Raw genomic sequence first — 72,089 nt, 5'->3', positions numbered from 1 at the left:
AGAGTTGGGCCCTCTCTCTAGCAAAGCAGCAAACCATGTGTTGGGAATTGTAAGGGTGAAAGGTTGTAAAAGGTCCTGACTTGTGACCTGTAGTAGGCCCTAACCCAGGCAGCCAAGTTCTGACACATAACCCAAACCCATTTCCCAAATGAACGAATTACCTCGGTTCAGTTCAATTACAGTAGACACATGAGCTACTGATGTTGCACTTCCTGTTGCTTCAGGAAGGACAAATAAATAATCCAGTTTCTGACACCATAGCACCTTGTTAGAAATCAATGGGCCTTAGTGTCTGTCGACATCACGGAGAGATTTCTCCTTGAGAGGAGAGGGAGAATGGGAGGGGGGGGGGGGGGGGGGGACATTAATGGCTAAGAGGTCTGATGCAGCCAGGCCCTCCAGCTCTAGCTCATTAAAATTCCACTGAGTTAAAGAGGCGGGGGACCACCAACGGCTGCTCTCTGTTTTGCGCCATCACAGCCAAGAGGCAGCATGTGTTTACTCGGGGCCACAGAGATAAACACACTTAAACATGACAACAGGAAAACAAACAAACACAGCCAGAGAGAGAGAGAGAGGGAGAAACACAGAAAGAGGACTAAAATATAATTCCTACTCATTGTCTGTTGCGCTCAGCAATGGTATCTCGCAAAGGTAGAGCACAAGAAAATGTTTTAAAGCACTCTGATCAGGATGAAGGTCATTCGTTTTCAGAACGTTGCTTTGCACGCTGCTGCAAGCAAAGATGTACTCTGATACGATTGAATATGTCCATATTTGGGCATATCAACGCACTAAACTGGGCTCTTTAATTGAGTCTTGTATTTCTTTAACATTTGATTACCTAAATTAACTAGGATAGTACAGTGGGGAAAAAAAGTATTTAGTCAGCCACCAATTGTGCATGTTCTCCCACTTAAAAAGATGAGAGAGGCCTGTAATTTTCATCATAGGTACACGTCAACTATCACAGACAAATGGAGGAAAAAAAATCCAGAAAATCACATTGTAGGATTTTTAATGAATTTATTTGCAAATGATGGTGGAAAATAAGTATTTGGTCACCTACAAACAAGCAAGATTTCTGACTCTCACAGACCTGTAACTTCTTGTAACTTCTTCTTTAAGAGGCTCCTCTGTCCTCCACTCGTTACCTGTATTAATGGCACCTGTTTGAACTTGTTATCAGTATAAAAGACACCTGTCCACAACCTCAAACAGTCACACTCCAAACTCCACTATGGCCAAGACCAAAGAGCTGTCAAAGGACACCAGAAACAAAATTGTAGACCTGCACCAGGCTGGGAAGACTGAATCTGCAATAGGTAAGCAGCTTGGTTTGAAGAAATCAACTGTGGGAGCAATTATTAGGAAATGGAAGACATACAAGACCACTGATAATCTCCCTCGATCTGGGGCTCCACGCAAGATCTCACCCCGTGGGGTCAAAATGATCACAAGAACGGTGAGCAAAAATCCCAGAACCACACGGGGGGACCTAGTGAATGACCTGCAGAGAGCTGGGACCAAAGTAACAAAGCCTACCATCAGTAACACACTACGCCGCCAGGGACTCAAATCCTGCAGTGCCAGACGTGTCCCCCTGCTTAAGCCAGTACATGTCCAGGCCCGTCTGAAGTTTGCTAGAGTGCATTTGGATGATCCAGAAGAGGATTGGGAGAATGTCATATGGTCAGATGAAACCAAAATATAACTTTTTGGTAAAAACTCAACTCGTCGTGTTTGGAGGACAAAGAATGCTGAGTTGCATCCAAAGAACACCATACCTACTGTGAAGCATGGGGGTGGAAACATCATGCTTTGGGGCTGTTTTTCTGCAAAGGGACCAGGACGACTGATCCGTGTAAAGGAAAGAATGAATGGGGCCATGTATCGTGAGATTTTGAGTGAAAACCTCCTTCCCTTCAGCAAGGGCATTGAAGATTAAACGTGGCTGGGTCTTTCAGCATGACAATGATCCCAAACACACCGCCCGGGCAACGAAGGAGTGGCTTCGTAAGAAGCATTTCAAGGTCCTGGAGTGGCCTAGCCAGTCTCCAGATCTCAACCCCATAGAAAATCTTTGGAGGAAGTTGAAAGTCTGTGTTGCCCAGCGACAGCCCCAAAACATCACTGCTCTAGAGGAGATCTGCATGGAGGAATGGGCCAAAATACCAGCAACAGTGTGTGAAAACCTTGTGCAGACTTACAGAAAACGTTTGACCTGTGTCATTGCCAACAAAGGGTATATAACAAAGTATTGAGAAACTTTTGTTATTGACCAAATACTTATTTTCCACCATAATTTGCAAATAAATTCATTAAAAGTCCTACAATGTGATTTTCTGGATTTTATTTTCTCATTCTGTCTGTCATAGTTGACGTGTACCTATGATGAAAATTACAGGCCTCTCTCATCTTTGTAAGTGGGAGAACTTGCACAATTGGTGGCTGACTAAATACTTTTTTCCCCACTGTATATAATAGCTCATTAGTTAATGTACCATAACATCAGGAGTACTGTAAGTGCTCTCAGCAGTGGGGAGGCATGTCATGTGTCTCGTTTTAATGACATCATTGCCAGGCACTTCTTGTGTCAGTGCTGCCTTCACTTCCGACATTAATCTTAAATCAGTTAGGACAGCATGGCTAAAATGACCGTTATCTCAGCCCTCAAACCCTATCTCTATACAAAGGCTCATCTTAGATTAACATCCACCAACAACACATAATCAAAGACTCCTCTGTTCATTTGCAAACAGTGATACAGTATCCTGCTGTTCATTCTTGTTGTTTCTCATCATTTAATTTGCTTCAAATAAAATATTGTGTGTACTAAGTATGAGCACTAAGATGAACTCAGCGGTGACTCAGTTAGCAAAGATGGTGCAGTGGTAAGTGCCATTGTGACTGATTGATCTGAGTCACATCTCCCTCTGTAATCACCAGCCAACAGTCTGTGGACCCAGGTCACAGCGGAACAACACACGGGTCTCAGCACCCTGGCTCAGATTAGCCCAAACTTCATCTCTGGAAATCCTTCATATTTTCATCTTGTGTTTGTGCTTTGAAGGCTTTCAGGGAAGGCAGGAGGGAAAAAGAGCAGCTAATTAGGTTTAAAAATAACCTCTCGGTGAGAGAGACATGTAACATTCTCGTCTTGTTCTGCTTGGAGGGTGCAAGGCCTCGAAGTCTCACTGGCCCTAGCCACCTGTGGGTTACAAGCAGAAAAGATAGAGCAAATCTGGCAATTATCTCCACACTATTAGGGAAACTAATTACAAAAAACAGCGGACAGCATACCAGAGCTAGATGTGCATGACAGAGTAGCAGTAAAATGGTATTATGACAATAGGATGAATGTTGTCACTGAATCACTGCACTATCTGGTGCAAGGTCACCTAGACTGGCAGGTGAAGCTGGGATTTGACGTTGGCGTTGTCTCTCGGTGTGTCATGACCATGGGGACATATTGTGACACCACACTGTGACACCACCGTGTGACCGTTATGTTGTTTTGTTGATAATGAGTCTTACGCCCTCAGAGAGCAGGAGGAGATGATCAGAGTTTCCTAATCAAACTTGACTATTCCACTGGCAATGGAAACACTCACTCACTCTTACTAAATCAACCCTTGACTGTTTTTACTGCCAATCTCTGCAGTCTTTGCCTCCTACATGTCCTCACTCCTTCGAAGCTAGTTCTGGCAAAGTGCATCCCATGCTGTACCTACCCAAGTAGTGTTTCGCCGACTAGTAATACTGTATATTTAAACATGAGAGCTTAATTTATGCCATGGTGTTACGGTGCAACACTCAGCGACAGGGTATGCAATAGTTGGAAACGACAAACTAGTCTTTGATTAGTCTGTGGACTGTACATCAAGGTCAGACCAAAAGCAGACCAGGCTGTCCTGTATAGACATAAAGGCTCTGTTCTGGAGACATAGACCAATCCCCCATACAGTAGCCCAGTCATTATTGGCATGTGCTGGAAACTCACACCTGTTGCTGCTGCTACTAAGCATCCAGGAATCAAATCGAGCACAGAACATTTACAGCCACCACAGTATTGTGATCAATGCACTTCAGTGGCTTAGTGAGAGGTTGGTCTGTGTCTTACCTCCTGCCAAACAGTTTGAGGCCAGTGAACGGTTTGCTTTGCCTTCGACCCGTGTCCGGGTGCTCCCCGTCAGGTAAGAGGGCGGAGGGCAGGTCTGAGTTTGAAGAGGAGGCAGAGGTGGTCATGATTGCATTCTCCCCTTCCCTCAGGGAGCCCGGGTTTGAGTCTGCCCCCACCAGCCCAGGCCCTGCCCCCTGGTCACACTGTTGCTCCATGGCAGTCTCTCCGTCAGCCACTAACGCAGGTCTACTCCAGAGTAGGGGCTTAAAGTGCTCCAGGAGTCACAAAGTCCTCATGGCTGTAGCCGCAGCAAAAATGGCAACAACAACAAACGGAATCCTCACTAGTAAATACCCATTTGAAAGAGTAAACAGTCTACCGGAGCTCTACCGGGCTTGACTCAGCCCCTCCCACCCTCCTTAGACCAAACAAGATAACAGAGAAGAGAAAAGCCAGAGAGAGATGCTCAGGCTCCCAGGTCCTGATTAGCCTCCATGAGGAGTAAGCTTCCCATTCTGCCTGGCGGGAGAGGTAATCCTTTCAGCTATGTCCTGCATTCCTCTTTGTCTCTCCCCTCTGTTGCTCCCCTCCTCTTTTCCTCAAGTTCCACCAGCACACTTCCTCAGGAAGTTAAGTCCTGCTGCAGATTTCAATCCCAGAGTCCTTGATCCATTGGCTTCAAGCAGAGGTTGTTTCTTAGGAGCTTGTAGTCGGTTGTTGTTTCCTTAATTCCTTAATTCCTCCCCTCTCCTCTCCTCCTTCTCTCACTTCACTTCCCCCCTCCTTTGAGAACCTCTGTCTCCCGTTTCCCTGATCCTCTGCTGTCCGTACTGCTCTCCCTGCTGCTCACGCTCAATTATGCACTCACACAGCTCAGGCGGCTCCCTCTCTCAGGACTGCAACAGTCCAGGAAGTGTCAAATCCAGAAGAGGCACTCATAGGACCCCAAGCATAGGTGCCTATTCAGCTGCCTGCCTGTTTTTCCTGTCTTTCAGTGTGTAGCTTGTACTCCCCACTCGCTATATGTTTAGCAGCTGTCTCTCAGAAAGCTCTCTCTCTCGCTCTCTCTCTCTTACTCCTCTACACACATCTTCCCTCCTCCTCTCTCTCTCTCTGAACAGATCGGCCTGAGGTGGGAAGCAGATGCATGGCCATCCACTGGTGGTTCATTAGAAATACATGAGAGACAGGGAGAAGGAGGGGGAGGAGAAGGAGAGCCCAGAACACTCCTCCATAAGCCCTGTGTTGTGTGGGAGTACGGCAAACTCCCTGTGCCTGCTTGCCTGCCTGCCTGTCAGTGTGGAAGTGTGAGTGCTGTACTAGAGACTTCCCACTGACACAGCCAGCCTGCTTGTTCTCGCTCAGCCGCCAAATTGCTCCGCCTCACTCGTAAAAATCCAGCCTATGCAGTGTTTTCCCCTGGGTGTTCATGTGTGTGTTAATGAGATAGAAAAGCCACATGCAATTAGCGGAGTCAGCACAGTGATACCAGGGTCTGGCTCTGAGGGACTGTCCCATAGAATTGCCCTTTGTCCCCAGATAAACAGACAGGAGTGGGGGGCATATCAGAGACAGTCAGACAGATGTGGAGAGAATCTAGATGGATGGGGTGTGGGTGTGTGGTTTACATTCCATTTGTTGATCCAGTCGATTGCCCACTATTTCTCTGTATGGATAAGAGTTTCCAGCTTTGGCACCAAGCTCTGCAGCATGTTCAGTTCCCAGCCTACTCAAACATTACATAAAGACGGGTAGAAAGCCCACGCCATCCACTTGGTAGAGCTTAAACGCACATTATAGAGTGCAATGCGGCAACACTGCTGGGTTCATCCAGCCCTGAGTCAGCTGATAACGGTTATTGCACAACCTTTACTCTGTCTCAACAGAAAATGTCAACTGTGGCATCTATGAAGTAACAACCTCAGCTGGGAGTCCTCTCTTTCTCCATCTCTTTCTCTCTATATACGGTCAAAAGTAACACAGCCTCTCTCTCACTGTCTGTCTTACACACAAATAGTGATTTTCCGCCTCTATTACATTAGCACCAAATTGAGATAATCAGAGGAAAGTGTCCACCCACCATCATTTAGGGATATGAGTCAACAAATGACCAGGCAAAGGAGACCCTGGACTGATGCTATCAGAGGATCCCTGCAACAGCCTCCTCTGTGTCTGCTGGCCCGATAATAGGACCTCCCCAGAACCTGTTTATTCATTTATTTGTCCTTGGTGGGAATATCTTTCAAATAAACCATGTAAAAATAGGGTTTTCAACAGACTCAACATCTCTAGAATGTGTGCGTGCAGCTTCATTCTTGGGGATCAAATCCACACCAAATGCCACATCACACACCAATGAGCTCCTCTCCCTGCTCTCCTCTCTAATCAAGCGAATCAATCACCAGGTTTTAGAGCGCCCTCTGCACCAATAATGCATCATGCCACAAGGAGGAAGAGAGATGGGAGCGTCACACAGCCAGGGCTCCAGTTAGTCCACCAGACTACCTATTAGTCACAAAACAACAGTGAGGAAAGACAAGATTCCTACAAGACCCTCAAGAAACTACCACGTTACTAAGCCAGACATAGGCTACCAAGCAAGACAATGGTGGATGTTACTATTACTCATATATTCCTACATGTGCAATTGAGAGTTTTGTGTCAATGGGAGTCACACCATTGAGAGCTAGAGAAGAGGAACCTCACTGACTAGTGAGTAGCAGCAGGTCCAGGCTTAGGGGGCTCTGATCGTCCCCTCCCCGCTTTGCAGCCCCCCAGCACTGGCCACACCAGGCACAGTCTCAGCCCAATGGACCAGACTGCAGTTAATAGGATCAATTAGGAAGCGTTAGGTCCAGGATATGGGGAGCTGGAAATGGTCTCTCTCTATTAATCAGTGAATAATGATGGCTCTGGACTGCCTTGCTATCTGGGGCCACGTCACGCCCCAATTACATTATGGTGGTGGGCTGTTTCTGTGGAGCAGAGACCTTTCATCCCCTGTGGTTCAAACAGCCAGTCGTCTGTCCGTGTTGCAGTCTCTTTACAACAAACATCACTGTAGGTCAATATCTCATCAATATTTAATAGTTGGTCAATATTTTATGATATATTGATATATTTGAGCTTTCCATCCCAAAAATTCAGATTGTGAGGTATGATGACGATCACTGGGAACATGTTATCAAACTACGAGACAGCAGTCCTTTAGATTATAGAAGTTTCTGTGATTGGGATCTCAGTAGATGTGGTTGGTTGGTCATTAGATTAGCTGACCATAGAGACCAATAGTAATGGCGTGTTTTTGTAGGTACTAACGGAGGCTAACTTCGTCATGGCTCATTGGCCAAAGCCTATGGAGAAATGAATGTGATTTTTGGGGGGGTTTTGGGATAAACGCAGAAAATAAGGTCTGTGTTAAACACAGGCTTAAGAAATCTTATATGTTTTGTTCTATGAGAATCTTCATCAGCTAATGTAACTTTTTGTGAATTGTGAAGCATTTATGTAATCAAAACAAGCACAGAAAGCACATAAAGGCTTCATAATTCATAAAGGTCATGTTAACTGACTGATATTATCTCATAGAACAAAACATATAAGATCTTCTAACCTTGTGTTAACCTCAGACCTTATTTTCAGTGTTTATCCCAAAACCCCATTAATTTCCCCCATAGGAATGGCCAACGAACCAGAGGTAGAAAATGCTAACTAATTTCAGTTTTTTAGGACTACAAGCTGGCGGCCAAACAGAGCTGCAATTCATGCTGAGGCTGGTATATCCCAGGAGAGGGGGAGCATTGGCAGAGTAGAGAGGTAGAGGTAGACTGGGACAGGACTCCACAGGTGAGGAGGAACAGAGGAATGTAGAGAAGCAGACAGATTATTGGGGAGCCCCAGGACCTGTGGGGTTGAGGGAGAAGGCCTCATACTGAGCACTGAGCAGACAACCTTTACTGTACAGATTGAATAAAATCAGCACATCCCACTTGAAACAGTCATCAGGCCACCGCATGGCTACAACATTGTGGCCATACAGTAAATACAAGGAGTGCAGAGTCCGCAGACAGCAAAATGGCTGATCTGTCAACAAGTAAATAGATAAGCATGATGGTATTCGCAGGACTTTATTTTAGGTCTACCTGAACATTCCACATTCCTGGGCAGCTTAGGGCACTAGCAGCAGCATGGCCCCTCTCTCTGTCCTGTTGTCACTTTCTACTACCTTGACAGGAAGGAAGTGATGTCACCAGCGGGGGAGTGATACTCACTTTACGACTGAACCGCGAACGGCAAGGTGCTTCCTGCTATTCTTCCATTCGCTTTTGTTTTGGTCCTATTTCTTTCCATCAGAGGGGTATACTACAAAGCAGGATAAATGACCTAACTTGCCTAAATATTTGGAAATAACTTTTTATTTTCAAGAATGACAAGCTTGAAATGAGCATGGTCTAATCGACTCAACAACCAAAACTATATATATATGTTTAGCTTATTTTTTGTAGTAGTAGTAGTTATTTCTGGTTGGTTATCAAAGTTAGCTGGCTAACTCATTGATCCTGCTTTGTAGTATACCCCTCAGTTGTGTTACATGTGGGGGAAGTATCCAAACAGCAACACACTGCATGGTTTCAACTGTCATAAGTAGAGCATACACAACAGCTCAAAGAGAATAGGAACTTCTATTCCAAGAATAGACAGAGAAAGCTTCACACTATAGGCTACTGTATAAAATATTGAATTTCCTCTATATTGCCTCTAGTAAAGTAACACAATCAATGAGCCAGAAGGACATACAGTGAAAAGAACAGCAGTTATAAAACGGATGATGGATGACTCCATGACCAAACAGAAACCCAGACAGTGAGACAGACGGATAAGCAGATGGAGATCCAGTAAAAAAAACAAGCAGAGGTTTAGGGCGCCACCCCATGGGTATGTTGTGCAACTGAGTTACATTTTATCCCAGGGGTGAATCAATGACCCACACTCTTCTACTAAGTAAATATCATGTAGGTACATTGTAAGATGAGTGAAAAGTCTTAAGATAAATGGGGATAATATACCAAAAATGATACACAGCTTTTCTTTATGGAGATTTGTGCAACCAATTTAAATTAGCAGAAGTCAGATGTTGCACATATCAGATGTTGCAGAAATGAGAACTAAAAACGGCACATTTTTCCAGAACAAGACAAATATCCAGGCCTTGACTATTGCCCACTGTCATAGAAGCAGCATCATCCCAAAACAGCACAACTTCAGCATCGCATGACATTTAGTCTTCACCCGGTTCATCCCAGTCAAATTCTCTGGCTAATGGACAACTTTCTGAAACGTTATACAGCCCTGTTTTATGTCATAAATTAATTCCATACTGGACGATGGCCAAGCTCTTTATAAGTGGACACGCCAAAACTCAATTTCTAAGTTCGACATAGCCTCAACTTCCTTTTCTGTCAAAACATAGAAAATAAATATTATCTCCAACACCCATACCCATACACAAGCCATCTTAGTTTTCAGCATCTATAACTCAAGTAAACTTACTGAGTATACTCTTAGACATACTAAACCGAAAGTCCCACTGAACAAATCAAACCAAGAATATACAGAAATGTTCCCATAGTCTAGGTTTCACACCACATTCTGACCATTAGTGGTTTGTGACCAAAGTACCAAGGAAAGTAAGGAGCACACACCACTACCTGTGAGTGGGGGCAAGCGAAGGGGTTGGAGGGACGTCCCACTTCCCCCGGTGACCCCACATCTCCAGTCCTTTCTCCCCTCTCTGCCTTCCTTTGTGGTGGCTCACCAAAGAGCAGTCTTCCGTGTCCTGTCTAGCATTCCTGTGTCAGCCTGTCAGTCCCCAACACAAACCTGGCCATGAGCTACAGAGCTCCAGTCCAACTGACAACTGTGCTGATGTCGGTCTGTCTGTCTCTCAGGATGATCTTATTTTTCTCTCCCCCCGTCCCCCGACCACTTCTGCTCACTTCCTGTTTCATAACTTCCTCATGGCTTGCGAAATAAGCCAGTGAGTGTGAGACATTGAGAGAGGGGGAAAAAGAGAGAGAGAGAGAGAGAGAGAGAGACAGAGAGAGAGAATGCCAAAAACTGGCTAAAAATAAAACATGACCAAACTGATTGAGTTGCTGGCTATTCTTAGACAGCTGGAGGAGATTCCCCCTACCCCCAATGTTTATCTTTGATAGTTGATGGGGAGGGCAATGAGAAACATTATACATCATGTAGCACTAAAAATGAAGGCCTTGAATCCTACAGTACCTGTCATATCTATTGCGTTACAGTATGCCTAGACCTTTGATCTCAGTGTTGTTCACGGATTGGACAGTATCGTAATTGTAAAAGCTAATGGGCAGACAAGTTTAGTTGAATTTCACTTATTGCTTGGCACACGTATTACAACAATAAACAGTTGGAAGTGAGAGGATTGAGGAGAGATATCTCAGTTTGTTTCCCAGCCTAGCTTGCATTCCTGGCTGATGGTGTAGTGCTGTGTGAGCAGAAACACAAAGAGCAGAGCAGACTGGGCTGCTGCACTACCTTCTATGTGAAAAGTGTTTGTAAAAGACAGCGTGAGTTAGAGAATGTGAGGACGAGATGGTCAGACAGACAGACAAACAGAAAGTCAGAACTAGAAAGAGGAAATGTGAGCGAGAGACAGATAGGCCGAGAGGATTTGCAGAATATAGAAAGAGAAAAAGCTAAGACAGACATCTGGTCTCTTATCTCTTCAGTTGAGATCCGAGTTAGGGCATCAGGCTGTCCCTGTCCCTGTCCCTTATCATCATATAGAGCAGGCCTGGGCAAAATACACCCACCGGGCTGGATCCGTCCCGCCAGCAGATTAACAGCAGCCCGCGGTGGATTTTTTAAATATATTTGTTTTATGTAGTCAAGTGAATGTGCCGCTTAGGTCATAGAACCGTGGTTACGTGAGTAACATCCAATGTCCGCTAAAGCGGTTGAGACAAACAGAGTAGTTTGGCTCTAGGTTTTGAACGATTGGGGGTATAGCTACACTGAACAAAAATATAAAACGTAACATGCAACAATTTCAAAGATTTTACTGAGTTACAGTTCATACAAGGAAATCAATTAATTGAAATGAATTCATTAGGCCCTAATCTATGGATTTCACATGACTGGGAATACAGATATGCATCTGTTGGTCACAGATACCTTAAAAAAAGGTAGGGGCATTGATCAGAAAACCAGTCAGTATCTAGTGTAACCACCATTTGCCTCATTAATCTCCTTCACATAGAGTTGATCAGGCTGTTGTGGTCTGTGGAATGTTGTCCCATTCCACTTCAATGGCTGTGCGAAGTTGCTGGATATTGGCGGGAACTGGAACACGCTGTCATACACGTCGATCCAGAGCATCCCAAACATGCTCAATGGGTGACATGTCTGGTGAGTATGCAGGCCATGGAATAACTGGGATATTTTCAGCTTCCAGGAATTGTATACAGATCCTTGCGACATGGGACTGTGTATTATCGTGCTGAAACAGGAGGTGATGGCGGCGGATGAATAGCACGACAATGGGCCTCAGGATCTCGTCACGGTATCTGCGCATTCAAATTGCCATCGATAAAATGCAATTGTGTTCGTTGTCCATAGGTTATGCCTGCCCATACAATAACCCCACCGCCATCATGGGGCACTGTTCACAACGTTGACATCAGCAAACCACTCGCCCACACGACACCATACACGCTGTCTGCCATCTGCCCGGTACTGTTGAAACTGGGATTCATCCGTGAAGAGCACCCATCTTCAGCGTGCCAGCGGCCATCGAAGGTGAGCATTTGCCCACTGAAGAAATCGGTTACGACGCTGAACTGCAGTCTGATCAATACCCTGGTGAAGACAATGAGCACACAGATGAGCTTCCCTGAGACGGTTTCTGACAGTTTGTGCAGAAATTATTCGGTTGTGCAAACCCACAGTTTCATCAGCTGTCTGGGTGGCTGGTCTCAGACGATCCCGCCGGTGAAGAAGCCAACTGTGGACATCCTGGGCTGGTGTGGTTACACATGGTCTGGTGGTTGTGAAGCTGGTTGGACTGCCAAATTCTGTAAAACGACATTGGTAGAGAAATGAACATTCAATTCTCTGGCAACAGCTCTGGAGGACATTCCTGCAGTCAGCATGCCAATTGCACACTCCCTCAAAACATCTGTGGCATTGTAGAGTGGCCTTTTATTGTCCCCAGCATAAGGTGCACCTGTGTAATGATCATACTGTTTAATCAGCTTCTTGATATGCCACACCTGTCAGGTGGATCTTGGCAAAGGAGGAATGCTCACTAACAGGGATGTAAACAAATGTGTGCACAAAATTTGAGAGAAATATGTTTTTTGTGCGTATGGAAAATTTCTGGGATCTTTTATTTCAGCTCATGAAACATGGGACCAACACTTTACATGCATTTATATTTTTGTTCAGTGTATATTATAGATGGTCTGTCACATAATATTGTCAGCATGCAATACAGTAACTCTTCGTAATGTGTAGTGTCCATAGCATAGCAAGCCATGAAAGTTTAATGAGTATGTGGTACAAAGACCTTATGCTACTTCAACTGAAGTGTCAGAGCTGTTTAAGTGTGTAAAGCTCAGGGCTGCAAGATATTCAGTTGCCGGCTTCTTGAGAAATCACGACTGAATTTGAAGGAGGTTAAAGTGAGAAACCATGAGATAGGCTAGCAGTCACATTGACCACAGAGAGATGGCTGCATTGAGCCAAGTACACCACTCAGACCACTGCTGTGATAATAAATACCAGTCTGAGCTCTCTGACTCCCTGTCTGACTGTACTGTGCAGTGCATTCAAGCCCTACTGCCAGAGGGGTTTGGAAATGGATTGATTATTTCTTGTTGTGTCACTGACCTCAGTCACATCAGGCTCTGTCTGTGAACTGACATTCTGCCATTTGCCACTTTTAGCTGTTCATCAGCTAAAAGTGTATCAAGAAGAGACACAGTGTTCTGTTTTAGGTGAGTGGCTGTATAGTTCTGCTTTTAGTACAGTACAGAGCTAACTTCTCTTTAGGTTGATGCGGCAGTGCAGGGGAGGCAGAGTTCAAACTCCCCCCACCACCAGGCTGATTGGAACACCGACAAGGCATTAAGACACCATGGTGGTAGATGTCACGTGTAATGAATCCCTTTGTTGAAGTGTATTACGGGTTGAAAGAAAATCCACCAACATTGCTAAATTACCGAATTAGTACATGCAACACACACACACACACACACGTGTAGATGATCAAACATGAGAGTAGATGGTGAGGAAAGGTGGAGTGATGCCTGTCCTGCAGGATGGCTCTCCATTCTGTTTCTCTGTACTGCCTCTTTTGTTAGCTAGACATGATACATGTGCGTTTTGGCCTAGACTTTCATCTCTATTTGGCCAATTTCAGCAGACCAAAGGGTTCTGCTCCCAGTCTCTTATGTTCTCCTGATGAAAGATAATTTCTCTCCCTCCCCTTTCTACCCCACTCCATGTCTCCCTCTCCCTGCCTCCCTCTCTCTCATTGTTGGCCCTGAGCATTTATTTATACATGGACTCATTTAGTCTGAAAAAAGAGATAAGGCCTTGAAGTACTTATAACCTACTCATTTTAAATGCACTGTGCATATCTGGCTTAAAAGCACAGGTGACCATTGTCACTTTACAAATTAACACTTCAGGGCCACTTCAGGACATTTTGTGTCTTTCAAACTATATCCACTAGAGGGCATTGTATAGCATCTCCACCCATGGACCAGCAAGGTTTCGTAATGACAACGACCATAGGTGCTGGCAAGAAAGACCAAACAGATCTGGGATGTGACAAGGTAGGGGGGGGAATCACCAATTTTATGATAGGATAAGTCCCTTCATATGTGTCATCTTGTTTTTGAGAGGATCTTGTATAAGGCAAACGTGTGTACAAAATATGGGACAATAAGAAGGTCATGCTGCTAATCAATGTTCCATATTAGAACATTCTGAGCTCTCTTGTACTATTCCAAACCAATCAGCAAGAAATAAATTACACTCTGCCGTACCAGAATCTTTCAATAGGCCTACCTCATTACCTTCCAGTTGCAGCCAAGTTACCATGACCTGTTGAAGCAGAACAAGCAGCAGACTGGATAAGCCACTTTGTGAGCAGACCAAATCGGATAATCTGACCATCACCAAAAGGACTAGCAATTTCCCACAAAGTTCATGGAAGAACATAACACATAGCCCTAAAACATGGCTCCATTATTTTGGTCTAACACACCTCTCCTATTAGAAAGTGTCTCTTCTTGTCACCATTGAAGGCCATTGATGAAGGCCGAAATGTCAAGCTTTTAATAGTTGCTTAAATAAAAGTGTGTTTTTAATGGTGAGCGAGCGCTGTGCCTTTTCCTTTTCAATGATCTTCCTGTCACACCCTCATATCCATGCCCATGAATAAACCATCCACTTTGTCTGAGGCAGACTTCCGTCTCTCAGATAGGCTGACAGGTAAGGGCAACTGCCAGACTCAGTCTCATCAGGCCTCTCAGCGTCCTGGGGTGCTGCAAGCTGGGTCCTGATCGAAGGCCAGCGATCTGACCCAGCAGCACTTTAACCTCCCATTGAGTCCAACACTTACTGTTATGTGACAACCTCTTCAGTGGCAGAGATGACCAGCGAGACACTACACTTTACTGAACACCACAGGCACAAGTTTTAAATAAAGAGGTACATTACAAGTGGTGTATACAGTGCATTCGGAAAGTATTCAGACCCCTTGACTTTTTCCACATGTTGTTACGTTACGATATAATATTCTGAAATGTATTATATCGTTTTTCTCCCCCTCATCAATCTACACACAATTCCACAAAATGACAAAGCAAAAACTGAAATATCACATTTACATAAGTATTCAGACCCTTTCCTCAGTACTTTGTTGAAGCACCTTTTGCAGTGATTACAGCCTTGAGTCTTCTTGGGTATGACCCTACAAGCTTGGCACACCTGTATTTGGGGAGTTTCTCCCATTCTTCTCTGCAGATCCTCTCAAGCTCTGTCAGGTTGGATGGGAAGCGTTGCTGCACAGCTATTTTCAGGTCCAGAGATGTTCGATCGGGTTCAAGTCCGGGCTCTGGCTGGGTCACTCAAGGACATTCAGAGACTTGTCCCGAAGCCACTCCTACGTTGTCTTGGCTGTGTGCTTAGGGTCATTGTCCTGTTGGAAGGTGAACCTTTGCCCCAGTCTGAGGTCCTGAGCGCTCTGGAGCAGGTTTTCATCTAGGATCTCTCTGTACTTTGCTCCGTTCATCTTTGCCTCGATCCTGACTAGTTTCCCAGCCCCTGCCGCTGAAAAACATCCTCACAGTATGATGCTGCCACCACCATGCTTCACCGTAGGAATGGTGCAAGGTTTCCTCCAGATGTGACGTTTGGCATTCAGGCCAAAGAGTTCAATCTAAGTTTCATCAGACCAGAGAATCTTGTTTCTCATGGTCTGAGAGTCTTTAGGTGCCTTTTGGAAAACTCCAAGCGGACTGTCATGTGCCTTTTACTGAGGAGTGGCTTCCGTCTGGCCACTCTAACATAAAGGCCTGATGGGTGGAATACTGCAGAGATGGTTGTCCTTCTGGAAAGTTCTCCCATCTCCACAGAGGAACTGTAGGTTCTTGGTCACCTCCCTGACCAAGGCCCTTCTCCCCCGATTGCTCAATTTGGCCGGGCAGCCAGCTCTAGGAAGAGTCTTGGTGGTTACAAACTTCTTCCATATAAGAATGACGGAGGCCACTGTGTTCTTGGGGACCTTCAATGCTGCAGAATAAATGTTTTGGTACCCTTCCCCAGATCTGTGCCTCGAAACAATCTTGTCTCGGAGCTCTACGGACAATTCCTTCGACCTCATGGCTTGGTTTTTGCTCTGACATTCACTGCCAACTGTGGGACCTTATATGGACAGGTGTGTGCCTTTCCATATCATGTCCAATCAATTGAATTTACCACAGGTGGACTCCAATAAAGTTGTAGAAACATCAAGGATTATCAATTGAAACAGGTTGCATCTGAGCTTAATTTCGAGTCTCATAGCAAAGGGTCTGAATACTTAGGTATTTTTGTTTTTATTTTAAATACATTTGCAAAAATTCTCTAAACCTGTTTTCGCTTTGTCATTATGGGGTATTGTGTGTAGATTGCTGAGGATTTTCTTTTCTTTTTTAAAATCCATTTTAGAATAAGGCTGTAACGTAACAACATGTGGAAAAAGTCAAGGGGTCTGAATACTTTCCGAAGGCACTGTAAGTATACTGTACGGCAGCTGAAAGAATAAGAAACTGGGATTTGTAATGCATGATGCGAGAGTTTGAGGGTCAAACTATAGCAGTAGGGAATTCTGCTGAGCCAGAGTAATACAGCAGAATATCCCTGAAGCTTTCTAATGAGGAGCTGAACCACAGCTGCTCCCTACCTGGGCACATTATGGGACATTTTCCTAGAACAACCCAGAGCTTCCTAGTCCTGCAGAAAAACACTATAAAGAGAAATAACTTATTAAAATAGATTGATTCATAATTTATTGATCCCATTGTAGAGGGGAAACGAGATGATGACTGATTTATGTTTGAAGAATGAAACTGTGTCTCAAAATTAGGTCAACGCTTCATGTTCCAAGTCTTTTATATTTCCTCAACTGCTCTCAACCAGCCAAACCTACAGAATTGGTATTCTATAAAGCTTGGAGGTGGTAGATACAGTTGAAGTCGGAAGTTTGCATACACCTTAGCCAAATACAATTCCTGACATTTAATCCTAGTAATTATTCCCTGTTTTAGGTCAGTTAGGATCACCACTTTATTTTAAGAATGTGAAATGTCAGAATAATAGTAGAAAGAATGATTTATTTCAGCTTTTATTTCTTTCATCACATTCCCAGTGGGTCAGAAGTTTACATACACTCAATTAGTATTTGGTAGCATTGCCTTTAAATTGTTTAACTTGTGTCAAACGTTTCGGGTAGCCTTCCACAAGCTTCCCACAATAATTTTGGCCCATTCCTCCTGACAGAGCTTTTGTCTCTGTAGCTCAGCTGGTAGAGCACGGCGCTTGTAACGCCAAGGTAGTGGGTTCGATCCCCGGGACCACCCATACACAAAAATGTATGCACGCACGACTGTAAGTCGCTTTGGATAAAAGCGTCTGCTAAATGGCATATTTTTTTTATTTTATTTTTAGAGCTGGTGTAACTGAGTCAGGTTTGTAGGCCTCCTTGCTCACACACGCTTTTTCAGTTCTGCCCACACATTTTCTATAGGATTGAGGTCAGGGCTTTGTGATGGTCACTCCAATACCTTGACTTTGTTGTCCTTAAGCCATTTTGCCACAACTTTGGAAGTATGCTTGGGGTCATTGTCCATTTGGAAGACCTATTTGCGACCAAGCTTTAACTTCCTGACTGATGTCTTGAGATGTTGCTTCAATATATCCACATAATTTTCCTTACTCATGATGCCATTTATTTTGTGAAGTGCACCAGTCCCTCCTGCAGCAAAGCACCCCCACAGCATGATGCTGCCACCCCCGTGCTTCACGGTTGGGATGGTGTTCTTCGGCTTGCAAGTTACCCCCTTTTTCCTCCAAACATAACGATGGTCATTATGGCCAAACAGTTCTATTTTTGTTTCATCAGACCAGAGGACATTTCTCCAAAAAGTACCATCTTTGTCCCCATGTGCAGTTGCAAACCGTTGTCTGGCTTTTTTATGGCGGTTTTGAAGCAGTGGCTTCTTCCTTGCTGAGCGGCCTTTCAGGTTATGTCGATATAGGACTCGTTTTACTGTGGATATAGATACTTTTGTACCTGTTTCCTCCAGCATCTTCACAAGGTCTTTTGCTGTTGTTCTGGGATTGATTTGCACTTTTCGCACCAAAGTACGTTCATCTCTAGGAGACAGAATGCATCTCCTTCCTGAGCGGTATGACGGCTGCATGGTCCCATGGTGTTTATACTTGCGTACTATTGTTTGTACAGATGAACGTGGTACCTTCAGGCGTTTGGAAATTGCTCCCAAGGATGAACCAGACTTGTGGAGGTCTACAATGTTTTTTTTGAGGTCTTGGCTGATTTCTTTTGATTTTCCTATGATGTCAAGCAAAGAGGCACTGAGTTTGAAGGTAGGCCTTGAAATACTTCCACAGGTACACCTCCAATTGACTTAAATGATGTAAATTAGCCTATCAGAAGCTTCTAAATCATTTTCTTAGTGTATGTAAACTTCTGACCCACTGGAATTGTGATACAGTGAATTATAAGTGAAATAATCTGTCTGTAAACAATTGTTGGAAAAATTACTTGTGTCATGCTCAAAGTAGATGTCCTAACTTGCCAAAACTATAGTTTGTTAACAATGTGTGGAGTGGTTGAAAAACAAGTTTTAATGACTCCAACCTAAGTGTATGTAAACTTCCGACTTCAACTGTATGTATTTGGACAATGCTTCATTAATCCTCTATAGTCAAATCCTAAAAGCAGAGAGAGATACTATGTCTGTTTCACTAAAGCCAGTGTACTCACTGTACTGACAATACAGAAACATCCCCTCAAGGTAAGCCTGGACCTGGGTATTCTGTGTGTGGGCTCTCTTCAGCAGCTAGGCCTTTTTCCTCTCTCTACTCACCTATCCAAATGAGAGTCGTGCCGTCGAAATTGAAGCCCACTCAGCAGTGGGGTTGGAGAGTGTGCCCACGCTCTCTCTCTCTCTCCATCATCCCTTCTGGTTTCATTTCAGGCAGCATGGGATAGAGTGGTCATACAGTATAACTGACGTGTTCTTATATACAGTAGAACAGCAGGTATCTTTAGGACAGGGGCCCTTGAGACCATTAGGTGTGGATATTAAAGTAAAGTTTTCCCAAATGCCAGGGCGGTCTGACACTACAGGTACTTCTCTATTATAAGAAACCTGGAAGAATGACTCATCCATCTGTCATGGTTCACTGACAGCAGTGCTAACCAGTTGGGCTCACCTGTCACTCACTGATATTGTAGATTTAGTAATAGCTAGACCTATAGAATAACTGTTGCACTAGATGCGATGTACTGCACTGAATGTTGCTAGATTACATCTACATTCAGGGTAGAATTTCAGCCAGATGTGTGCCAACAGTCAAAGGTCATATCAATGATCAGTTGCCAGGTAACATCAATAACAACATTTAACATAATCCATATGATCAGATAATGCACTCTCTCTCTCTCTCTCTTCTGTCTATCACATTATTCTGGTTCATTTGAATGTTGACTCCACCTCCCTTACCTATTTATTTACATTACAAATAAACCGTGTGGCACATCCCATCACCTTTTTGTTCAACAGTAAAGAGTAGGTGAGGGCAGCAGCAGCACTCCGAAAAACAGATGCTCTCTTCGCAGCTATGGAAAGGTGCAGAGGCAGCGAGAGGGAAATGGAAAGCCACATTGGCAAACACGTTTGTCTCAATTAATGAACGCCCACAATCATTATTTTCTGGCGAATCTTATATCACTCTGAAGCACATTGTAGTGCTGATATAGCCTACTTTGATGGTCCATATAAGTTTAGTCTTCCAGTCCTCTTTTGCCTCAATATTTCTCAGTGTCCATTTCTCTTCCTAAGGTAGCTGAGCTGTAACTCAGCTGGAGTGGTACTGAGAGGTACTCCACTCCCCAGGCATATCTCATATTTTAACACAGGAAATTAAAGAGGCCAGCCGGAGTCCAAATTGAGTTGCTCACTCGCGTCCTCTGCTCGTGGTTATTTGCACCCTGTCAAATTCTCACCTCACCTCACACTTTCACACTCTTCACATATGCTGCTGCTACTCTGTTTATTATCTATCCTGATTTCCTAGTCACTGTTAACCCTACCTACATGTACATTTTACCTAATTGACCTCTACCTCGTACCCCTGCACATTGACTCGGTACTGATACTGCTAGTATATAGCCTTGTTTTTGTTATTTTATTATGTTACTATTTCCTTTTTTAATTTAGCAAATGTTTCTTACTTTTTAACTCTGCATTGTTGGGAAAGGGCTCATACGTAAGCATTTCACGGTAAAGTCTGCACCTGTTGTATTCGGCGCATAATACAACAAATAACATTTGATTTGATTGATTTGATGGTATGGTGCATTGATTGCTTAGGCGCGTCATGGCAACCGAACATCCTTTCATTGTCAGCTGTCATTTCTTTTTCAATTGTAGGAATCCACTTCTTCTTTTCACTTATGTTCGTTTGTTTCTGTGTCTGTGTTGGTTTGTGTGTGCATGTCTGCATCTGTGTTTGTTTCTGTGTGTGTTTTTGTGTGTGCGTGTGCGTGTGCGTGTGGGAGTGTAGGTCTGTTTGTGTAGCCTATCCTTCAAAGAAAGGATAACATTATTTCCCACTTCAATTCCTTGGTTAAGGTAACTATGCGTCCTCCAAAGATGGGAGAGGAAACATAATTACCTTTCAGTTTTGTGCATCGAGGTGTGAGAGAGTCATGGTCTGAGAACAAAAACCTGTCGTGGTCAGAGATACATGTGACATATGTATCTCTGTCTAACCCAGACCTCTTTTTCTGACACATACAAAATACACATATGTATTTCTTGACAGTTCTTTTTTTTTAAATCAGGGTTTGTTGTTTAAATGGAAATGTACCCTGTTAGTAATTGTGTGCAGCACCATAATCAAAAGTAATTTGGTAAATGCGGGTAATTACAAATAACTCTCTGGAGAGAAGGGTTTACGATCAGCATCCATTAGTGTCAGTGGTCGATGGGGAGTCCAGATGAGACAGTTAGTTCCCTTCATTAGAAGGGCTGTAGCCCTGCATCTCCCTCAATCAAACCACAAACAGCCTTAACGGGAGTGTCAATAGAGCCATAAGGACCTACCTTATAGGTGTACGACCCATGGCACAGAGACAGAGGACCTAATATGAGCTGAAATTAGCCTAGTCTGTTTGTTCAGTGTAAATACAGCCTGTTAAATTAGATTTTGCGTCAACACTGAGTGACCCAATGTCAATGACAGGATGATAATTTCCTTAATCTTTATAACATGCAAAAGACTCAGGAAAGGAGTACAAAGGGTATTATCCATATTTCAGAGAGGCCTGGTTGCTTTAATGTCATTATGCATTTCAATAGGCCATGTGGAGCACGTCGTCGTGCAGGCTTTACAGAGGGAGGCACAGCTGGTGCTGGTTCATTTCAGTAAGGATGGATCTGGTCCGGTATTGGACTCTTATCATCTACGTAGGTCAACACTGTCTCCACAGAATACAATATATCATAGCTCTCATCGATGAAACAATCTCATCAGTTTTCATCACTGAATAATCTGGAGGGCCGGTTGCACCAGTTGGGTGTAAAAAAGTTGGTATTAAATGCTAGGTCGGGCATAGCTACGCAATGCACGTTCCTGAGATTTTATGCTTCATTATGATGGTTGCTAGGCAGTGCCCGTTACTAGGCTGTTACCATCCTTGTGGCAGTTCTAAACTTTGCGAGGGATGCCTCATCACTTCGCAAAGCTCACCACTATGAATGCACGTTTTCTTAACCACAACTGGATGGATCCATAAAGAATTACTGTGGGAATGAATATCACTGAATGATGAAACTACTGGAATGAAGTAGACTAATGCCATTGAAGGCATTTATCATATCGCTGCTTATTGAAACTCCCAAAGTCATCCAACCGTTTTAAATACTTTAAAGCAATATCCGTGTAGTCAACTATAATTTCAGCACCGTTATGATTGGGACAGAGTTATTGCTCTGCTTTGAGACAAGCGTGGGGACATCTTGATAAATCAATCAATGTCCGATCAATCAATTTGTTTTGACAGGATTTCAATTTTTATATTTGGTTACAATTAGGCTGGGAAAATGTTAGCCAAATTGAGGTGAGTGTTTATGATGATAATATTTTGTCTAGTTTGCTCGTCTAACAGTGTTATCAGAACATTTTGCTAGCATGTTATGTAGCCTACGCTAGACTAGCATAAAATCTGGGTGGTCCTCTGTAGCTCAGCTGGTAGAGCACGGCGCTTGTAACGCCAAGGTAGTGGGTTCGATCCCCGGGACCACCCATACACAAAAATGTATGCACGCATGACTGTAAGTCGCTTTGGATAAAAGCGTCCGCTAAATGGCATATTATTATTATTCATAAAATACTGATTATTTTGCTCTTCACTCATGTAGTAGCCTAGGCTATATCCCGACGGAGATTCAGTGAAACAAAATCACATTGATTGATTATCAGAAGTTCTGATAATCAATCGTGATTTTGTTTCACTGAATCTCCGTCTGTATATCTGGTTATTTGATCTCTGGCTGGGAAAATAAGTGGAGGTGGCAGCACATATATTCGTTTGTTAATATCTAATCAGACACATTTAGCATGCTATAATGTAGCACAAATCAAGTGTATTATTTTGCTATTGACTCATGCACAGGCCACTTGAAAAGCCTGCGGAGGTTTTGAAATATGAACACGAGACTCACATCATTTTGAAAATATAGATTGCTATTATTTTCTGTGCATATCTTAAAAGAAGATAGTCCCAGGCATAGCTCAAAGAAGGGTTTACGCCCAGGTGGTGCAACTGGTAGAGTTACGACCCACTTCCGACCAACTAGTGGAATAGGCTTGATGTGTTGGTGATCTGATCTAAAGCTCAGGATAAACTCAACCTTATCCTGAACACCAGAAACAACATTCTGCGATGAAATGGAATTAAAAATCTCTACCTTAATATGTTGCTTCCATTTCTCCACATAAAAATCCAAACAATCCGTATAGTTTATTTGCATATACAGTAAGAGATCACCAAAGCTATTTTCCAACAGACAATATAGTATGCCAAAGGTTCCCTCTATTTAGCAGCAAATTGAAGGGCTCAACTTGTAACTTCTCAGTCATCCTTTACCCTTACTTACACTGCATGGCACCATTTACTTACCAGGTTAATCCCATTGAGATTAAATAGGTTTCTTTCCCTTTGTCTGGTGGCCTAGAAACTAAGCCTAATTCATCCTAGTATAAAGATTGTGAGAAAATTTGGGACTTAAAATGTTTTGCTGCCATTCATGGATCTGTTCATTTTGTAACTGTTCGATTTCCCACAGTTTTAATCTGCTGGACAGAAGAGCACACACCCGTCTGTGTCCTTGAGCCTGCCCCAAATAACAAAAGAGAACAATTTAGCATTCAGAGAGCGGAAAGCCTGGAGGTCCAAATGATCAGGACTGTTACTATAAATCAGGGTTTGGAACTGAGATTGATTTTTTTTTTTTTTATGGTTTCCGTTCCACTGTTCCGACCAGCAAAATAAAGTTCTGAACCGGTTCGAACTCCGAAAAAAGTAATGGTTTATATCGTTCCTTTCTAAACCTCTGAAATACACTGCTCAAAAAAATAAAGGGAACACTTAAACAACACATCCTAGATCTGAATGAATGAAATAATCTTATTAAATACTTTTTTCTTTACATAGTTGAATGTGCTGACAACAAAATCACACAAAAATTATCAATGGAAATCAAATTTATCAACACATGGAGGTCTGGATTTGGACTCACCCTCAAAATTAAAGTGGAAAACCACACTACAGGCTGATCTAACTTTGATGTAATGTCCTTAAAACAAGTCAAAATGAGGCTCAGTGGTGTGTGTGGCCTCCACGTGCCTGTATGACCTCCCTACAACGCCTGGGCATGCTCCTGATGAGGTGGCGGATGGTCTCCTGAGGGATCTCCTCCCAGACCTGGACTAAAGCATCCACCAACTCCTGGACAGTCTGTGGTGCAATGTGGCGTTGGTGGATGGAGCGAGACATGATGTCCCAGATGTGCTCAATTGGATTCAGGTCTGGGGAACGGTCGGGCCAGTCCATAGCATCAATGCCTTCCTCTTGCAGGAACTGCTGACACACTCCAGCCACATGAGGTCTAGCATTTTCTTGCATTAGGAGGAACCCAGGGCCAACCGCACCAGCATATGGTCTCACAAGGGGTCTGAGGATCTCATCTCGGTACCTAATGGCAGTCAGGCTACCTCTGGCGAGCACATGGAGGGCTGTGCGGCCCCCCAAAGAAATGCCACCCCACACCATGACTGACCCACCGCCAAACCGGTCATGCTGGAGAATGTTGCAGGCAGCAGAACGTTCTCCACGGCATCTCCAGACTCTGTCACGTCTGTCACATGTGCTCAGTGTGAACCTGCTTTCATCTGTGAAGAGCACAGGGCGCCAGTGGCGAATTTGCCAATATTGGTGTTCTCTGGCAAATGCCAAACGTCCTGCACGGTGTTGGGCTGTAAGCACAACCCCCACCTGTGGACGTCGGGCCCTCATACCACCCTCATGGAGTCTGTTTCTGACCGTTTGAGCAGACACATGCACATTTGTGGCCTGCTGGAGGTCATTTTGCAGGGCTCTGGCAGTGCTCATCCTGCTCCTCCTTGCACAAAGGTGGAGGTAGCGGTCCTGCTGCTGGGTTGTTGCCCTCCTACGGCCTCCTCCACGTCTCCTGATATACTGGCCTGTCTCCTGGTAGCGCCTTCATGCTCTGGACACTACGCTGACAGACACAGCAAACCTTCTTGCCACAGCTCGCATTGATGTGCCATGCTGGACGAGCTGCACTACCTGAGCCACTTGTGTGGGTTGTAGACTCTGTCTCATGCTACCACTAGAGTGAAAGCACCGCCAGCATTCAAAAGTGACCAAAACATCAGCCAGGAAGCATAGGAACTGAGAAGTGGTCTGTGGTCACCACCTGCAGAACCACTTCTTTATTGGGGGTGTCTTGCTAATTGCCTATAATTTCCACCTGTTGTCTATTCCATTTGCACAACAGCATGTGAAATGTATTGTCAATCAGTGTTGCTTCCTAAGTGGACAGTTTGATTTCACAGAAGTGTGATTGACTTGGAGTTACATTGTGTTGTTTAAGTGTTCCCTTTATTTTTTTGAGCAGTGTGTATATATATATATATATTTACATTTGTCTCGACACTAAATTACTTCACCAATCAGTGCAGATAGAGCAGCTTGCTATGGAGCGGGCAAACTATACAGTTGATTACATGCATTGGACAGACAAGTGTCGGGCGAGAGATGCGACTGAAATTTTGCGGGTGGAAGAGAGCTAGAGAGGGTGGAGGAGGCTTGGCTTGAAGCGCTGGGCATCTTGTTATGGCATGCATTATATGAATTAGGCCCACGGAAGAGCGGCTTCTATGAAGGAACTTTTAATGTCTTTGAACTTCCGAGAGTTGGCTTAACGTTGGACCAGAGCTAGTTAGCTAACAAGAGCGGCCCCAGAATTAAAATTAAAACATGTTTTACCTTTTTGTAGTTTATAAATCTAATGTGAAACGTGATAACTATAGTATCCTTAACTAGCATTAAAAAGTTAATCCATTCTTCTTTAAAAATCTCTCCCTAATTTCTGAATCACACTTGTAACGTCAGTAAGCTACAGTAGCCTATGCTTCGGAGGGGGAGGGGCAGGGGCAGGTATATAGCCTACACACGCACTGGCAAAGATTTTCAGCTGGCAGGCAGACACTAAAATAATTTTACGAGTGACAGAGTGAGGGCTTTGCATAGGCGCTTTGTTGTGTTTTTTTGTGGGACTGAAAAGAAATGCCAGTAACATCAAATAACGTTATCAACCAGTTCCCATGCTTTTAAAATAACGGTTCTGTTCCGGAACAGTATAGATCACTTCGTTCTCGGTTCTGAGTCTGTTCCTCTAAAAAATGTATTTTCCGATTTTCAGTTCTGTTCCCTGAACCGGTTTCAACCCCTGCAATAAATACAAACACAATCTGAAACACCATCTGGACAGCATTGAACAAGTTTCCTTTAGTTACATAGTATAACTGTCACGCCCTGGCTCTGGGGACGCTTGTATGTTGAGCCAGGGTGTGAGTGTTCTTTATGTTGTTCTAGTTTTGTGTTTCTAGGGTATAGTTCTTGTATTGTGTTTCTATGTTGGCCAGAGTGGTTCTCAATCAGAGGCAACGAGTGTCAGCTGTTGCTGGTTGTCTCTGATTGGGAACCATATTTAAACAGTCTGTTTTTCCACAGTGTTTGTGGGATCTTGTTCCTGTTGTAGGTTTGTGGTTTGCACCTTTGGACGTCACGTATCGTTTTTGTTATTTTGTTCGAATATCAATAATAAAAGCATGTTCGCAAATAACGCTGCGCCTTGGTCCTCTGTATACGACGATCGTGACAATAACAATAGGACAGACCTAGTGAAAATCCTTCACCTTAAATTGAGCAATACAGTGAGCTCCAGTGAGAAAGTTACAGACACACAAATATCATACCCCCCCCAAAAATACTAACCTCCCCTGTTATTGTAATGGTGAGAGGTTAGCATGTCTTGGGGGTATGACATTTGTGCATCTGTAACTTTCTCACTCATCATTATTCACGATCCATTCAGAATTATCCGTAATCATGGTAGCATCCACATTAATGTAGAATCGTTTAGAAACCTATTCTATTCTTATTTACAATAAAAGTGACTCCAAAATCACATAATACATTATTTACCATTCATTTATTTCTATTGGGCACAAAATAATCTGAAACACAACCAAAACAAATAGCAAATGCATCTAACAAATGTGTAGAGTCACAATATTGATGTAGTCATTGCGTGCTATGAATATGGGACCAAATACTTAACTTTTTACTACTTTAATACACATATAAGTGAATTTGTCCCAATACTTTTAGTCCCCTAAAATGGGGGGACTATGTTCAAAAAGTCCTGTGATTTCTAAACGGTTCACCAGATATGGATGAAAATATCCTCAAATTAAAGCTGACAGTCTGCATGTCATAGTCTTCGTATCATTTAAAATCCAAAGTGCTGGAGTACAGATTCAAAACAACAACAAATATTTCACTGTCCCAATACTTTTGGAGCTCACTGTATATTGTGTATTTATCAAAAATATCAGCTTTTCAAAAAATCTACAATACTCATTGAATTGAAAACAAAACAAAATAAAGTTATCATTACTATGCAATTATACAACAGCTTTGGTGAATAATCGATTCTGATAAGAGACTGAGGGGGGCACATCATTTTTTATAATGGACGCACATAACATTTCGGCAATAACTTATCTCCTTAACTGTCATCATTGTCCCCCTGCTGCAGGTGCAGTTTGGTCTTTAATAACATCTGAATCACACTCGAGACCACTACCCCAGGCCTTGTAGTTTGAGTCACTATATTGACGCTGTTAGTCACAGACACAGAGAAAAGCAATGGGTAATCTGTGTTTATGTAGCCAGACTGACATTGCCTCAGCCTCACTCACTGCCAGGCCAGCCTTAACCATCCAGCATCATCAGGCCTCTACGGACCATGGACCAGCCAGTCAGCCAGTGGATGCAGCCAGCCCAGCCCAGCGCTCTGCTCACTAAGCCCCTTTCTTAAACACCTCTAATTTACAATGCAAAAAACCTCCTGATCCCTAGCTGCTGCTGCTTCTCATCCCATTACATAAGAGCCACGAATGCATCACAGCATCCACTGTCAGTGGCAGACTCTCAATAACCAGAACCCAGGGACCAGAGTCACATCATTATACACAGCCCGCACAGAAAAAGAGTCCCTCAAAACCTTACATAAAATGAAAAAGATGGAATGCGAGTCAGTCAGGGGTACAGACAATTGCGCCATCCTCTACAATCAAGCTAGAAACAGTTGGGATTGTGGAGGAAAAACTACATTGTAAACCAAATATTTTGTATGAAGTGGTCTGCTGGATGTTATACAATGACAGATTATACGGTTATGCTGTATATCAGTCCAAATCTTCCTGTACACCAAATCCTGTACTGTAGCTAAATCCTTTGTATTTTTGGGGGGTGAACTAACACTCGTACTTTACTTTTTTCCCCCTTACTAGCACTGACTTTGCGGATAGCTACTTTATTGAGGGAAAATGTACTTACTATGACTGAGATATGTGATTGTCCCACCTAGCTATTTTAAGATGAATGCACTAACTATAAGTCACTCTGGAAAAGAGCGTCTCCTAAATGACTAAAATGTAAAAATGTAACAGAGAGTGTGGTAGTAATGTCTGTGTGAATGTTTAATAAACATGTCCAAGGGTCATGTGTAAGGGGTCATGGTCAAAGGTCATTCTGTGCATCACTGCCTCCTTACAGAAGACTGTTTTGCCTCTAGCAGGCAAGTTGCTCGCTCTGTCATGTCATTCACTTGCACAGCACACTGAGTTGCAACAAACCGGGTCAGGAAACCGTCAACAGCCCTCGGGCAGCCAGCCAAATATACAAAACTACGAACCAGTTGAAATAGCCCGGATTCCAATAAGCAGCAAGATTTGCAGTCCTAAAACGCTAGTCTGAGATTATGAAGGGTAGTGTATTTAATCCAAAAACTCTGAAATCAATGGAGTGAGGTCTGTGTTATGACTGAGGAGGACACAGAAGTATGTTTTCTTGACATCCCCATTCCTGACATGAATGAGCATGTATTTACTATACTCCATAGGACATCAGCAGGTGCTTTTAGTAAGAATGATATTCATCAGTGGTCCTCTGTAGCTCAGCTGGTAGAGCACGGCGCTTGTAACGCCAAGGTAGTGGGTTCGATCCCCGGGACCACCCATACACAAAAAAATATGTATGCACGCATGACTGTAAGTCGCTTTGGATAAAAGCGTCTGCTAAATGGCCTATTATATTATATATTATCAGTGTGGTAACTGAACATTAGGATGGCCTTGCTGACAGATGTGATATTGCTATAACGCTATTAAAATGCTATAGTGGATTATGTAGCCTAATAATAACTTTAATGTAGGCCTATCTATTAGATGAAGAACCATATTGAAATGGGGTGTCAGCTCACATGAACACATGTTGTCTTGCTGCCACACTAAGAGGTGCATTATCAGGTGAGATAGTGATGGGTACAGGTGATGTTACAGTCCCCTACTACAGTCCCCTGTAGAGCATGGCGCTTGCAACGCCAGGGTTGTGGGTTCGTTTCCCACGGGGGGCCAGTATGAAAATGTATGCACTCACTAACTGTAAATCGAATAAGAGCGTCTGCTAAATGACTAAAATGTAAATGTTGACTTTTTCAAGTTGCAATTTGGAGAAAACTTTACACATTTGGTAGCCAATTTAAGTAGTTATATGAAATATCGTGCGGGTATGGTATAGGAAGTGCGGATAAATTCCAAATGTATTACCTGTATGACACCTGCTTCCTAATATTGAGATGTAAAAAGTCGTTCTCCAACTGCTCTGCTGTCAATCCCCCCGCACTTTCCAACCGCGTTGACACTTTTCCTGGACAATCTCCCGTCTTGAAGACTGGACAAGGTGATACCATTTCGGCCAGGAAAACGTCCTCCTCCTCAGCCAGTTCTTCTAAGGTTGGTGGCACCAGTATCGCCGTGGGTGAATCCGTAGAGCTATGGACGATACGGGTTATACGGTCCCCGGTATCCCGTGCCTCAGCCATCGATACCGTGCTGTGTAGCAACTGTGGAGCGAGGTAAACTAAAAAAAAGTAGCTTGTTTTCAACACTGGAAGTCCAAATCAAAACTATGACTTGTCTTGTAATGTGACAAATATGCTTACAGATACTGACTTTGTTAAGCAGAATATACCTGGTTGTAGTCGCCAGTATTCACGCGAAGAAGGAAATCCTGTGGCGGTAGGTTTACAGGGTCGTCACTCGTTACCACAGCCACAAAGTTATAAACCCCGCCCATTTCTACATTTTATCTTCTTAAAATGTGATTTTAACCTAACCTAACCCTAACCCTAACCCTAACCTTAACCACACTGCTAAGCGTATGTCTAACCTTAAATAAAGAACAAAAAGCTATTGTTTGTTATATCCTGCATTTTTACGATATAGGCAATTATGACTTTGTGGTTGTGATAACTAGTAGAAACCGGTTTTACAGTTGTGCGGCTCGCTCCCGTCTCTCATCTCGCTGATCTCTGCGCGTAACCACACGTGGGGTCGTGAATAACATTAGCTTGGTCACAATAGTGGAATCCGCGGTTCGCCTTCAAAATAAATATCCCCGATTGAAACTGATGCAAAGGGATGAAAATAGTGGAATCATGACACAATTGTACAAAATAATGCTAAACAAAGTTGGAGTATTGTTGTATAAATTATACTGAGGATGTATAGACAATAGACTGACTGGGAAGGTGATTCCCCCAGATTGCAGTTTTGAAACTGCTGTAAAAGTGCAGTAACTGCAGTCGACTGTGGTATTTTGGACGCAGTAATTGCAGAATAACTGCTGAACTGCAGTTATACTGCACTGTAACTGCAGCTACACTGCAAAATTACTGCAGTAAAAATATGTTATTTTAGACGCAGTTTTTGCAGCAAATGGCAGTTATAGTGCACTCTGACCGCAATCTTTTTTCGTAAGGGACACAACCAAATTCACATAGAAATGTGAGTTATAGAGCTGTAATTTGCATTGAAAGCAAGTCTAAGAGGCTGTAGATATGTTCTATGTGCTAAATTTCTATGCTTCCTGCTTGCGCCTTTCGGTTTTACATCTTTTACTTTCAGTATTGTACACCAGCTTCAAACAGCTGAAAATACAATAATTTGGGTTATTGAAAATATATTTCACCGCAGTTTAGATGGTACAAGATTCTCTACATTTTATTTGCTTGTTTTGTGACATAAACTGAAATTAGGCAAACTATTAGAATTTTTGCAAAACTTGAATTGTTCTAACCTACTTTACATTTTCTAGTGAACCAAACATGTAATTAGGCCTATAGGCTACTCTTCTTCAATAGGGTATGTTACCAAATTGATCCATTGTATTGTTCATAGTTGGCCTATTGTTTTTTTTCTTAGGAAGACTACGTCACTGTGGTGACCTAACTCAAACAATACTTTGAAAAGGCCTGAGTGATGATTAACCTGTGTAACCTTATGTTAGTCAACCAAGGTATGCTACACACAATTTGCCTACTTTAAGACATTTATCAAATCATCCTTAGAAAGGGCTGTGAAACTGGTTGTACTGGTTAATACAATTCCTTAGGAAACAGGAAGCTGCCCTACACAAATAACCCCAAAGGAAAACTACACCAAAACAGTGCCATGAGATCATTTGCAGTTGATTGGGTTATTTTGGGCATTTTGTTATAGGTAGACTATTGTACTCGATCTTTGTTGTAGCCTAGTTTGCTGTAGGCCTAATTAGTTGTTGGACCCACTCCAATTTAGAACTATTTGAATGATTAGTGCAGCGATGATGGTTATGACAACGGTTACAGTGGAACTGGGGCAATCAATGTCTGACCTCTCCTGGGCTATTGTTATATGTGACCTGGTGTTACCCAGTGAGTCAGACCATCACAGCCACAAGGTGAAATATGCCTGAATGATTGTTGGAAATGCTGGCATTTTTCCTAACCAGGGAGTCAAAATATGACTTACAAGTAGGCAAGAACTTGTTGTAGTTTATCAAAAGGGGACAGTTGAATGCGGACATGAACAGTCTCTAACTTTATTCCAATACCAACAAATCTAGAACAATCCATGCGGCACAGAGCACAGCTATATGGATCCGGGTCTTTTTTCAGTATGGTCAGTTTATGGGGCATTAGGCTGCGGTTGATTACTCCAGCTAAGGATCTTATGTAGGATAGGAGGATGTTAAAAGGGAATTACTCTACATTCACTGTGTGATCTTTTGGTGGCAGACCAAGACACTGGCTAATGGTTATTTGAGAGCACCACCTGTATCCTATTATCACAGTGAACTAAACAAAGCAGATATCATGTTAGGTCATGTATGTGGAAAACACTACATCAATGTACATCCTTTCATCTCTCAATATACCACGGTGCATGTTCCTGTCAAAGTGTACGTTATAACATGCATACAACATGCTTTGCATTCTGTTCTGTTGTGTTATGCATGTATATAAAGTATCATGTACCTGCCATAGACAATGTAATGCTCCAAACATATAGTCATGTAATCAGGCATGCATATGCATACCATTAATATACATTACAGTTTGGATGGAACAGTTGCTCCACCGCCCAAAGTCAATAGGAGGGAGCCACACCTCTGTATAGAGCCCTGACTGAAATAACAGACTGTTGGATGTTTGACAAATACCAAAATAAAATAAGTATACATGCAAAGCCTTTGGGGCATGCAAATGACTAGTGACAGTCAACTTCCTTGGAAATGTGGGAAATGTAATGGTGTTGATCAAACACAATTTTAATTGATTTAGACAAGACATTAGGTTTTAGAAAGGTGTTTGTCTAAAGACTCTTCAGCATGCGAAGATAGTGGAATAATCTCTACTGCTAGGTTTCTCTTACCCCGGTATGTGATATATTGGGAGCTGGAGTGAAGCTGAACATTTATTTATTCAGTGTGTAATTGTCACAGTCCAAAGAATGCACTCCACAATTTCCATTATTCACACTAGACGTTTCATACAGTGCATATTCTATCTAGAGAGTATTTTTTTTCTGACAAAGAATCATTGTATTGTACTGTGGTGAGAAGTGTGCTCAGGTGGTTTGTGTTGGATGAAGAAGAGGTAACTAGGTTAGACTGTTCAGCCTTGTGAATTGACGTTGCCATGGAAATGAGAGAACTAGGAACTCTCATCACCTCCAACCGCTCACTAGGGTGACAATGAGTGAGAAACAGACAGCCAGGGATTTCCACTCTTTATAATTGTCTGCTCTTTGCCATGGCAGCCCAGTCTAAAGTCCTGAATCAAATACCCCATCACAGGACAAAGCTGTTGCATACTATCATGGTAACAATAAATACATTAAAAACACTTCTCCATAAAACAGAGCAAATGCGCAGAGCAAACTGATCAATCTAAATACATGACTGTCATATATCAGGAATAGTTGGCTCTTTTATATGTGCAAAACAAGCAGATATATTAAGATGCACACAGGAGAGCAACACCTAAACATGAGGATGCAAAAACTGAAGCGAAAGACCATTCTCTGGCCTTTATACAGAGATTAAGGACCGCATGAAGATGACATAAAACTGCATGGTAAATGCTATTGGGACAAAGCCCCTTTCCCCCTTTCTAATACAAAGAGTGAGTTATCACACTAACATGTAGTTGGAACATACTGTAGGCGTTAAACAAGGGGGAAAGAGGACATTCTGTTTCCTACTCAAATTAGATTATGTGTTTATGAAATAAAAATATAGCAAGAAAAATGTGTGGGCTATTTCTGACAACAACATTTACATTTACATTACATTTTAGTCATTTAGCAGACGCTCTTATCCAGAGCGACTTACAGGAGCAATTAGGGTTAAGTGCCTTGCTCAAGGGCACATTTACGTCATTTAGCAGACGCTCTTAACCAGAGCGACTCACAAATTGGTGCATTCACCCTATAGCCAGTGGGATAACCACTTTACAAATTTTTTTTTTTTTTTGGGGGGGGGGGGGGGGGGGCGGGGGTAGAAGGATTACTTTATCCTATCCCAGGTATTCCTTAAAGAGGTGGGGTTTCAAATGTCTCCGGAAGGTGGTGAGTGACTCCGCTGTCCTGGCGTCGTGAGGGAGCTTGTTCCACCATTGGGGTGCCAGAGCAGCGAACAGTTTTGACTGGGCTGAGCGGGAACTATGCTTCCGCAGAGGAAGGGGAGCCAGCAGGCCAGAGGTGGATGAACGCAATGCCCTCGTTTGGGTGTAGGGACTAATCAGAGCCCGAAGGTACAGAGGTGCCGTTCCCCTCACTGCTCCATAGGCAAGCACCATGGTCTTGTAACGGATGCGAGCTTCAACTGGAAGCCAGTGGAGTGTGCGGAGGAGGGGGGTGACGTGAGAGAACTTGGGAAGGTTGAACACCAGACGGGCTGCGGCGTTCTGGATGAGTTGTAGGGGTTTAATGGCACAGGCAGGGAGGCCAGCCAACAGCGAGTTGCAGTAATCCAGACGGGAGATGACAAGTGCCTGGATTAGGACCTGTGCCGCTTCCTGTGTAAGGCAGGGTCGTACTCTCCGAATGTTGTAGAGCATGAACCTGCAGGATCGGGTCACCGCCTTGATGTTAGCGGAGAACGACAGGGTGTTGTCCAGGGTCACGCCAAGGCTCTTCGCACTCTGGGAGGAGGACACAACGGAGTTGTCAACCGTGATGGCGAGATCATGGAACGGGCAGTCCTTCCCCGGGAGGAAGAGCAGCTCCGTCTTGCCAGGGTTCAGCTTGAGGTGGTGATCCGTCATCCATACTGATATGTCTGCCAGACATGCAGAGATGCGATTCGCCACCTGGTTATCAGAAGGGGGAAAGGAGAAGATTAGTTGTGTATCGTCAGCGTAGCAATGATAGGAGAGGCCATGTGAGGATATGACAGAGCCAAGTGACTTGGTGTATAGGGAGAAAAGGAGAGGGCCTAGAACTGAGCCCTGGGGGACACCAGTGGTGAGAGCACAACAATCTTTGAATCTCATTAAAATGTGCAGTTTCAAGCCATCCTGTGCACAATACTGTACCGTGGTCCCTAAATGACACCAAATCAACTACAGATAACTGGTAACACTTTATTTGAAGGGGGTATATAAACATTTCGATTTCTATCACATTCCCATAATATTCTGCCACTGGATTGGCAGTGAATACTTGTGATTGAACTGGCTCACCACCTCTGGATTCAGTGGCTTGTTCAAAGCTCTCATATGTTTTAGAGCTGTGATTTCCAGGGAGTAAGTGACCTGATTTTCTATTCATATTTCCATATTGATACCAAACAAACACCTATGCTGTTCAGTATGTCTGGGTGGGAGGGTTCAGAGACTGACACATTTAGTCTTCTATCCAACTGTATGAATATAGGTACATTATCATTTGTACACAGTTTCGATTTGGTTTTAGTCATTTTAAAGTATATTGAGTTAGTCCCCCCCCAAAAAAAAAAATCCAATACACTCTCTCTCTCTCTCTCTCTCTGTCTGTCTGTCTGTCTGTCTGTCTGTCTGTCTGTCTGTCGCTCTCTCGCTCGCTCTCTCTCTCTCTCTCTCTCTCTCTCTCTCTCTCTCTCTCTCTCTCTCTCTCTTATATATATATATATACTTTATTTTTCTTCTCAAACCTCCCTGGATTGGACTGGAATGTACCCCCTTGCAGGCCGGATCCGGCTCGCGGGCACCCCTGGTGTAGACAGACAGGACAGAAGTTCAATACTAATGTGGGTTATGTCCGGGCAGGCTATAACAACTGGTTCTGATATAATGCAGTGGAGCCAGCCACTTGGGTAAGGGCTTGTGTGTTAGTGTTTTATGATTCAGTTAGGAAGGCACACAGTGGTCTACTTTTTGAGGGATGATGGGGTTAGAATCAGGTTAGCCAAAATGGATTGACTAACAAAGTACGACCTCTTGTGGCGATACTGAGAATCAACCTTGCCTGCACTTCCCAATTATGTAACAACCACTAGGCACAAAAACTAGATTGAAATGAATGCAAACGATTGCGCCGAATGCATTTCTCAATGATATCAGGGCACAGAGACACAGTAACGAAGGAGACGGTGTTATGCTGATGCAATTTTTATATTTTGCTTGATACTAACGCTACTTACTAACTACTTTTAAAGAGACTGATACAGAAAGGCAATACAGAGAGGCTCCTGTGGCTTGCCCAGAAATACATGCATTTTAATGTACAGCCACAGTGTGAAAGGTCAGCAACTGGCCAGTTCCTTCCCAAAGGCGCCAGGTGAATACCAAAATACATTTCAAATACAAAAATACATCCCCCTATTTACAGCAAAAGTATTAACTTTGTCTTATGTACAAAAGGGCAAACATTATGTAAGAACGCCAACAAATACATGGAATGTTTGGTAAGATTTGCATCATTTCACTTTGAATTATAATAGCTTTGTAAAATCCCTCACACAGGTTTTGAAACAGGTTTTTACCACACATTTGGGGGACAGATTCCAAAAGATTGACCCTGGTTCAACCAGATAACGTAGTCTGACTTGATTTATTGTGTTATGCATGATCACAATGGTTTAGTGTTGACACAGTCATCAAAGAGCCTGTTCAAGATCAGCACATTTGACAGATTACAGAATATAGAGTAGCAGTCATTTATACCAGGTACTGCTTTAAGACAGCCTAAAGATGGTGGGGCAGGTAGGGTAGAGGGGGCTGGGGTGGGTTTGGGTCGTGAGTGTGTGGGGGGGGGACAACTAAGCGACCATTTGATCAGTAAAAGGTATGTTTATAGAAGGCAAGTGGGTGAGGGCTGGTCAGCTTCCAGAGCATCTGGTTGAACCTTAGTTACACATCTATTAATAAAACCAAAGGACAAACATAGACAAACAGTATTTTGACAGGAAGCAATCTACATTTTCAATATACACACATTATCAGTGTACTCAGTTAACCAACTCTACATTGGTCAGGTAATGTGCACTAAGATATATGACAGGTGACAACTGGGAATCAAAACCAATTTATAAATTAAATTAATCTGATTAATAGGGTAGGTTGTGATTTTACAAACCATTTGACAGAAAATGAATAATGCAAATCTAATGACATGTTAGGGTAAAATACATATTACTCATATGGCAGGATTGTGAGTCTGGCCTCCCCTGATTATTCACAGACAAGACACAGTTGTGAATAAGCAAGTGGAATCTATGAAAAGCAACAGACTGGATGTTAAGATAAGACTCCAAGGCCACTGGCTGACCCAGATCCTCCATGCCTCCTCCACAGAGCCTGGGCTGTCTACTCACACCCTCCTACCTAGCATTACGCAATCTCACTGAGCGTCAGTGGGCCGCCCCACGCACTCCTTACACAATCTCTCCCTCCCTCTCGCGCCCTCAAACAACACAGCAGGAAGAGGAGGGAACACCAGAATATCTTCTATTCAATGTAACAAGGTTTTTCACAACAATAACTCTGCATGAAACGCTTTTTGTATTATATTGCTGCTGGGTGACTAACGTTCTTTAGAGTGAACTGTTTTTTGGGCACTACTATACATTGTGATGCAATTCTGAGGTTTGATATTCAATTTAAAATATACTCTATTTTCAAATTAACAATGACTTTAGGCCTGAATTGACTTTTGGCATAATTATGATATTCATAAAAAAATTTGTGGAGAAAATGTATTCTCTTGGTAGTGTATTGACTAAGATTTTTGTAAAGATGAGCAGTTTTTCAGAGTATTTTGGACTAGAGAAGACTTTGCTCCAGTGAGGGAGTATTGTACACCCTTGGTATGTATTTACACTGATTGTCCCTGTTCACGTTTTTTCAATATATACAAAACTTTCTTGATACAGAAATAAATACAAAAACAGACAAACTGTGTAACAGTTAAGACAACAAGATCATGTAAACATTACATCATAATTGATATCATAAAAAGAAAAGTTCACAATATTTTTTTGCATAAAATAAATATGCTATTTTTTGATGCCAAGAATACGTATATATTACATATGATTTAGATTGCATAAAGAGTAAAATAATACAATTAACAACCCCATGTGGATGGTGTGAGAATACAAAAACTGAAAGAGTTTGAAGGCACTTATACCCATTAGCTTGCAATGTCGACCTGAAGAAAAAAAAAAGTGCAATGCATATACAAGCTTAAACATTATGGGACAAGAAATGCCATTGAATGAAGTATAAGCATGAGGCACTAGAGTGCATTTTAAGCGCTTAAGCGAAAGGTAATGGAGGACAATCTTTGGAATGTATGTATTAAAAGATTTGCATTACCAATTGTGAAGTAGGAGAGGGAATTTCTATAACAGAACAACTGGAATTGTAAATACAGGCCCCCACATCCCTATCCCCCTCACCCTCCAATCCAATTTGCTATAGATCCGCTTCACCCTTCACCTGAAGTACCTCATGTGTTCTAAATATTTTTTGCAGTCCTTGAAAAAGCAACAGTGTGATGGAATCTGAGGACCACTTCATCTGCGCAGAAGCACTGCAACCACACTCACGCACTTGAAAGTGCAGGCAGACACACATAGCAAACAGAGGTTTCAACAAGTCACTAAATTCAAGCCCCTCTCACACACCCTGCTTATGCCTCCAGTCAAACACAGCAGTCAAACATGAAAAGTTGCTGTGGAGCTTTGATTGGAGTTGACCATCATTTCTATCTTCTTCACATACCCTCTTCATCCACTCTATCGGGTGGGACTTCAGGGAATGGGATGGAACAGGAAGGCCAGGGAGCTACTGTAGGAGGTCAGGGAGTGCAGGGAGAGGTGGGTTGGGGATGGCACACTAGGGGGCGCCGTAGTGTCACTACACATCCACATGGGTAAGGTATCTGGAGAGCGTGTGTTTTTGGCAGCTCCGCCCCTAAAGGTTAAAAGTACTCCGCACCTCCTTCGGGGTTTGGCTCTCTGTGGAGGGGAGAAATAGTCCATCCGTATCACAACATACACCACTTGGCAAACTCTGGTAACCTTACAATCTCATTAAAATAAATGATTCTTGTTGATGTTTGAGTAATTACAAGGAGCACTGATAAAATAATGAGTCCCTGGTTCTGAAGAGCAATTTGTGAGAATCCTCTCATAAACACAGATGGAGACAGAGTCTACAGCCCTACTTGTCTGGCCTCAGCTTACATTTTGTGGTACTGCGGCTCTTCTTGGAGGAACTGGGCGCCGGTCCTGTTGTAGTCCACCGGGTCGGAGTGAGCCTTGCTGAGGTACTTGGTGTTCTCGTGTTCGCCTCCGTGGCTGTCACGTGCCGACCGGTCCTCGGTGTAGTCGAGGGGCGCCCCCTCCGAGCCGTCCCCCTCCATCTTCAGGAAGCCCCCGTGACCGTCCTCCAACGAGGAGCTCTCATCGTAGAAGAGTAGGCTGCGGGAGCGGACTAAACAGACACAAACGGAGACAAATAGAGGATGTTAATCACTGCCTTGATCCTCCAAACACTACAAAGGAACATAGAACCATTCCTATATTGTAAAAAATGAAAATGAACAGTAAAAAGTTGGGTTATTTTGAAGAATGGAATGGTTTTGAGCAGGACGGTCATCTGTATTCAGCAGGTGTGTGACGATCATGTGAGTTCTCCAGGGAGAACAACTCATTACAGCTTCCTGTGCCATGCTGACCTCATGTTTCTAAAGCAACCCAGCCCTCACCAACCAATTCTGAGTAGTCAGTAGGTCCATGTATGATTTCCATTTTGTTGTCATTAAGCTGAATATTATAACAGAAGGATATTGTGATTTCAGCTAACATACTCGCCTGAGTCTGTTGCTTTTGAAATACTACAAGATAAGATGTAATGCCACATTGACGTGTTATTCAACTACACGATGTTCCCTTTTACATTATTTCCAGAAATGCTGGCGGGCAAGCAACATATGACCTGAAAATATGTGGTATGTATGGGACAACCAACTAAAGACTTTGTGTTTCTCATGCTGTAGATGGTAGACTATTCTAGGTCGGGGTTTCCCGAACTCGGTCCTGGGGCCCCCCCTGGATGCACGTTTAGGTTTTTTCCCTAGCACTACACAGCTGATTCAAATAACCAACTCATCATCAAGCTTTGATTATTCTAATCAGCTGTGTAGTGCTAGGGAAAAAAACAAAAAGTGCACCCATGGGGGGCCCCAGGACCGAGTTTCCAGAAACCCTGTTCTAGGTGACAGGTGAGGGGAAGGGGACATACCCTGGCTGGCTGTGTAGACATCAGCCGAGGGGAGGGGCGAGGAGGACTTCACGGTATGGGACAGGGAGGAGAGCTCAGGCAGACAAGGCACAAGGGAGCCCAGCACCAGGAAAAAGCACAGCGCCACCACCTGGCGGGAGGGAACCAGAAACCGTCAACATGAGCGACATGAGCACAGTGTGCTAGTGAGGTTCTGTTCTCCAGCTGGGAAGGCTTTTGCCAGTTTGAGTTTATGGGGTCACCTCAGTGTGTTATAGTAGAGTAGGGCAGGCCATAAGCCCGTGACCCTGTCCATTGCAGTGAGTCTTTTCACAAACAAAGCAGTCATTTTCCATTTTTGACAGGCATGACTATCCGGTCCACGGAACACTAAACACACAGTATTTTAAGTCAGTGGGTAGCACAGAAAAATCCCCACATTTTTATGGGAATTTGCATTGTTTAGGAGAGTGAGAATGATGGTGCATGTGTGTATGAGAATAAATAGTATGCAAAGTACCATAAGGCATGTTCCTGTTTGCGTTGAGGCCATCTTGCAGGATTGGGGCACTTTTCCTGTGACCAGGGCTTGGAGTTTCTGGAGCTGCTGTAGTAGAGTTCTGGAGAGAGGAGGTAGAGAATCCATGTTTCAGATTGACTAATAATACAACTGTATTCACTTACAGAATCTACAATACTGATCCTCATGTGAACTTAAAACATGTTCTCCACAACCATCCAGCTTAGCTCCAGCTGTTGGATAACACAAAGCTAGCCTCTCATATAGTACACACACAAACACGCACAGATGACTGACAGTGAAATTTCCCAGAAATGTATTGTAAATCCAAAAAATTATCCCTCTCCATCTGGCTATTTCCATGACTTTAGAGTGAGTACAAAGTCAACTAAGATTGAACATAAAATAAAAAATTACAAAAACAATCATAATTGTCTGGCTCTTCTGAGCATCCAGGACATTGAAGTTCATCTCTGAGAAAAAAGATCATGTGAGGATAACACATTGAGGAATCAGAGCTGGAAATTATATAAGACATCTGTACTTCTAGTGTGCCATGCTCCCACAGTCTCTCCCTCGCACCACAAAATACAAGCTTTGCCAAAATAGAAAGCAATTCAAAACCACTAGCAATGCAGACGCCCACTCGGACTCTACCTCCTCCATACATTTCTCTCTCTCTCCCTCTCCCTCTCCCTCTCTCTCTCTCTCTCTCTATCTCTCTCTCTCTCTCTCTCTCTCTCTCTCTCTCTCTCTCTCTCTCTCTCTCTCTCTCTCTCTCTCTCTCTCTCTCTCTCTCTCTCTCTCTCTCTCTCTCTCTCTCTCTCTCTCTCTCTCTCTCTCTCTTTAGACATTAATTACTGTATGGTAGACAGGCATGAGTGTTGGGTCGGGCTGCAATAAGAAATAAAACCAGGTGAGCTTTCATATTTTCACCACGAGAGGGAGCATGTTGTACACTAATGCTAGAAAATACATATCCAGTGTTGGCCTTCACATTACCCATGAAACTATTTGCCATAACCACAATTTGTGACTATAACACTTGTATAAAGTTTAAACACATGCAAACAGCTATACTAACTTTATATTGGTCCTTTGGGATACCCCAGATACACTATAACAATTTGCATGCTGTTAATACCAGAGATTGAAAATACAGTATATTCTGATAGAAGAGCTTCATACAATGGTCTGTTTGGATATGAAGGTGATTATATATTTTTTGTCAAATCTTAAGAGGATAATTCTCATGGAATCTCTGGAAATGGAACATTAACGTCCCATATGAGGAATGTCCATTGCATCATCACGTTTGAATTTAATCATGGTTGGTCAGTGATTGCACAGTTGTGATCTATAAACCATATTGTTCCCAAGGGACTAAAATAGACTGTGTAAAAGAAAAAGAAAAACACTAGTAGATCTTGACTGGGAAACATCTGCATGAGGGACTCTGTGACTCCTTTAACTTCTCAAGAGCTACCTTGGCCCTCCTCATGAACCAAAACTTTTCAGCCTTTATAATTTTAAGTACAGCATACACCTAGTATCCAGCTAACTGTATGCAAGATGCATACATCACAAGTAAAAAAATACAAAAATAAACTTGAGTACATTAGGACAACAGATTGCTTGTTGGGCTGCTATCTTGCATTGACAGATAAACCCATTTTGTCCTCTCTTTACCAGCCAAGGCATATGCTGTTGGAACACATGCCCCACACGTTGTTGCTAGCTGGCTCCTGTGTGTTCTATTTGGACTGCCTGCTAGGAGCTGAGTCAGAGGGATCTGTCTTTGTAGGAGGCCTGTGGTTTCCTTCTCAGGTTTCAAATTATTATGAGGCAGATTCGAGTGAGCACTTTTTGAGATGGTTCACTCTGTGCTGTAATTAGGGAGAGGTATACTGTCACGCTGTTACTTTGATCCAAGCAACTTTAAAGGCCCATTGTAAATTAAAGGCTGGCACAGTATAGTATAGTCTGTGTAGTCTGTGATGCCTTTTATTGAGCCCAATAACTTGCATTTGCACAATGGTCAACACTGTGAAAATGTCCCACCTAATGAAGGCTGTCGTAGTCACTGTTGAGTAGCAGTCAAATCAAAGACAGGTATCATGATTAGAAAAAGTTATCCAAGGCTTGCTTGAATCTTAAACTGGTTGTTCAGGGATGTGTCTTGCATCACTCAGAGCGTGCTCACACATGCACACACTCACACACATAAAGTCTGTCACTCAACGTCATGGCTCACCTGTTAGCACTCTCTAGTGTTTCTACCTTCTTCCACAGGTCACTGTTCTCAGACGTGTAGTTCTCCACCCTGTAAGACACAAAGTCACATACATACATTCAATCTGCACCTAGAACAACATAGAAGAGTGAGACAAATGCTTGCTGTGCTGAAGAATTAGGCTGTTTGACTGGCTGTCTGACTATTTGGAATATACATTCTTGATAGGCATAGTGGTAATCCTATAGTAACCTCTGTACCTCTGTAATGTACTTAGGTCTTACATATTAACTAAAAAAACAACAATGACCATGGATGGAAAGTTTCCTGGTAAAGAACAGTGCTCTCCAGAGGCCTTTGCTAGAGTGGACTAGGAGTGTTTGATTGTGTGTGACTCAGATGGCCCTGTGTGACCACATGCTTTAATGGACAAACGCCATTGGCATTAGCTAAGGAACAATCAAACAATGAAGGAGTGGAGAAATGAAAGAAGTGGAGAACAGGAATGACGAAGAGAGAGGAGGAAAAAAAGTTGGCAGACAGGAAAGGGGATAGTGTCCTACTTTTTCTCCAGGCACTCCACGTACTCCTTCTTCTTCCTGCGACTCTCCTGGGCAGATATCTAGACAGAGAAGGGAGATAGGGCTCCCCCAATCAATAACAGCTCATATGATAAAAGGGAGGATATTAAAATATTAATATTGCCCGTGGAAACACTACTTTGAGATTACAGGTCAAAAAAAGTATTGCGGTTACAAATAGGTTTTCTTGACTGAATCTACATTTTACTTTCCAGGATGTAAGGATGGGTACCTTATTTTTGATTTTCCTGCGCACCCTCTTCAGTGCCTTCTCCTCGGTCTTGGTGAGGGGCAGCTTGTTGGGTACGGGGTAACCTTCAGCGATCAGGGTGCGTTTCTCCTCCTCTGTCAGCATCAGGGGCCCTGAAGTGCCCTGTAGCTTCTGTGGAGAAATAAGGACACATTTTATGAATTGGTTATGAATTGGGGAATCTATGGTACTGTGTGTATTATCTCTGTACACCAGGGCAGCTCCTAATGAAACGTGTTGGTCGGGGTCAGTGTGAGGATGTGGATATGAACTCCTAATATGTCCAGCAGCTGGGTTTGTCTGCAGCCCAGCTCATCGTGGGTGGCTCTACTGACGGGAAGGGCTTGGAGCTAGGCCGGGGAACCTCCTTCACTGATAGGGAACCATCCACAGTACTTACGTGTGGGGCGGTAAGGAGGGGTGAGGAGGATATGGCAGCGGAGGAGCGGGCCTGTAGGCGGGCTGGGCTGGAAGGGGGCATGGAGTGGGGGCTCTGGGATCCATCACTGTCACTGCCATGGCTGCTGGGAGGGGTTGGGGGGAGCTGCAGCTGATCATCTGTGGGAGGGGGGGGGGGGGGGGGACAGAAAATAGGGTTCCAATGGTTATGAAATGCATCACTTGCAATATGACCCATATGCTCAAAGCCTTTGCCCATCTAACCTCATGATGATATACAGTCACTGTATAATGAGACAGAGGGGACAAAAGTCTGACTTCATCTGTCGTGTGAGATCGAGCTGAAAATAGTTAATTTAACTTAAACAGTGGAAAGGAGCGGTGCAAATCCAGACCTCATAAAATGGTCAGTTTTGCCAAGACGTCCATAATTAAAATGGCAAATGACTTCCAGGACAGAGCCAGTTCAAACAGAGAGACAACTTAATTCCAGTAAGTAAGGCAGCCAGTGCTACTCTTATTCGTATTGCTTGATCCCATCCTCCCATCCACTTGTCAGCAGTAAGCCTCTGTGTAAGTATCTGAACTGAGCTCATACAGGGATGGAGTGAGGACTGTGTTTTCTTAAGATATCTGTGCCAGGCAGAATTTACCCCGACATAGTTCCCAAACACCAGGCCAGACCCATGCTGGCATGACCCATGCATTTAGTTTGGTCTGAGTTCAGAGTACACAGGACCCAGGTTTTATTCTGTTATTACTGGAAACGGAGGTGAAGAATGGGTGAAAATTGACTTTGTCAAAGGCAGAGGCAGACACAATGCAGACGTTATTGTTCAGACTGCACTCTGTGGAGGGAGGCAGGGCTAGACTGGACATGTGCTGCTGCTGGCTTGTGGTTACTGAATATAAGATTTATGGTCAACCAGATGGGATTCAGTCTTATATGGAGGTATTCCTCTGCACCATGAAGGCCGTCGCTGCAACCCCTGAACCAGTAAAAGTGTCTCTTTAACCGGGCTACTTTAATCTGCAGGCTGGTGGCTGAACAGGTCCAGCTGCATCTCTACAGGTGTATCTGGTCAGTTCTAGTTTCTACTCCAGTTGAATCCCTCTGTAGCTGAGGGCAGTCATTCCCTGTCTCTCTGATACACCCTTTAAAAAGATTGGGCAATCTGATGCTCCAGACAGAAATATTGAAAATGCGAATGCCAGATAGTATCTTGGCACATCAAAAAAGGCATTAGTGTGCAGAACTAAAAATATTGCCATTCTTGAGGAAGGGATAGAAGAGGAGAGGGAACAGAATCCTACCTAGCTGGTTAGATCAACACTCAATCACCAGCACCACTACTCTAATAATATACCTGCAGCTTTGCGTCTCAATGGGCTTTTTCCATCTACCTTCATTAGCAATTAGATCAGAAAAAGACTACATGAATGAACAGAGACAGTCTCGTCTCGTATGTGTAGGAGAAAAATGGAAAAGGAAAAGCTAGCAGGCTATAATTGGAAACACTTAATATCTGAAATGAGCCATCACTAATAGTGTTTCATAGTGAAATACCTATTAGGAAAATAACACATTATACATAAAAAGCAACACTTTTCATTATGTGTCACACTTGCTTGCAGTAATTGTTATTCCCATCCACCATAGCCTAGCCATTTACAATCACTTTAACTAATATTGACTAATTCAGCTGAACAAGAGAGCGATAGAACATGCAGGAGAAATAACATGCAGACCACTGTCTGGAAGAGGGGTCACCGGTGGTGTGTCATCAGGAATACACTGTAGTGAGTCACTGTGACGCACGCTTCATGTCGGGTTTTTCTACCCCCGTATAAATAACACACTTGTAGAAGGCACTATGGCAGAATCAACTGGAGGTAACCGCCTGTGACACCTGCACATAACCTTTAAGATGAGAGGTAGGTCTTTGAGTGTGTAAAGGTCTCAAAAGAAACTGTGGCATCTAAATACTTTAATGAATGGTAACTTTAAAATATTAAAATATTTCTTAGAACAGCTGGATACATAAGCCCTTAATGATGTTTTAATGTCTTTAATGTAATCTTGCTTATTGTAATGGTTCTCACCTGAAGGGATGTTGAGGAACTGGTTGACCTCTCCAGGTTCATCTTTGATTGCGGGCGTGGGGTTGAGGTTCAACTCTTTGGAGCCCTGGAATAAAAAAAAATAGTATTATTAACAGCCTAGTATTTGTATATGACAAGAGACATTCCAAGTGGTTCTGACAGTAAACACAGCTGAAGACGGTTCAAAACTATTTATATAACTGAAGAAAGAGAATCCATCTCCACCAATGGTTCTTGGAAGGGATCCAACTGGGAACCATGTAGCCAGGACACTCACCATTTGGAGGCCATTGGGCTACAAGGGTGAGACTTTTATAGTTCATTCTTACAGCTGGAACAAATTGGATTACCGTACCCTAATCCTAAATATTCACAGAACTTTAAATATCCTATAAATTTGAAGATGTTCAAACTAAAATAACTATTGTGAAAAGAAACGGTAATCCAACTGTAATCATGTGTACAGGGCTATAGGCCTGGGAACCAGTGTTAACTGGTAATAGCTGTGCTGGGGTTCACATCTGACTGCTAAACCCCACCTCAGCCCCACAAACCATGAATTACTCCCATGGACAATGATGCATGAGTCACAGTGCTGGTCCTGTAGGGGTGCACTGTGTGAATGGTTTATTTCCTCCACTTACAACCTCAGTTTCTTTTCCTTTTAATGATCACATTTTGACCTACATTTTGTGTAAAAAAATTGATTTTAGGCTGCTGTTCCAGCAAGACACTAGACTCCAAATTCGAAATTCATAGCTCTCCTTCAAACAGCTCAAGTTTTAGTTGAAGAGGAGAAAGCCAGGAGATAGTCTTATGGCTTATAAAGAGGCTTAGTATTCCATAGCTCTTGACAAGCAGGAAAAACGCTTTCCGTAGTAATGGATTAGGATAGGTTCTAGGTGATAGGTTCTATGGCTGCAGTTTCTTACTGTATCCTCCGATGAGCTCCTGTGAGGTGGTGGGGCGAGGTTGAGAGGCAGGAAGGATGAGTTCCCCATGAAGGGGACTGTAGAGGAAGGCTCTGCCTGTTGATCAGGCTCCTGCTTTACCAGGATAGCCGTCAGGTCCTGGCTGAAAGACCACATTCCTTCAAACTCTAGGGTAAAGAAAAAGAAGACAGGGTAAACTAATTAGTTGTATGTCTCAGGGATATCATTACATACCTAGCCATTCTGTAACATACAGTACTTTACATGAAGACCATCAGGGGCTCAAACCAATAAGCCCCCTGTGTATTTCAAAGGGACACCTTGGGACACTACTAGAGGTGAGCAAGGTTGGGTGAGAGATCAGTGTACATTAAAGCAGCAGGTGTGACGCACATCTACAGAATGGATCCTCTTTATGATCCAGGGCTAATGCGAAGCAGCTGATTTTGAAAGCCAATAGCTTAAACTTAGAGGACTCTCTGCCTCCAAAATGAGTTTCCTCCTCCGTTAATAACCTCTGTGAAGATGGCAAACAGTGAGAGGCCAGTGAGTACAAAGCCTCTCCTGAAGAGGGGCCGTACTGCAGTTTCAAAGTCAGGAGTAAAAGCACTCACAACCAGGGGTCCTCGTTAGCAGCCTGGTTTTTCCCTCATTTGTTTGCTGGCACCCCGATTGGATCGATAAAACATTACAGAGGCTTATAAAAAGGTAGTAGGCAGGCTTTCAAGTTGTGCTCCTTAACAGAAGACAGGTTGGGGTGTGGGCGAGAATCCCATGGAGAGGAGAGGAAAGGGAGCAGTGGGAGACTGATTATGGGGAGGGTGTAAATCCCTCCCCCACTGGGGTTTTATGTCCACAGACTTTACCCCACGGGGGAAACCCGAAGTGGCGTCAAAATCTTCAATCCACTCAGCAAAGTCTACTGTATTGGCAACCTTGGCAACATCCTAAATTGTCCACAAGGAATAGATTACATTTTCACTTTGCTAAACACAATAAATAATGGACTGTAAGATGGGTGAAATATTGCTTATTACATGACAAAAAAAAGGCTTATTTTACAGTCGTAACAACTCCCTAGGATTCTACATCAACAAGTCATGGCTTGCAATATTATGATGAGGCCTTGGCTTTTCTAAGGGAAGATTCCATCAGTGAAGCAACAGGATGCACTGAATGAATGCGACCAAGGACACCGCTAACTGTAACTGGCATGTCATTACAGATAATTGATGCAAACCAACAGAACATCCAGGTCATTTTATGTACAGTATCTAGACATGACATTATATTCAGTAGCTCACATCTCAGAGGATGATTGCCTGAGGTAGAGTATCTCATGATAAGCTGTAGACCACACTATTTACCTAGAGTTTTCCATTTTTCATACATAATTTCTACCAGCATGTTAAATGTGCAACCAGAGGAGGAAAAACTCTAGACAACCTTTACTCCACACACAGTGATGCGTACAAAGCTCGCCCTCCATTTGGCAAATCTGACCATAATTCTATCCTCCTGACTCCTTACAAGCAAAAACTAAAGCAGTAAACACCATTAAAAAGTGGTCAGATGACGCAGATGCTAACCTACAGGACTGTTTTGCTAGCACAGACTGGAATATGTTCCGGGATTCTTCCGATGGCATTGATGAGTACACCACATCAGTCACTGGCTTCATCAATAAGTGCATCGATGACGTCGTCCCCAAAGTGACCATACGTACATACCCCAACCAGAAGCCATGGATTACAGTCAACATCCGCACTGAGCTAAAGGGTAGAGCTGCCGCTTTCAAGGTGCGAGACTCTAACCCAGACGCTTATAAGAAATCCCACTATCCCCTTAGACGAACCATCAAACAGGCAAGGCATCAATACAGCACTAAGATTGAATCGTACTACACCGGCTCCGACGCTCGTTGGATGTAGCAGGGCTTGCAAACTATTATAGACTACAAAGGGAAGCACAGCCGCGAGCTGCCAAGTGACACGAGCCTACCAGACGAGCTAAACTACTTCTATGCTCACTTCGAGGCAAGCAACACTGTAGCATGCATGAGAGCATCAGCTGTTCCAGACGACTGTGTGATCACGCTCTCCGTAGCCGATGTGAGTAAGACCTTTAAACAGGTCAACATTCACAAGGCTGCAGGGCCAAACGGATTACCAGGACGTGTACTCCGAGCATGCGCTGTGTCTTCACTGACATTTTCAACCTGTCCCCGACTGAGTCTGTAATACCAACATGTTTCAAGCAGACCACCATAGTCCCTGTGCCCTAGAACACTTTTGGTTAATGGCACAACACTCTTAGCCACTAATCTACCTGCCGCCCCCCTGTGGTCATGGCTCACATCAACACCATTATCCCAGAAACCCTAGACCCACTCCAATTTGCATACCGCCCCAACAGATCCACAAATGATGCAATCTCTATTGCACTCCACACTTCCCTTTCACACCTGGACAAAAGGAACACCTACGTGAGAAGGCTATTCATTGATTACAGCTCAGCGTTCAACACCATAGTGCCCTCAAAGCTCATCACTAAGCTAAGGACCCTGGGACTAAACACCTCCCTCTGCAACTGGATCCTGGACTTCCTGACGGGCCGCCCCCAGGTGGTAAGGGTAGGGTAACAACACATCTGCCACGCTGATCCTCAACACGGGGGCCCCTCAGGGGTGCATGCTCAGTCCCCTCCTGTACTCCCTGTTCACCCATGACTGCATGGCCAGGCACGACTCCAACACCATCATTAAGTTTGCAGACGACACAACAGTGGTAGGCCTGATCACCGACAATGATGAGACAGCCTATAGGGAGGAGGTCAGAGACCTGGCCGTGAGATGCCAGGATAACAACCTCTCCCTCAACATGATCAAGACAAAGGAGATGATTGTGGACTACAGGAAAAGGAGGACCGAGCACGCCCCCATTCTCATCGACGGGCCTGTAGTGGAGCAGGTTGAGAGCTTCAATTTCCTTGGTGTCCACATCACCAACAAACTATCATGGTCCAAACACACCAAGACAGCCGTGAAGAGGGCACGACAAAGCCTATTCCCTCTCAGGAGACTGAAAAGATTTGGCATGGGTCCTCAGATCCTCAAAAGGTTATACAGCTGCACCATCGAGAGCATCCTGACTGGTTGCATCACTGTCTGGTATGGCAACTGCTGGGCCTCCCACCGCAAGGCACTACATAGGGTAGTGCGTACGGCCCAGTACATCACTGGGGCCAAGCCTCCTGCCATCCAGGACCTCTATACCAGGCGGTGTCAGAGGATGGCCCTAAAAATTGTCAAAGACTCAAGCAACGCCAGTCATAGACTGTTCTCTCTGCTACCGCATGGCAAGCGATACCGGAGCGCCAAGTCTAGGTCCAAAAGGCTTCTTAACAGCTTCTACCCCAAAGCCATAAGACTCCTGAACAGCTAATCAAATGGCTCCCTGGACTATTTGCATTGTCCCCTGTGTCGTGGCCCTGAGGAAGCTTCAGGGTTGCCTTTGAAGTTTACAGGCAGGTCAGTACAGTTAGTGGGACTCCCCTCACTCAGCATCTAAGTGGATTGGGGCAGGGCCTGGGAGCTCATTAGCCAGGCTATGAGAGGGGATGGCAGTTTGATCTCCACACATTACACCTAGGAGGAGAGCAGTAAAACAGCTAGACACCCCCTTTTAACAGCCAACTTCTTTAACAATGGGCTTTTTACAGTGATTGGGGCAAAGGGGAGGGGGAATCAAATCTGCATTGGCAGCAGTGCTCTCTGGGTGTCTCTGCTCTGTCGACAGTTTGTGAACTTGACTGCTATGGTAGTGCTGTGCTTCTACAGTCATGGTCAAAGGTTTTGAGAATGACACAAGTATTGGTCTTCACAAAGTTCGCTGCTTTAGTGTTATGAGATATTTTTGTCAGTATTTGCAGTGTTGCAGTGTTGACCCTTCTTTTTCAAGACCTCTGCAATCCGCCCTGGCATGCTGTCAATTCACTTCTGGGCCACATCCTGACTGATGGCAGCCCATTCTTGCATAATCAATGCTTGGAGTTTTTGTGGAGTTTTGTTTGTCCATCCGCCTCTTGAGGATCGACCACAAGTTCTCAATGGGATTAAGGTCTGGGGAGTTTCTTGGCCATGGACCCAAAATGTTGATGTTTTGTTCCCCGAGCCACTTAGTTATCACTTTTGCCTTATGGCAAGGTGCTCCATCATGCTGGAAAAGGCATTGGTCGTCACCAAACTGTTCTTGGATTGTTGGGAGAAGTTGCTCTCAGAGGATGTGTTGGTACCATTCTTTATTAACGGCTGTGTTCTTAGGCAAAATTGTGAGTGAGCCCACTCCCTTGGCTGAGAAGCAACCCCACACATGAATGGTCTCAGGATGCTTTACTGTTGGCATGACACAGGACTGATGGTAGCTCTCACCTTGTCTTCTCCGGACAAGGTGTTTTCAGGATGCCCCAAACAATCGGAAAGGGGATTCATCAGAGAAAATGACTTTACCCCAGTCCTCAGCAGGCCAATCCCTGTACCTTTTGCAGAATATCAGTCTGTCCCTGATGTTTTTCCTGGAGAGAGGTGGCTTCTTTGCTGCCCTTCTTGACACCAGGCCATCCTCCAAAAGTATTTGCCTCACTGTGCATGCAGATGCACTCACATCTGCCTGCTGCCATTCCTGAGCAAGCTCTGCACTGGTGGTGCCCCGATCCCGCAGCTGAATCAACTTTAGGAGACGTTCCTGGGGCTTGCTGGAGTTCATTTTCATGGCAAAGAGGGACTTTGCAATTAATTGCAATTCATCTGATCACTCTTCATGACATTCTGGAGTATATGCAAATTGCCATCATCAAAACTGAGGCAGCAGACTTTGTGAAAATTAGTATTTGTGTCATTCTCAAAACGTTTGACCATGACTGTACATGCACACTTTCATATTGACATTCAGTGGAAAGAATGTGTGTGGCCATGATCCCATATGAATCGATTTCATTAGATTCCATCCGTTTGTGGATTCCATCCATTGTTCCATACATCTTACTGGGGATTCCTGTATTCTTTTTGGGGCCAGTGATTTAACGTTCCATGTGTGAGACTGTGGTTTTTAACACACTGTTTAGTCCAATGTTATGCATTCAGTCTATCCTAAGCCCAAACTCTGTGTGATGCAACCCTTTCTGAGAGCCAATGCAGTTGCCCCCCCCCCCCTTCTATTCCCTGGCCCAAAGCACAAGGGAAAGAAAGGAGAAACATTTCCAGCTTGGAGTCATTGCAAGGGCTGCAGAAGCCACATGGTGTGTGTGTGTTTGTGTGTGTGTGTGTGTGTGTGTGTGTGTGTGTGTGTGTGTGTGTGTGTGTGTGTGTGTGTGTGTGTGTGTGTGTGTGTGTGTGTGTGTGTGTGTGTGTGTGTGTGTGTGTATGTGTGTGTTGGCTGACTGCCTGGAATGCCATGACTTGCTTCCTTGATTCCTCCAGGGTGGGCAGGGCTTGGCTGGGAGTGTACTATGTGAGCTTGGCTCCTTGGATGGGTTCTCTGTGCGGCACGGGAGCGTCAGGAGATAGGGCAGGAGCGGAGAGCGCGGATACAAGAGGAAATAGATCTGATATAGCTATTCTAGTGACGTAGGACTTATACTACTATCAGACTAAAGACCTTGTACCCCTAGCAGTCCTGCTGGTGGATCTCTTGTTTTGGTCCTGAAGTAATATTTAGCCAAAACATTGTGCTGTAGATGTATTGTTTCTTGTTTATTTTGGCCAAAGCATCAATAAATTGCCAATTAGCTGGGAAGAAGAGAACTAATGATGAACAAGATCAAAGAAGAAGAACCAAAAAGAATGCTTTTCATACCTGCTTCCTCATCCATTTTGATGGACATGGAGGGGCTCTGGGGAGCAGAGTCTCCGCTCAGGGAGTAGCTGTGTTCTTGCTGGATGTCAGGGTTGGGTGGGTCCATTTCCATGTCCAGCAGTGGGTTCCTGTCGGCCAGGAGGTGGTCATCAAAGAAGCTGCTGAACAGCTCGTTGGAGAAGTCCTCCATCTGCTCCGAGAAGTGCTGCAAAAACAAAATCACCAACAAACATTCATCACATTGGACCGCCTTTAATCAGAAAATGATGTAATCGACTCCCATACCAAAATATACAAATGTATGCCTGCTCTTGGAAGTATGAGTCATACCATTTCACACATGGAGTCCTTGGGTTCTATGCATTAGGCCACCTGTGCATGCTTCAGTTTTTCCACTACTTTAGTTTAGCTAGCAGACAGTGAGTCACTGCTGGTGTGCAGAATCAGAACAGCTCTATTAAAATCCCTAGGGACACAGTCTGGTACTCTGGCTGTGCTGTTTTAGATAACCCCTGTATTCCACATTACAGACCAGTTCACATTTACTTTCTCTACACTCCACCTCCTCTCAAACCAGCTATGCCTAATGAATACCAACAACACATACCACTAATTGCATGTCAGGCACAATGATCAACATGACTAGCTATAATTAAAAACAGGCCAACAGGCTCCACACGTTTTCCCAGATGTGTAACAGCTATGCTCTAAAGACTTTATATCACCCATGATATGCAGAGGGGAAACACAATAATAGCTAGAGCTGCTATAAAATACATTTTTACAACAGTAAACGTAATGTGAAGAATGCAGATTATTTCATACCCATTATCTGGTTGAAATAAATTAATTGAATTACAACTCAGAAATAATAGAAACCCCATAGATGGCGGCTGAACTGTGGAGTCAACACATGTATGACTGTATTAGTCAATCCAGAGCCTGAAGGGCTTCATGATTTGCATTGAAGGACATCAATATCACAGACATGTTGAGACATGTTGAATCACCCTGAAAATAAGAACATTTGTGGAGATTTGTGTTTAATTTTAACATATCTACATCTTTAATTACATCAATTGCACATGAATGCTTGCTTCTGGGTATGGCTTTGAAGGTAGGATGACATTAATCACAGTGAATAGAATTCCAGAGCCACCATCACTCCATCTCTTATCAAAGAGATGAAAGTTGTTCATGTACCTCACCAATGTACAGTATGTGAGTTGTATACCTTTACAAGTATGAGACGTGCAACTATTCACAGTACAGCGACCTGTGGGACAGTTTATTTGCTGTAGAGGGGAGTGTCTGAGGTATGACCTGTAACCCAGGCATGAGAGCTGCACAGCTGTCAAACAGAAGGCAATGAACGCCGCCTACAGCACCAAAGACATGCCTGTTTCACCATGTGCTGGGCCTCTCACATGCCTAAACATTGTGAATTCTGTGACAGGAAAAACAACATAGATCGAGCCCTGGCCATGTGTGTATTTCCATCATACAAACAAAATATCTACATTTGTTGATAATATTTAGGCCTAACAGTGTTAGACCTTTTGAGATGATCTTCCTAGTGCAGGTGAATCAATTCCAATCAGTACTACACATTCACCCTAATTGTCATGTTCTCATGATAAGGATTGGGATAAAGTGCAAGGGAGTCCATAAAAGACTCACTCTCCTTAGTTTGCTCCTACATTATCTATGTACACAAAACTTAACCGGATATCAAACACCATTAAATAGAGCTGATGTCGGTCGAGAGCAGCATATGCTAAAGAAAGGCACACTGGCAATACTAGATGATCCGGCTTATTTATTGATGCAACACCATTGTCGTCAGCAGGCACACTAACCACTATAGCTGAGTGCGCAACAGAATAAACAGTCCCACCCAGAACCTTTCATCTACAGCAGGAGGTTCCTGTTGTGCACTGTGTGTGGCGGATGTGCTTGCGGACCAAGATAATCCAGACTAAACTGAGTGATATGTTTCACTACCAAGCCAAGAACAAGGTGGCCATTATGGTGGTTGGAAAAGACAAACACAATCACAATCTGTATATTAAACATATAAATGGTTGGTTTTGCGGGCTGCAGGTTGTAGCCTCATTCGGTTGGATCACTGCCAGAATTTCCCAAGCAAATTTGAAATTTGGTTTGGGGAGTTAGCTCCTTTGAAAATGAACAAATACACAAACAAATTGAAAACTATTTTATAAAGTCCTTCAGCGCATGCTCCTGTGCTAGAGTTTCTCGGTACTCTGGTTCAGTCTGTCATGGTGATGATGATGCAACCGTTGCTGATGCAAGCCCTCAAAAGTTTCACATATGGCCTTGTCCTCAGCACCCCAGAGACCAGGATGTGGAATTTCAGAGGCAGACAGAGGGACCTTTTCTCCCTCATGGCACTTAAATAGCCTTTTAAGGAGACCCAATTACTGAATTTGGGTCATATTTGGGACGTAATAAAAATAACACTTTTTCTTGGTGGAGTTACTATGAAAATTGTTTGCACATGAACCCACTAGAAATGTAAGCAGGAAAGCCAAAAAGATCACAGTTCTTTGGGAGTTGCCCCTCATATGAAGTTGTCTCTAGATTGCTAATTATGCTGTAGCCAGAGCACCAGACAGCAGGCTTTGAAGTACACCAAGTCATACCAAGATGGTAATTGCATGCAAAATGATTAAGGGAACATTTTGATTGTCAGCTTAGAATGAGACAGAGAAAGCTTGCTTTTTGAACAGCAAACAGGTCATGAGAATTCATTATAGTTTTGGCACTCAAGTTCTTCTCTCGTCTATCATTTTAGCGGTGATGATGGCAGACAATAATTACAGTGGTCTGTCAGAATGGGATGGGAAGAGAAACACGCTTAAGCACCTTGAGGGAAACATATCTTCCCTGTCTGGGGTGGAGAAAATACCCTTTCTGCTGCCCCAGATGTTCCCTCAACCCTCGCTGGCCCATCTCGCCATCTGGGGCAGCTGGTACAGGTCTGGACAGACAGGAAGCCCCATAGAGGGGGAAGGGCTGCTGGGTGCTACTCTTTCTGGAAGCCCTCTCATTAAAACTCTCTGTGGCTAAGAGAGAGAAAGATAGACCACTATGCTATAAGGAACCGAAGAGGTTAAAATGCTCCAGAGAAACTCGACTCCCTACTCTACACCACCGCCTGAGCAATTAGGCTCCGGAGCGTTGTCTGTGCAGATACCTAGCAGCCTGTCTAAACCACTTTGCCCTTTAAAGCAAACTATGATAATAGATGCAGGAAGTCCTCTGCAGTTATGGATTTGGAAACCAAATTGTGTATTTTCAGAAACCACAGGCACAGGGATACATGTACAGAATTCCTGGGAGTATTGTACTAACTGTGATTGCAAACAAGGAAAGTGTTTTGTTTGGCTTGTTCAGAAAGGGTGGAATGTTAGCATATCTATCTGCAACATTCTAGACATTCTACCACACACTAAATAAGCCCTATAAACCTACCCTCCTATCATTGAAGTTGCTAGTATTTCTAGTGAGGCATAATCATATCAAGTATTGCACTCTCTCCTGGCACACAGTATCACATTTGGTGAAAAGAAAGCATAAATAAATGTCTTAGCAGTAGACTTAGTAAATGCTGCACTGAAGTCAAGCAGCTCATAGTAATACCAATGTGCTTCTCAGCATTCCTTCTGGTGATACAAAAACGATGTCAGCTCTGTGACCAACCAGAGCGAAGCATGCAAATTAGCCAGGCACTTGCAGAAGGAAAACTGGAGTGCAAGGTTCGCATGGAGCAGCACAGCAGCAGGAGAAAATGTGCGTTTGTAAAAGGAAAAATAAATCGGCCAATAAAAGTTTGGGCCGGGGGCCCAAGCCAAGAAAGCTGCTAGACTCTCAGATCTACAGGAATTACTGTTATGCAGCTCAAATGTGGCTGGTCTGTGGAGATTTGCCCTTGTTGCTGTGAGAGGAGAAAGAATAGAAGCAGCATATTAGCATATTTATAAGAACAATTATTATTTGAAAAATGGTGCTTAAGAATGCAGTTAAAAACTGAAAATCAACAGAGAACATGAGCACCATATGACTGTTGTGATCTGGGCTATGTTAAGTTTGACATACAGGAAGAATATCTAGAAGACAAATGCTACATTAGAACAAGAGAGGAGGAAATTCCAAGCTGAAAAGCATATGCATTCAAATCAGCTGTGATCCATAAAGTTCACTTTTGACAGCTTGACCTAATCTGACCTCCAATGAAAACCTCTTAAGTAAGTGCAAACATTTGGACTTGAGACTGCTCCATCCAAATGTTCACATCTGCAACTTTAAGGGCCTGGTCACATGTCTTCGCTTGTCACATTGCCGCTGGCTCCCAAATTGGACCAGATGCTACAAGATTAGCCTGATATGCGTCTGATGCTTTACAATTTACAATTGATGTGCATAATGCTAAAGTGTGCACACCTGAAGCTCTTAGGATAAAGGTGCAGGGAGGTTTTGAATGTACTCCACACCCCCTGATTCTCATCTACTACCTGCTGTTTGAGGAAGACATTTGGAAGTAGCGCTTCCATTTAAATCAGAATTACAATGATGTCCAACAAAATGACATAAGTGTATTAGACACAATTTACATACAGCTTGACATACTGTATTATGCATGTAATCACTGGTATTTCTAAAGCTCTCAAATCAACCAGACTTGACACTCACTGACTCCTGCTCCTCACTTTAATTTATTCATCTAGTGTTTAGGTTGAGGCAGCAGTCAGCAGTCAGCAGTCCCATGGCTTGAATTCCCCTCTGCATGAGCAGCGAGTGAGCACCCTAAAGTATAGAGTAGACCCACGAGCTCCCATCCCCCACTTTCCCTGAGTGGAAAGGCCTGGTTTCTTAATTCCAGTGCAGATGCTTTCTTTAGCAAGCAGAGGGGTTTGAAAACCACAACCACTGGAGACAGGCTTCTGTGTGTCACTCTGACTGGTTTCCTGACCTTTAAGGGACTGTTTGGATCCATTTCGAGACTGTGATAGATTAGAGGAAGCCCAGAAAATGTTATTGTTGAGGGGGATCACCTTCTCACTGAAGCTCCAGGGTCCTGAGAGTCTGGAGTTGTACTTTGCTGTGGCATCTGTGGCCAACCAAGTGGACTACAAAACTAAAGTCACTTTAATCACTTCTCAATATTATCTCCAGCTTGCAACCTCACAGTCCCAACCATTCTCTCTCTGACTGTTTGTCCCCAGTTTCCTGTGCTCAGCTTGGTCCTGCAGTCTGTAATTTAGTTGCTGCTTTTCCCATTGACTCCCACTCAAGACAATGACAATTTTTCACTGCCTGTTGCACTTCCTGTGACTAATAATTGACCTTAGAGCACTTAATAGACTAAAGTGTGAACTTCAAGTACTATCTTCTTGAATAATCAAAATTACCATTGGAAGCTTTGAAAGAATCTACAGCCTTGTGCCAGCAAAGGTTAACACCAGTCCACAATGTTGACTCAGTCTGAGAGAACCAGCGAGGCAAGGTATGAATGAACTGTGGTCGAAATGGGTCAGGGAACAGGAATCCAACTGTTATATTTGAATCCAATTCATATCAGTATGACAGTCATTCAAAGGTGATAACAACCCTGTTTAGTCTTATCCTTCCTATATGTCATAAACAGATAATGAGCCAGATAGCTAATTGACTTCATTTGGTTACTAATATGGAATGTGGCTTTTCAGACAGGTTTTGTCTGACAGGTACAGCCAGTCATACTGCTCCAATAGAGATGTGTAGGTGGATATGACAAAAATACTTACCTAGAACTGTCCCTGCTATGTGTCCTGCATGCCTCTCCCTGAAATCTATCCCTGAAAGCTCCATCCTAACAATGTGTTCCAGATTAAGTCTGGCTTCTTCTGTTCATTTACAGAGCTGGTTACCAGACACTACAACAGTGGACTGATTTACAGACTGAGAAAACTGCCCACCAGCCTTTTATACAAAATAAAATAGATTAAATTGACATATCTACTTGTCTCTGGACACTCGATAAGCCAAACAACTCACAGTTCCATTTAGTACCATATAGGCTAGTCGGAAACCACAAGGCTAACATTCATAAGGTGACTTATGATACAATGCTGCAGATATCTGACTCTTTGTAAGCTTGGAGGATGGGTGGGTACTTCAACTACAATGGGCATGATCCTCTTATTACAAGATGGTAAACAAAGTGATACCTTCAAGGATGTGATGAGAAGGAAATGGGTGAAGGAAATACTCATGCAGAAATAAGATAAAGTACATGAGAACTGCCCTGAAAATAGGCTATAGGCTAGGTCCAGTTCAGATTTGTGGAAGCTCTATTACTCAGATGTCTAAATCAATATACTATTTCGGAAAGGCCCATAATATAGCTGGAGGCTATATTTCAATCTATTTCAAATGTATATTGATAGAGAACACATAATTTCTGGTTCTAAGATGTTCTAAAATCCACATTTTCATGGGCCTACAGATGTTATTCTTCTAAGAGCAATAGACATGGGCAAACGATTTTTTTAAACAAGTATGACCGGCATTTTTAGCAATTCAGTGAGGACAATATATGAGGCACGCACCATCACCAAAGACAAAACACTGACTGGTTTGACAGTACATGCTTTCTAAATTGTGGTCCTCTGTAGCTCAGCTGGTAGAGCACAGCGCTTGTAACGCCAAGGTAGTGGATTCGATCCCCGGGACCACCCATACACAAAAATGTATGCACGCATGACTGTAAGTCGCTTTGGATAAAAGCGTCTGCTAAATGGCATAATATTATTATTATTAAATTGATCACAGCCTGCAACTACCACTGGTTAGAGATTATTTCCAGGGTGTGTGCTATTCACCTGACTGAAAGGCACCACCACACCTTTGCTATTCACCTCAGAGACACAGTTGAAGGACTGATAATAGCACCTTGAATGCTTAATCTTTCTCATGACATCTTAGTTCATCACGTTTCTCTTTAATGAGCCTTCCATGACAGACACACATTAGTATTTACAGTACAGTGCCTTAAGAAAGTATTCACACCCCTTGACTCTTTCCACATTTTGTTGTATTACAAAGTGGGATTACACAATGTCTCTGCAATGTCAAAGTGAAAATAAACTGGAAAAGAAAACATTGGATTAATGGAAAATAAAGTATTCAACCCCTTGAGTCAATACATGTTAGAATCATCTTTGGCAGCTGTGAGTCTTTCTGGGTACGTCTCTAAGAGCTTTGCAAACCTGAATTGTACAATATTTGCCCATTATTCTTGTAAAATTCTTCAAGCTCTGTCAAGTTGGTTGTTGATCATTGCTAGACAGCCATTTTCAAGTCTTGCCATAGATTTTAAGCCAATTTAAGTCAAAACTGTAACTAGGTCACTCAGGAAATTCAATGTCGTCTTGATTTATAATAAAACTAATCACTGACTGATACACTATTATATACTAGCATTTTGTCTGAATTCGGCCAATGCTTGATTTATAGCAAAGGGTATCAATCAAACTACCTCACACCTGATCAAGTTATAGAGTAGAATCACTTTATTGACCACTTGAAAGTGGAAGTTTGTAGCTGGGGTTTATGTTCCTTAGCAGAGAACACATGTAGCAGAAAGTGTAAATGATTGTGAAGATCTAAGAGCCAATGGCATGCCATTTTGGTAGACTGGTTTCTGTCTGGCTTCTTTTGCATGCATGCATGAATTTTCAAAATATTACATAACTTTGTCATAGCCATCCATTATGGACTGGCTCCAAAAACAGCAGTAGGAAGCTCAGAGCAATGAGTCCCTGTAGGAACCTAGTGAGAAGGAATGCAGCTAGATGGGCCCTTTACCCCCTCCCCCTGCCAAAATCTCCTTTCCACCCCCACTCTACATTAGTGTGTCTCGACTGCAAGGCCCCGACTTGCTGGAGTTTTTGGCATGCCCAGTCACGCTCCATCACCTATGAGCAGAACTAGCCGCTGGCTTGTGTGGGCCCCAGGTGTGTTGGCCAGTCACCTGCCAGCTGGGATCACCCCTCTTCCACACAGACACAGAGACACACACTTGCAATACGGCACTTGCAGGTGCAGTTCCATTGTGTGCATCCATGCAAGTGAATATTTAACTTCTGTAGTTAACTACAATATGCTACTGACCTTTTATCTGATAGGAATTGGTCTTATCATTTAAATAAAGTGGGATAGACCAGACTGCCAAATATGAAGATAACCTGCAAACTCATTACAAAGTCGGTAATCCATGCAAAAGGAATGAACACCCTCTGACACATTTCTGAAAGTCGTATCACAAGAATATGCAAATCTCCACACCATAGGCATCCTAGGTAATGTGGCCACACTTTCTGATCTTAACAGCTACACAATAGCCTGCAGCTTATCTGATTTACCCACCCATGCAATTACCTAAAATGTAGGGTGTTTAAGTGCTTGGCAAGTGTCATCAAAGGCAGCATACGAAAACCCCAAGGCAGCCATGGAATTCTAACTCCAAGCTATAAATAAAAAAGTAGCACACAGAAACCTAAACAGTTGAAATCCTTAAATGACCCACCTATATTTAAACCCCAATAATAGTTGGTAAAACAAACACTGCCTATTACTTGCCTCCCCCTTCCCCCAAGGCTGTCAGTGTGTCATTTTGTTGTAATTTTTAAAGGTATAAAAGGGTTCTTTCACTGAAGAGGCCCGGCCTGAACCTCATCGCTTCTGCCTACAGAGGGACTTCAACAGAGGTCTGTGCAGGGGGAAGCAGTGGCAGACCGGTGAGAGGTGCTCACTGCACACACACAGAGCCTCATTCACTCTCATACAGCACTGAGACGGCAGTCAGTTGCTAGAATCTGAATTTATTCACACTAAAGACAGACTGGTCCTCTCCTCCCTGTCTCTGTCCCCTAGAAAGGCCCCACCACAATCAAGCCATTGAGGGCCAGGGGGCAGGCTTGCTACATACCCTCACAGCTGGGAGAATGTGGAGGGACATCTGGGTCCATTATAAGTCTATCAAATCCCCATTGAGAGCACCCTCATCCTCAAGTGTCCCAAGTGCATTAAGTCGCTCTGGATAAGAGCGTCTGCTAAATGACGAAAATGTAAAATGAAAATGTAATGCATTACTAGTTGAGCTGATGTGCTGATTCAGTGTGAATGCCATTATGTCACATAATTTCCCATTCATCTGTGTGAAGTATTTCCAGTTAAACCTCTGTATGTCCTATAGGTGCCTGGATACAATGAAACATTGACCCATTGGGGAGTAGTTAAAGATACAAACCACCACCACTCTCTCCTCAGAAGAATGAGTCATCATGGAACATACAAAGCCTAATGGGATCCTTTCCAGATTGCTCACCACTTCTGTAATAGCCCATTGGTTGGTCCAGTTTTCCACCAGCTAGTAACAATTCTGTACTTAATCTCTTTGTGGTGGGGATGTTTAGTCTTGGTACAGTTTGTCATTTTCCAGTGACATTTACTCTTGATCCCTGTATGTAATGTGCTGAATATTTAACTTAACTAAGAAATTGGGAATATTCTCTTCAATTGGATCAGAGTCATTTATTGAGGGCCATCATAAAAATGTGATAGTTTTCACATCTGTCACAACAGTCTTTACAAATGCACTGAAGCCGGATGCATGAGCAGGATCAACTCCACGTAACACGCCCACTTTAGGTCCGGCACGATTGGGAAAGAGAATTTGCTGAATTACACAGCTGAGCAAATTAAACAGCAGTAGCATACATGCCGGCTGTTTATCTTTCGTAATCGTTTCAGTCACGCATGTGACGAACCCAGCACCTTTCTCTGACGTGCATTGGATATTTGCAGTGCAGACTCACAGCTTAATTCATCCATAAATCAGGTTATTACAGCATAATAAACACATCTATCACAATCGAGACAGAAGAACACTGCTGACACCGTAGACATTGAAGCATTCATCGCATAGGCTATAGGCATACAGCCGAATAATAGATCAAAACATCTGGAGAATAACAGCGACACATGATTTACGTTGCATTACAGTTTGTCAATCACTATGTGCGTAAAGATAAGTGTTGATAATATGTAGACTAGAAAAATTAACATCTGCACATACCACATTGTTGAGAAAATCCCCTTCATTCAAATCCTCAAGGTCCAACAGGTTGGCACTGGGGAAAAGTTTATCCGGGGCGAAATTGTCCAGAATGGTGTCCATAAGTGCAATTACTATAATTAAATTCTATGATAAAATATATTTTCACAAAAGCAATAGAATGTAAATAGTTTAAAATGTTAAAAACGGATGACAGCAGCTGTTTTAGGCTACTCTGTTCTGAGCTGTCTCTTATACAACTATAATTTTGTTATGCATCCCCCGACTCAATAGGTTGTTGTGCTTATTAAGATACTATTTTAGATTTTATATGCGTTATTATGATGTGAGGTGTCCTCCTCTAGTTCAATCAAATCAGTGACATCCAGCTGCGCTCTGTCTCTAAGGAACAAATCACTTGATTAATATTCATGATGGTACTGCCCCACGTTCTCTGCACTCATCCCCGCCTCTTTTTAAATTTTTAAAGAAGCAGTAGCCTCGTTTTTCGCTGACTCTTCTCATAGCTTTGGGGGTATTTTGAGTGGCATGTAGAAAGTGCAAATCTCCAATGGAAATGGAAATGTAGCACAATCAATCGGAAATGGACAGCTCATGGTGCTGAAAGTAGATACATTCGAGTAGGTATAATTAATTTAATCTGTCCTCATTTAATTAGACTTTGCTAACAAAAAGAGGGCTTTGTGTTGGAGCATATTTCTTCCTATTTAAGAAATGAGGTAGGCCTACCTGTTTGACAGAAGAAATTAGGCTATAGGCTGCTATATCTATAAATTTGTTGGTCAATTCCTCCACCCACCATGCACTCTTTAAATAGCCTACCTCCATGTCAGTGAAGGACTGTTAAGACTAGAATTGAAGGGGGTATGAGAAGGTATGCCATAGGCCTACCTTTTATTAAAGAAAATAGCAGTTTAAGATTTAAGAAAATGTTGAAGAAAATAAAACTGAACTGATTATCTCTAACAGCGCTTTGGTTCGCAATGCTTTATGCTAGAAACAAGCTGTAAAATACATGGGAAAGACATGACGGATGCATATGGGGATATCATGGTTTCGTTTGTTTGACATTCAAAGGCTGACTTTGCTTGGGAAGTCATCTAATTCTGTCACTATCAATTGATTAAGATTTTCACTTTCTGTACAATAGAAGATGTTTAAACACAGACAGCTTTTAGGGAAACAAATATGATAAAATGAACACATAGGCCTATCTCTCAGTCCATTCTTAGCCTGTAATGTCGGTAATTTGTGTTGTATAAAAAAGATATTCTGCTAATATGTATTATTATGTAGAATTGCATGAAATCTTTATAAAAGCAAAAAAGTTCTTGGACCTACAAATATGATGATAGATTCATGCAATGCTTTTACTATAAATGGGATCTTTCCACCCCTACTCTTGTCCACGGTCATCTGTGAACCCACAACCTTCTGGCCCACAGCCCTATGCACTATCAAAATTCCCATGTTGCCATGTAATGCTCACAGGACGAAGAACAGTTTCTAAAACTGCATATCTAAGGCGTTGGCCTGTCCAAGAAGTGAGGGTAGCCTAAATGGTAGACATGTTCTCTGCTACCCACTTTGTTTTAATTATTACTTTGGGTATAGAGTACCACAGTATCAGTCATAATACCCATAAAACCTAGCGGTCAAACAAGAAAATGGTTCCAATTGTTTTTCCACCATTCATTTTTTTAGAAACACTTAAAATAAGGTCTGTGTTTCGTGTAAGCTTACCCTGGTGTGACATTTTGATAACCGTGTAAATCTCTCTAGGTGACTTATATCAATATATTCGCCTGTATTTACCCCCCAAAAATGAAAGGCTAATTAGCTGCTAATGTGCCTATCATAAAGAACTACAAATGCCATGATGATCTAGACGAGACTGCCGAATCGAGGCAAAGGTAGGAATCTCTGGATTAACTATCTAATGTTAGCTAAGTTTAGTAATTCATAAATTGGACGCCCTGCTGTCCTTGTCTGGCCTGATGCAGCAATGTGTTCTTGAGTGCAGTGATATACTGACTGTGTGTGTGTGTGTGTGTGCGTGCGTGCGTGCGTGTGTGACGAGAGGAGTGGTGTAGTGTGGCTGGCTGGCTGAGTGTGTCAGCCAGAGGACGCTACTCTGATATAGTGCTGTGGTGAACCGAGCTGTCTCAGCTCACAGCCAGGCCTCATTTATGCAGCTGGGCGTCAGGTTCAGATCCACTACCATGACCAGAAAGTATGAGAGCTAGTTTGATTGAGTTGGATAACATAATTGAGTGATCACAGGCTGAAATGATTTGCCTAGTTGCATAATAATGACCTCCTATTTTGCAGGATTTAAAGACATGAATTAAAGAACACATTTATCTTGAGAGACGATTGACAATGACAGTTCACACTTCTTGTGCGGAGCTGATTTTAGTTTCTGATCACTGGGCCGGATTCAGTTCACACCTGGTTACCTGATTTTACCACCTCCACTGAGGGGATGGATCACTAAGCCTGTTATTACTCAGTCAAGCAAATCACAGTGTCACTGTAAACAGATGATCTGGATCTTTATGCAGCTCTGGTGGCTTTCAAGGGGGAGCAATAATGAAGATGTTTATGCCATGGTCTTTAACAGCACTTCAGGGGGACAGAGGCCACCTGATCCTGGAAAATATTTCCATTCTTGTGGTTCTTTCTCACCACCATTTCCTCCAGATTCCAGGCTAATGTTACCATTCCACTCTCTGTCCCCTCCTTCAGGGACTGTTTAGGTGCCCTGATTTGTAAAAACCTGCCTCATGATGCATTACACTCATTCTTTTGTGTGAAGGTGTTGTTAACTGTGTGTGGTGTGATATTGTGTAATTTCAAACCAGTATATGAACAGAATGTAACCTGCAGAGGTATTTCTGAACCCTTCTTTTGTCAAGTAGGCTATCCCCCAGGTTTTCAGTGTATATTTGTTTGTATGCTTACATTGTAATGAGTACTGTTTAACACCCACTGATATAATTAATTCCTGTGTTGAATCCTGGATGTGTTTAATTTCTCAAAATCCTGTGATATGTGGCCTAAGGCAGGTCATATTGAATTTATGCCTCATGTTTACCCATCTCTCCTTACCCGTTTGACATGCTAACAGAGGGAAATAATTAGTAATCACTTGTGCACCACTCACTTTCTGTCATTTGACCATTTGTTTATTTTTTGCTCCAGACCGGAGCTAATAATAATAATGATATTATTATACTACCGGAGCTGTAACAGTGGCTGTTTTAAAAAGCAGTGACCTTGTTCAAGACTCGCCTGGTATTGATGCAAGTGCCCCTCTAAAATAAGTCAATGAGATGAGGAGGGACAGGGACAGTTGAAGCTGACAGTTCTGTATTTCTTAAAGTGAGCTTATTATCCCCAATTAGGAGCACATTCTAACTGGAAATGACTCCTCACCCGGGTCTGATGAAGCCATCACTTGTCGAGTGGCTTCAAGTAGCTTGGTGATTACCTATAATTCCCTGGTCAATTAGAATACAGACAGGGGCAACATTTGGCAGAAACAGTAGCAGGACCAGAGATGAGATCAGATGAGGACACTGTTAGATTTCTTCATTTTGTCTTTGTCCAGGAACATAGCTATTTTGTCATTATACAGCACAGCACGACTCTCACTGGCATATATTCTCACCAATTACTCTTTGTAGCAACAAGACAAGATGGAAGTGTGACTAAAACAGGACAAGATGAAAGTGGCAACAAGACAAGATGATAGAACGTGGCTAAAACAGGTTGAAACACAACACGAGTTTCACCAATGCGCTTTGGACTTCATATGTCATACATCATATTCCCAGTCCTTTCATGTGTCAGGTCAAACATTAAATACTTCAGGTATATCATGGCTTCCTCTCACTCTTGTAGCTAATGATAGTTAAAACAAAGTGCCATAGCAACGCAAACACCTGGCAGGAGGGGGCTGTTAGCGCTGCTTCAAATGGCTGCCTCAGGACTTTTACTGCCTCTCTGAAGCCTCTCTACAGCGCTTACGTCCGCCGTTTACGGTTGTAAATCCCATCCCACTGCAGATGATGACTGGTTGGAAATGTACCATAAATCCCCTGAAGTTTCCTTGACAAGGTTGTTCATTAACATAAAATGCAAAGGTGACATATGACATCAAATGCAAAGGTGTCAACACTGGTTTACTGTAAGATGAAAGAGTTTGGTACTGTATGACTGAATGTACAATGTCATTTAATCGTAGTGGTTTATAGACTGAGCAGCAGGAGGGTAGAACCATGGTAATGTTACGAAATGCCTATGACGTCCAATGCTGATGATGCCAATGCAGGCTACAGCAAGGAAAGAATCCCCAGGTCTGGACTATGAGGAATTCAATTGCAATCAACTACAGTAGCTGGTGCACAATGGTACTAAACAGTGCTGAACTCCAGACAAACAAAAGCTTAGTTATTATGTCATTATTATGTAATTGGAATTTCACTGTGCGCTACCTTAGTAAAATGCAAATACGAGGTGAATAGTGGAACGTAGCATAAAACATGACAACATGCCTGTCACAACGTGACTATTTGTCCACACACCTCACTGCTTTGTTCACGGTGTGGCTTGAATAACAAGACCAAGAAGACTAAAGGTCTCACCTCTTCATACCCACAATGCATCTCCCTCAACTTTTTCCCTTTTGTCTCCACCTTGGACAAAGCATTATGTAATTACAACCGGCCTCTTACATAATTGCGGGTGGAAACTTGACTCTGTGAAACAGACACCTGTGATTGTCATATATAATGTATTATTACAAAGGAGGATTGAAAGAGCAAAAGGGACAGAGGGGGAGGACTCTGGAAGGGAAAGCAATAGATACTACTTATTCTCCTATTGACAAAAGAGCTTAATAAACTGCCTAGCTGCCATGGAGCACATTTTTATGTCGCTGATTGCTGCCAGTACTTTGACTCCTACCGAAGATAGCTGACTGGCCACAATGACCGTCTGTGTTCTTCTTATTTCACAGAATGAATGGTAAATCAGCCAAAGCTATGCGGAATACTGCTTAGGGATTGCCACCCAATATTATTCCATTTACGGCCCTTTTGCGGCTGTATCATCTGCCAACTCTGTTAGCTTGGCCACTAAGTATATCCCTACCTAATCTCGGTTACCCAGAAGTAAAATTTGCGCAAAAGTTTGTCACGTCCACGAAAGATTAATCCCTACCTTATTGAGAAAGGACAAAAGAGCAATGCATGAATAAGAGAGAGTGCATGACACCCACGTACGTGACAAACCAGATGGCTTCAGTGTGTGACATCCTCTCTTGGCCCGTCCTCTCTATTAACAACACTCATTACCTGTCCCTGTCGTGGTGGTCTTTAATATGTATGCCCAATTAGAGGTTCTATCTCAGATTCTTCCCAAGAATCCTCCAATTCTCTAGAGGGTATCAATGACAGATGAAGAGGAGTATTGCCCAACTGAGACATTTGCAAGGATTTCAACTCGAGAAGCACTGGTATAGTAGAAAGTGGGACTCAAAAACAGTGATTTAGTGACGTACACTTTAGAGAGCAGTTACTCATGTAGAGACAGCCTATGATCACTGCCTTTCAAAAGAGAGTAGCACTTCTTGTCGCTCTCTGGCCCGTAATGACAGGGCTGCACAGAGAGTGGGATGTGATTATACTGTACTATGTGGTGTAACCGGGTACAACTTGGCTTCACAATTGGGTTCAAGCAAGCTAAAGATTACTTTCAGTTGCACCCACCCTGTCAGCGCACGCACGTGCGCATCAGAAAGTCCTAAATCAAATGCTCATACTGTACAGACGTCCTTTAGTTGTACCCATTGTTTCAGAGGGTTTCTGAAATTACCATTAAATGAAAATATTAAACCCGAAAGGACTGAAGAATAAAATACAATAAAATATGAATTACTCCATTATAATATACTGACACCAAACACCAGCCGTTTAAAGCAAAAGTACAACAAATTATGTTGCCTCTTCTCAATGGCACATCTTTGTAGTTTGCTCTGGAGAGGAAACCCTTATTTAACATGTATGCCATTGTGTACTGTACAGTGACTTGTTCTTATACTTTCCAGTGAGCAGACCATTACGCCTCTTTCTTGCATACTGAAGCACATGTATATAACAATACCCTGTATATATACACGGGTGAGGGAGTACTTACCAGTAAGAACTCTATGGAACATGATAACAGGGCCTGGTGGAAGGAAACTAGCGGAGTCACAAAAGACGATTATGTGCAGGAGAAAAGTAACAATATCCCTGTACTGTCAGGGACTCTGGTAGACAAAGCACGCCTGTGTAACACGCCCTCTACAGCTGAAAACTCAGGAGTCCTGATATTGATCAATGTAGTCCAATATTTCAATAGGCTGCCTGTCCCGCGTTCTCCTCTGATCCCAGTAAGAGAGGAGAAGAGCCTGTCAACTGCACCCATCCCATAATCATTATCACAGTGGAAGAGGGTTACTGGAGAGGACAGGTGTATCCCACCCCTCCAAATAATGTGCCCCTCAGCTCTGAACAACCATGTTTACCCTTATGTCTCTGAAGCTACCCGGAGGCTGAACAACAACAGAGAGCTGATTTCAGTTCAGGTAGGCCTCTGCGCTACAGCAAACAGAGAAAAGTAGGAGGGGTGCTCTACAACAATGACAAAAATCCAACAAAAGGGCTTACCAAGAAACACTTCCAAAATAACTAATTAGAGGCAGAGCTGATTTCATCATGAAGTTACCTGATATTTTCCTAAGAGGGGAAATGTGATGAAGCTGGGTTGACACTGAGATTGTGACGCATTATAATACATAACCTTTATTAATACTGTGCCTCTATATATATGTTGTAATGATTATCGTCTTGAAACACAAGATAAGGAGAAATTGCTTCTAATGTATACTGTCAGGTATGTACAGAAACAGTCATGTCTGGTTTGACAGGTTTATCTGAGAGCTAGATCCTATGACAATGCCCAATTGATCCTGGTAGCCTATTTACAATGGTGGCTTTAGTAAGCCAATGTACATTTCTGAAGGTAAGAACGTCTGACCATTCGCATGGTTCCATAAGTCCTGTAAGGTAGCCTATCTAACCCCACACTCCTGTTTGACCATCATTTGCTCAGATTTTTTGTCGTGAGTACATAACCAAAGTACATGACAATGACGTCATATCTACCAAGGGTCAAACTAAAACTATGAAATCTACAGGCACCTTTTGACTGCATAAGAATTGGCACTATTATCAATGTCATTGCTTTACCTTTTTGTTTTCAAGGGGATGGACTGCAGGACACAAGGTCCTTGACGTCAGGAAACCGGATAAAACTATGACCCTGACTGACTCACCACTTATTCTGGTAGCATCCAGTTCTGACTGAGGCACCCATGGCTCCTCCGTCATTACGGGAACACTACCCTCTGCTTTCCAGACACCAGCCTTGGGATGCCATGGTAACAGATTTAGCATGGTGAATGAATGAACATAGAGTGAATGTAGTGAATGACGGATAATATTTGCCATATGCTTTAGTTGTCAGGTGTGAAATAACGGTAAGTATATCTTTATATAGCTAAATATATTGCACTTTTTTAAAATGACAAAACAACACCAACTGATGTGTTTACTTTCAGCAAACGATAATATCATAATGGCTAAGAACTGTTTTGGTCTATGTTTTCTTGAGATAATTGGAGTAATAATTTCAGATATGTCATGTTTTAAGAATTGAGGTCAAATCTGGGTTATGTTGTTTTACAAGACAACATGCATTGAATATGCTTTGAATGACCCAATAACCCATGGAACCACTTCAAATTACACACAAACGTGGAATGAGATCCAGATCGTCTTTATTTCACCCAGGGCTGAACAGATCCTCCGAACTGTTTTGACACAGGTATTTTGCAAAGTATATCACATTTAATACAAGGTAATGCACAAGATAATTACCAGCATTTGTGTCATGTTTCTGAACATTGTTTTGGAGGTTGCAAGCTTTAGTCTATGATGCGGTCACATCCTGTACTGTTTTCATTCAAAAATGGACCATAACAAACCTCTGTTTCTATATTCATGGGGATACTAGTTTTTTACCATTTGATCACACACATTGTTTTCTTTAGATAATTGGAGTAATAATTTCAGATACGTCATGTTTTAAGAATTGAGGTCAAATCGGGGTTATGTTGTTTTATAAGACAACATGCATTGAATAGGCTTTGAATGACCCAATAGCCCATGGAACCACTTCAAATTACACACAAACATGGAATGAAATTCAATGTCTGTTTCTTTCCATGCGTAAAATCCTGTTTCGTGAACATAACATACTCCCAGATTCCCCAGACTATTGTGTTCTGTATGTCTCCGAGAAATGAGTCAACATTTTATTCTTGTTTTCCAGACCAATATTTTTACCACTTGGAAGGTAATGTGCATATAATCTCATTTGTTACAGTAGCTCGAGGTTTATTCCCCTCACTATTTCTACTTCCCACACAGCAAAAGTCGCCAGATGTGGTGTTTTCCTCCATATTCCATCACTATGAATTACTCCGATTTTTATCTAGCACAGTGATTTACTCCCTTTCTTTCTCCTGTATTGGATGTGACAAATCCTATGACATTTTCGTAAAGGTCAGATTTTGAAAACCATACTGAGATACACATAAATATGGACACAGGTAATTTTTTGTCTGTTTAAACACAAGGGAAAGCTTCAGGTCAGTCCTATATCAGATTAGGATTGGATTGCAACACTGCCTTGACTACTCTCTACCTGTCGTTTTGTCATAAAGGACATTTCGCCATCTCTTGAATATTGCACCAAAACAAATATTCTCAAACCGTATTAAACCTCAATGCAATTCAATTTCCTCATGTGCTGTCCTGAAATTGAAATAAAAAAGGTTTTGAAAATGCGCTCCAGATTTAGGGAAACATGGGGAGGAGTCTAGAACTTCTCGACCTCTTTGTGTCAACAAACAAAACAGTTTGTTTTGTAGCAAGATCTGTGTCCAAGAAATACAACATTTTCATTTAAAGAAAGGGTTTTGTTTGAGGTAAGGGGCTTATGGTGTGTGAGCACAGACAGTAAAAGAAGATGGTCAGGA

The 72,089-nt window shown here is 43.0% G+C and overlaps 1 protein-coding gene across 1 annotated transcript; it reads right to left on the bottom strand.

Annotated features, from left to right (window-relative positions):
- Positions 1-35,789: 35,789 nt before the first annotated feature.
- On the bottom strand, positions 35,790-63,268 carry LOC311128104 (cyclic AMP-responsive element-binding protein 3-like protein 1). The gene is made up of 12 exons (XM_084160076.1): positions 62,939-63,268; positions 52,795-52,999; positions 46,943-47,109; positions 46,011-46,095; positions 43,909-44,066; positions 43,491-43,640; positions 43,241-43,299; positions 42,699-42,767; positions 40,445-40,544; positions 39,946-40,075; positions 38,886-39,135; positions 35,790-38,657 (listed from the first exon to the last, which is right to left on the bottom strand). Exons 1-12 carry the CDS (start codon positions 63,038-63,040, stop codon positions 38,621-38,623), a joined length of 1,512 nt encoding a protein of 503 aa, XP_084016202.1. The 5' UTR covers positions 63,041-63,268; the 3' UTR covers positions 35,790-38,620.
- Between the last annotated feature and the right edge of the window lie 8,821 nt (positions 63,269-72,089).

This window comes from Coregonus lavaretus, assembly GCF_964263955.1.
Source record: "Coregonus lavaretus genome assembly, chromosome: 4".
In the NCBI taxonomy this organism is placed as follows: Eukaryota; Metazoa; Chordata; class Actinopteri; order Salmoniformes; family Salmonidae; genus Coregonus; species Coregonus lavaretus.
This window is presented reverse-complemented; position numbering and strand designations above follow the sequence as displayed.

What these genes read in the sequence shown, in the direction of transcription:
- LOC311128104 (XM_084160076.1), bottom strand. Translation starts at nt 63,040, where the DNA reads ATGGACACCATTCTGGACAATTTCGCCCCGGATAAACTTTTCCCCAGT. An exon ending in GTGGAGTGCCTGGAGAAAAA is followed by an intron (nt 42,768 to 43,240) that starts GTAGGACACTAT and finishes TGTGTCTTACAG; the next exon opens with GGTGGAGAACTACACGTCTG. An exon ending in ACACTAGAGAGTGCTAACAG is followed by an intron (nt 40,545 to 42,698) that starts GTGAGCCATGAC and finishes TCCTCTCTCCAG; the next exon opens with AACTCTACTACAGCAGCTCC.